The sequence below is a fragment of the Oncorhynchus tshawytscha genome, linkage group LG09, assembly GCF_018296145.1.
Source record: "Oncorhynchus tshawytscha isolate Ot180627B linkage group LG09, Otsh_v2.0, whole genome shotgun sequence".
Taxonomy (NCBI): Eukaryota; Metazoa; Chordata; class Actinopteri; order Salmoniformes; family Salmonidae; genus Oncorhynchus; species Oncorhynchus tshawytscha.
In genome coordinates this window covers 73,720,887-73,792,975 of record NC_056437.1, presented here as the reverse complement: position 1 = coordinate 73,792,975, position 72,089 = coordinate 73,720,887, and the positions used below count along the sequence as shown (strand labels likewise).

At 44.1% G+C, this 72,089-nt stretch overlaps 2 protein-coding genes across 8 annotated transcripts; one reads left to right on the top strand and one right to left on the bottom strand.

The window, feature by feature from the left end:
• Nucleotides 1-23,801: 23,801 nt before the first annotated feature.
• LOC112258663 (serine/threonine-protein kinase 17A) lies at nucleotides 23,802-39,882 on the top strand. Its single transcript, XM_024433189.2, has 7 exons — nucleotides 23,802-24,264; nucleotides 29,992-30,204; nucleotides 35,167-35,311; nucleotides 36,540-36,666; nucleotides 36,791-36,839; nucleotides 37,014-37,193; nucleotides 37,922-39,882. Exons 1-7 carry the CDS (start codon nucleotides 24,167-24,169, stop codon nucleotides 38,205-38,207), a joined length of 1,098 nt encoding a protein of 365 aa, XP_024288957.1. The 5' UTR covers nucleotides 23,802-24,166; the 3' UTR covers nucleotides 38,208-39,882.
• Nucleotides 39,883-48,933: 9,051 nt separating this feature from the next.
• LOC112258662 (V-type proton ATPase 116 kDa subunit a1) lies at nucleotides 48,934-70,928 on the bottom strand. 7 transcript variants are annotated; one of them, XM_024433182.2, is made up of 22 exons: nucleotides 70,794-70,928; nucleotides 69,137-69,310; nucleotides 67,067-67,145; nucleotides 66,852-66,949; nucleotides 66,608-66,748; nucleotides 65,829-65,911; nucleotides 64,730-64,856; nucleotides 64,389-64,471; nucleotides 64,165-64,258; nucleotides 61,465-61,677; nucleotides 60,210-60,360; nucleotides 59,693-59,832; nucleotides 58,973-59,142; nucleotides 58,764-58,854; nucleotides 58,493-58,611; nucleotides 58,032-58,248; nucleotides 57,784-57,891; nucleotides 57,576-57,686; nucleotides 55,778-55,795; nucleotides 55,094-55,211; nucleotides 54,804-54,975; nucleotides 48,934-50,082 (listed from the first exon to the last, which is right to left on the bottom strand). In XM_024433182.2, exons 2-22 carry the CDS (start codon nucleotides 69,251-69,253, stop codon nucleotides 49,989-49,991), a joined length of 2,544 nt encoding a protein of 847 aa, XP_024288950.1. In that variant the 5' UTR covers nucleotides 69,254-69,310; nucleotides 70,794-70,928; the 3' UTR covers nucleotides 48,934-49,988. The 7 variants fall into 7 exon arrangements, with proteins under 7 accessions (XP_024288950.1, XP_024288954.1, XP_024288951.1 ...); XM_024433186.2 differs by having other exon boundaries at nucleotides 66,620-66,748; XM_024433183.2 differs by having other exon boundaries at nucleotides 69,137-69,317; nucleotides 70,794-70,922.
• Between the last annotated feature and the right edge of the window lie 1,161 nt (nucleotides 70,929-72,089).

The window sequence follows — 72,089 nt, the reverse complement described above, 5'->3', positions numbered from 1 at the left end:
GAGAGCCAGTTTCATCACAGATGGTTTTTGTGACTGCACTTGAAGAAACTTTAAGAATTCTTGAAATTTTCCGCAATGACTGACCTTCATGTCTTAAAGTAATGATGGACTGTTGTTTCTCTTTGCTTATTTGAGCTGTTCTTGCCATAATATGGACTTGGTCTTTTACCAAATAGAGCTATCTTCTGTATAGCACCTCTAACTTGTCACAACACAACTGATTGGCTCAAATGCATTAAGAAGGAAAGAAATTGCACAAATTAACTTTTAACAAGGCACACCTGTTAATTGAAATGCCAAGAGTGTGCAAAGTTGTCATCAAGTCAAAGGGTGACTACTTTAAAGAATCTCAAATATAAAATATATGTTGATATGTTTAACACTTTTTTTGTTACTACATGATTCAATATGTGTTAATTCATAGTTTTGATGTCTTCACTAATATTCTACAATGTAGAAAATAGTAAAAATAAAGAAAAACCCTGGAATGAGCAGGTATCCAAACCTTTGACTGGTAATGTATGTAGATATCTTTGTTAAAAAGAATACATTGTTGTGGTGATGCTGAATGTACCCCTCTTTCCCCTACTCAATAAACTGTAAACACAAGTCAGCAAAGCAGGAGAATAAAGCACAGGATATTGATTATTTTTTAGAGGTAAGAACGCCTACTACTTACAATAACAATACCATAACACGTAAGAGTTGAGAGAATTGGGAAATGTGCGAGTGTATGGAAGAATGTTTCTAGTGTATGGAAGAATGTATCTAGTGTATGGAAGAATGTATCTAGTGTATGGAAGAATGTATCTAGTGTATGGAAGAATGTATCTAGTGTATGGAAGAATGTATCTAGTGTATGGAAGAATGTATCTAGTGTATGGAAGAATGTATCTAGTGTATGGAAGAATGTATCTAGTGTATGGAAGAATGTATCTAGTGTATGGAAGAATGTATCTAGTGTATGGAAGAATGTATCTAGTGTATGGAAGAATGTATCTAGTGTATGGAAGAAAAGGAAGAGGAGGGTGACCGTTGCAGAGAGAAAGAGGAAGATTATCCACCTCCTCTGACCTGTGACCCCTACCTCATGTCATGTACACTGCAAATTGACCACAACTAAGCCCAAAAAGAGATTGTATTTGAAAGGAACTATAATTTAATATAATTTTACATGATCACATATGTATGTATTATTTATTTGTGGGAATACTGGGTGAACAGATTTCCTAAATGAAACCCATTGTTAGCTGAATTCCTGGTGATTTTATTATTATTTTGACCAAAGAAAATCACTGTTTTCGACCCCTGATGAAGAACATAATGCTGAGTAAAAGGTACATAGAGTATGACATTCAGAACTTGGGTATTAATCCCGCCTGTGCTCTGAGTTACCCGTGAGACCCCCACGGTATGTGGACTACGCCTCACAAATTTTAACTGTTGTATATTTTAATGAGGTATATTAGGATTTTTGACTCTACTTTCAATGCATTTGACGTTGAGACATTCCCCCTGACCCAAACCACAAAACTCTCCTTGTTAGTCTGGTCTCTGTGGTGCGATGGATGTAAGGTTCATGGCAACCTCTTAAAGATCTTGTTGGCTGGCGTTTAAAGCAACTTCGTCCTCCACACTCATTTCTTCTCTGGGAAAAAAACTCTGCTGGAACTTTTTCAATTCCTCATTAGACCCTGTAACCAAGAAGGTGTTGTTGAGCATTTCGATTTGTGTATCCTCTGATATACAGTGCCTTGCGAAAGTATTCAGCCCCCTTGAACTTTGCAACCTTTTGCCACATTTCAGGCTTCAAAAATAAAGATATAAAACTGTATTTTTTTGTGAAGAATCAACAACAAGTGGGACACAATCATGAAGTGGAACGACATTTATTGGATATTTCAAACTTTTTTAACAACCAAAAACTGAAAAATTGGGCGTGCAAAATTATTCAGCCCCTTTACTTTCAGTGCAGCAAACTCTCTCCAGAAGTTCAGTGAGGATCTCTGAATGATCCAATGTTGACCTAAATGACTAATGATGATAAATACAATCCACCTGTGTGTAATCAAGTCTCCGTATAAATGCACCTGCACTGTGATAGTCTCAGAGGTCCGTTAAAAGCGCAGAGAGCATCATGAAGAACAAGGAACACACCAGGCAGGTCCGAGATACTGTTGTGAAGAAGTTTAAAGCCGGATTTGGATAAAAAAAGATTTCCCAAGCTTTAAACATCCCAAGGAGCACTGTGCAAGCGATAATATTGAAATGGAAGGAGTATCAGACCACTGCAAATCTACCAAGACCTGGCCGTCCCTCTAAACTTTCAGCTCATACAAGGAGAAGACTGATCAGAGATGCAGCCAAGAGGCCCATGATCACTCTGGATGAACTGCAGAGATCTACAGCTGAGGTGGGAGACTCTGTCCATAGGACAACAATCAGTCGTATATTGCACAAATCTGGCCTTTATGGAAGAGTGGCAAGAAGAAAGCCATTTCTTAAAGATATCCATAAAAAGCGTTGTTTAAAGTTTGCCACAAGCCACCTGGGAGACACACCAAACATGTGGAAGAAGGTGCTCTGGTCAGATGAAACCAAAATTGAACTTTTTGGCAACAATGCAAAACGTTATGTTTGGCGTAAAAGCAACACAGCTCCTCACCCTGAACACAACATCCCCACTGTCAAACATGGTGGTGGCAGCATCATGGTTTGGGCCTGCTTTTCTTCAGCAGGGACAGGGAAGATGGTTAAAATTGATGGGAAGATGGATGGAGCCAAATACAGGACCATTCTGGAAGAAAACCTGATGGAGTCTGCAAAAGACCTGAGACTGGGACGGAGATTTGTCTTCCAACAAGACAATGATCCAAAACATAAAGCAAAATCTACAATGGAATGGTTCAAAAATAAACATATCCAGGTGTTAGAATGGCCAAGTCAAAGTCCAGACCTGAATCCAATTGAGAATCTGTGGAAAGAACTGAAAACTGCTGTTCACAAATGCTCTCCATCCAACCTCACTGAGCTCGAGCTGTTTTGCAAGGAGGAATGGGAAAAAATTTCAGTCTCTCAATGTGCAAAACTGATAGAGACATACCCCAAGCGACTTACAGCTGTAATCGCAGCAAAAGGTGGCGCTACAAAGTATTAACTTAAAGGGGCTGAATAATTTTGCACGCCCAATTTTTCAGTTTTTGATTTGTTAAAAAAGTTTGAAATATCCAATAAATGTCGTTCCACTTCATGATTGTGTCCCACTTGTTGTTGATTCTTCACAAAAAAATACAGTTTTATATCTTTATGTTTGAAACCTGAAATGTGGCAAAAGGTCGCAAAGTTCAAGGGGGCCTAATACTTTCGCAAGGCACTGTATTTGTTGTTTGTACTTTTGTAGTAGTGCACATTGTCTGAACATGTTTCATGGTAAGTGTTGTTTACCAGTTTCCTGTGTAGAGTGTTAGGGCTGATTATAACCCATGTTTCATGGTAAGTGTTGTTTACCAGTTTCCTGTGTAGAGTGTTAGGGCTGATTATAACCCATGTTTCATGGTAAGTGTTGTTTACCAGTTTCCTGTGTAGAGTGTTAGAGCTGATTATAACCCATGTTTCATGGTAAGTGTTGTTTACCAGTTTCCTGTGTAGAGTGTTAGGGCTGATTATAACCCATGTTTCATCCAACAAATTGTGGACAGTGAGTATACAGAGGCCTTAATCCTTACGAGTCTATTAATGCACCCGTGCTACAATCTAAGTAACATAATGAAAAATACCCATCAAAATCTGTCAGTTTATTGCATGGGCTGCGGACCACCTATGTAGGTCTTCCACATCTGTGGTGGAAGGTGGCTGAGGTACAGTGGTGTTTGTCAGACCAGAAGACATCCCGGAAATCGGTCTTCTCACAAAAACGTCTATAGCGTCCGAACGGTTGTCCTAAAAATGATTATGACCCCTTTATGGAAAGATGAGACTCACATGTGTCAGGGGACTCGTCTGAAGGTAATCTATGCAAATTAATGGAAGTATGGAGGTAGTTTTGTGCAAACAAAAATAAGGGGTTAAATATGTCTCCAAAAAACACCAACATATTTCACAAGCTTTCTTATATCTCCTAGATATAGGACAGACACTTTACAACCTTATTCCTTATGATTTATTTATTAACTGTCTTTTTGCCATTTATGAATGTGCTATTCCAGGCTTATCTATGAGATATAGTAGTAAAGGCCAAACTCAATATTTTGTCCAAATAATTTGTAAATATTATTTTTGATACCTAAAGGGTTCCTAAAATGTCAAAATCAAATAGCTAAATGATCCATGGTACTTAGTACTTTTAGAGGCATCTGCATGCTTCTCAGATGAAACAGTTCGGAAGAGTTTGTGCATATATTATAACAACATTTTGTGAAATTTTTGTTTGTTTTGGTCTTCATTTAAGGTTTGTTTTGGCTGTTCGAGCACACCAAACAAAATTCTCAAGGCAAGCTCAAGTCAGTAGCCGAAGTCTACGCCCCTTCGTCGGTGATTGGTCAACAGTAAGGATTCTTCAATAAAATCTTTGTTGTCATTCAATGAGAGATAACTCGTTTTCATGCACATTTTTTCATTGCGAAATACTGCAGTAAATATCTTAGATGTAAAACTGTGTGACTAAGATCTCTCCTGCAAAAACTACAGATTTCTTGAGTTATCTTAGGTAAATTCGGACTATTTTGAGAAAGTGTGTACTGCATGAAAACGAGTTGGACTACAGGAAAAGGAGGGCCGAACAGGACTCCATTAACATAAGCAGGGTTGTAGTGGAGCGTGTTGAGAGTTTCAAGTTCCTTGGTGTCACATCACCAACAAACTATCATGGTCCAAACACACCAAGACAGTCGTGAAGAGGGCACAACAACACCCTTTCCACCTCAGAATGCTGAAAAGATTTGGCATGGGTCCCCAGATCCTCAAAAGGTTTGACAGCTGCATCATCAAGAGCATACTGACCTGTTGCATCGCCGCCTGGTATGGCAACTGCTCAGCATCCGACCATAAGGCGCTATAGAGGGTAGTGCGCACAGCCCAATACATCCCTGGGGCCAAGCTTCCTGCTATCCAGGACCTATATACTAGGTGGTGTCAGAGGAAGGCCCAAAACCTTTTCAAAGTCTCCAGTCACCCAGGTCATAGACTGTTCTCTCTGCTACCTCACAGCAAGCGTGCCGCAGCACTAAGTCTAGGTCCAAAAGGCTCCTTAACAGCTTCTATCCCCAAGCTATAAGACTGGTGAACAATTAATCAACTGGCCATCCGAACTATTTACATTGAACCCCCACCCCCTTTGTTTTTACACTGCTGCTACTCACAGTTATTATCTATGCATAGTCACTTTACCCCTACCTACAAATACAAACTACCTCGACTAACCTGCACATTGACTCGGTACCGGTAACCCCTGTATATAGCCTTGTTATTGATATGTCATTTTATTGTGTTACTTTTTATTTTTTGACTTTAGTTTATTTAGTAAATATTTTCTTAAACACCATTGAACAGGATTGTTGGTTAAGGACTTGTAAGAAAGCATTTCGCTGTAAGGTCTACTATACCAGTTGTATTTGGCTCATGTGACAAATACAATTTGATTTGATTTGGCTACGGCATCTCAAAATGGACAAACAGTACTATTGCCGCTTTCAATTAAGGTATTTTAAGGGAGTATGCGAAAACACTTGTTTGCTTCGTCTAGCCGTTGCTAGGTGCCAGCCGAACTGAAGCCTGCTGGCGCCTTTAGTGGGTGCTGCAGTTGGAATGGGGGGGGCATATTGTTTGAGGTTAGGTGGTGTTCCTAGTAGAGCCCTCTGCAGCACCCTCTCTCTGTTTTTCATTTTGAATTAGAGACGTTACCATATTATTCTAGGACCTTTTGTTTTTGTTTCCTGGAAGTGTGTTTGTTACGCCTGACTGCACAAGGCGATAGCAGTGAAGTTACTTTTTTTCTCCCTCGTTAAATATTAGAATTTTTAGAAGTTACAACCAAAAGCCTCTAAAAATTAATGCAAATTCATTTATCATAATATCTGTTATTCTCAGACGATGGTCTGGGACTGTGTGTGCAGTTTTACGGTATAAGTTTACAATGTTCTGTTCTGGAGTCTTGTGTTTTACACAGGTTTTTTTTTCAGTGGTGGGAGTGATTGTTGTGTAGTGTCTCCAGCTGCTCCTTGTCTGACTCAGTCAGACCATGGTATTTCCGCCTGCCAGACTAGTGTTCTCTATCTCTCTCTCATTCTCTGCACACCACTAATCACAGAAGCCAAATCAAATATATTTGACAATCTGTGGACCTTGAGTCAGGTGTTCTAACTTGACTCCTATCTCTTCACCTCCTCCTTTCCTCTCTCCATCTTCTTCCCTTCTTCCACCACCTCTTCCACATCCTCCGTCCTTGTGTTTTTAATATTCGACCTCATGCAGCTTCTTTCCTCATTCTTCACTTCCATTCTTCCTCTATAGTCTTTCCCTCTGTGTTTGATTTGGTCTTGACTGACTAGGTCAAGCCTTGTGCTATAGCCGTCTCCTATTACTTTCCCCCCATTTATCCACCAGTCATACACAAGCCCATACATAGGAAGCGTAGGCATACGTGAGGCTCTGCAGCGGAACCCTTCCCATTGAGAAAGGCTCCTCTCCCACGGTTTAGCAGGATGTTATGCTGGCCATCTAGAGATGGTGGAGACAAATACCAGTGCTTGTATGTTTGTTTTGGGAGATCATCTGTTTCTCTTGCTTTCTCTCTGCAATTATTTGTTCCATTTTTTCCACATCATCAGACAGCCAGGAAGAGACAATAGTAGCTTGTTTTGGTTACAACTAAACCCTGACACAGGCATGCTGTTGATGGATGGCCACGGGTGCAACATTGCGGTTGCCCAACACAATCCTCTCGTCTGGGCCTGCAAAAGGCCCACAGTTTCAGCAATCTTATTTCATCTTGTTTGATCACATCTGACATCTAAACTTCATGATGAGGTATAGCCAACTGTATGTACAGTAAATCTGGCCCATGTCATTTCTGGGTCTCGTGTTGCCTTGTATTGGATTAGGGAGACAATGTGCCGGCTATGAGGGGGATGGAGTATGGAGACACTTGGCTGCCTACAGGAACAGCTGAAAAATCTCTGTCTGTCTGTCTTTTTGTCTGTCCGTCTGTGCCTGCCTGCCTGCCTGCCTGCCTGCCTGTCTGTCTTCCTGTCTATCTGGGGCAGGGCAAGGCTGCATCTGCTAGAGCCATGCAGACCTTAAATGTCTTTATGATGGTGTAATAGCTGCATGTAGTATGTGACCACTGAAACTCATCTGGGCAAACTGTAACATGCATTTGAAAGCCTCTGGTCATGTGACCATTTGTGGCGTTAACTTGACAAAGCTGAAACTATTGTATGTTTGTCTGATTTAGCTAGCAGTGCTTACTGTTTATGGTTTTCAGTAACTCACAGGTTTGGCTTCTCCTTTTTGCAGAGACATTCCCTGAATCTCAGTGTAGCCCAACCAACATATTTCAATAGCATGGAATCAAGGTTGCTCATACTGTATCTCTACCCTAATCCAATTTCTTGTCACATTTTACAAGTATTTCAGTCCATACATGTATATATTGCCTATTTCGACCTATCTGCATGCTATAGACACACCTCAACACATTAAGACACGTGCAGTGTGTGTCTGAAAACCATGTGCAGTGTGTGTCTGATAACCACGTGCAGTGTGTGTCTGATAACCACGTGCAGTGTGTGTCTGATAACCACGTGCAGTGTGTGTCTGATAACCACGTGCAGTGTGTGTCTGATAACCACGTGCAGTGTGTGTCTGATAACCACGTGCAGTGTGTGTCTGATAACCACGTGCAGTGTGTGTCTGATAACCACGTGCAGTGTGTGTCTGATAACCACGTGCAGTGTGTGTCTGATAACCACGTGCAGTGTGTGTCTGATAACCATGTGCAGTGCAGTAGCTATCGTTTTGTCATCCTCCAGTCAGAGAGTTCACACAGAGCGATGGAGCGCGGCAGGATGTGGCTGAACATCTCTGCTGCCTTTACCTGAGAATGGCTTTCATCTTCTCTTTTTTACTCTCTTTCTCTCTCACTCTTTCTTTCTCTCTCTTCCTGTGTCTGCTTTGCAACAACCCACGCAGCTTGAGCTCAGAGAGAGAAAACATCCTGTCCTCAAGAAAAATGTAAGTGTGTTGAAAAGATGATTGAAACATCAGCAATGGGCATCCTGCCTTGCATCTACAGAGCTACTGTAGCCTACTGTGTGTTCATTCTGGGGAGCGATAGCTATATCTCTGTTTTCGCAACCGATGCAGACCTGTTTCAGTGATAAACACATGCTGCTGCCAGAACACTGTAATGTACTGTTAATGAAGCAGTGTGTGTGGGAGAGACAGGCCGCTGAGCTTCATGCTCCTAGCGTGCCTGAATCTGTCTCTCATCATTGACTCACCCTCAAGCTCTCTCTCTCGCTCTCTGAGTCCGTCCCATCATTCCTTCCCTATTAGACAGTGTTCAGGACAAGAGAGCTGAACTGAGACCAGCCATTATAGTTTGATTAACAGTCATGATTCATCTAGTCGGCCTGTCTCTCCTGTTGATATACTATTGTAGGTGTGAAGAAATTACTAACATTATTCACGCTTATGAATGGCGCTCCCAGGCTGGCAAACAGGGGGTGTTAGCTTTGGCTGGGGTTCAACTCGGAGAAACGCAAGCAATTAGGAGTGTATATACTCCCTGGGGGAAAGGCTTGATAGATGAGGGCTATTTGGGTCTGCCGGAGGAAAATAAATAATTTCACTCCATTTAGACAGGGGTGTGTGGTTTTTGCACTAATTCAGCCCAAACAGTAGTCTACCTTGATAGCTGAAGGAGTTCCCCCATTTTGGTCTCCAAGGATAAGTTAATTAGATTGGAACAAAGAGAGTACTTTTAGCAGTTAATGAAAAAAGTAATTCATTAAGCATATTTTACCTTAAAGCAAAACAGAGAAACTCTCCAAGCCTAAGGTTAGATGCAAATCAAAAACAAGTTGGTATCTATGTGTAAGCTCAGTGCATAAATGATATAAAGTACCCACAGTTGAAGTCAAAAGTTTACATACACTTAGGTTGGAGTCATTAAAACTTGTTTTTCAACCAATCCACAAATTTCTTGTTAACAAACTATAGTTTTGGCAAGTCAGTTAAGACATCTACTTTGTGCATGACACAAGTCATTTTTCCAACAATTGTTTACAGACAGAGTATTTCACTCATAATTTATTGTATCACAATTCCAGTGGGTCAGAAGTTTACATAAACTAAGTTGACTGTGCCTTTAAACAGCTTGGAAAATTCCAGAAAATGATGTCATGGCTTTAGAAGCTTCTGATAGGCTAATTGACAACATTTGAGTAAATTGGAGGTGTACCTGTGTGTCAAGACCTACCTTCAACCTCAGTGCCTCTTTGCTTGACATCATGAGAAAATCAAAAGAAATCAACCAATACCTCCACAATTGTAGACCTCCAGAAGTCTGGTTCATCCTTGGGAGCAATTTCCAAATGCCTGAAGGTACCACGTTCATCTGTACAAACAATAGTACGCAAGTATAAACACTATGGGACCACGCAGCCATCATACCGCTCAGGAAGGAGATGCGTTCTGTCTCCTAGAGATGAACGTACTTTGGTGTGAAAAGTGCAAATCAATCCCAGAACAACAGCAAAGGACCTTGTGAAGATGCTATATCCACAGAAGTATCTATATCCACAGTAAAATGGCATAACCTGAAAGACCTCTCAGCAAGGAAGAAGCCACTGCTCCAAAACTGCCATAAAAAGCCAGACTATGGTTTGCAACTGCACTTGGGGACAAAGATTGTACTTTTTGGAGAAATGTCCTTTGGTCTGATGAAACAAAATTAGAATTGTTTGGACATAGTGACCATCGTTATGTTTGGAGGAAAAAGGGGGATGGTTTCCTCCATCAGATTGCATTGTGAATGTGTCAGCTCTCACCTAGTATTGGAATCTAAATGGGAACACACAGAAATGCTCACAAGACCCACCCTCGCCCTCCATTTGGCAAATCAGAACATAACTCCACCCTCCTGCTTCTTACTTACAAACAAAAACTCAAACAGGAAGTACCTATGACACGCTCAATACAGATGTCGTCCAATAAAGTGGATGCTAAGCTGCAGGACTGTTTTGTTAGTACAGACTGGAATATGTTCCAGGGTTCATCCGATAACATTGAGGAGTTTACCACATCAGTCACCCACTTCAGTAATAAGTGCTGTGGCAGAACAGGGGTTTTATCAAAATGTTTATACTGATCAGACATGGACACGTGTGATCGTTCAGTTTCAAGGGTGTTTATTAAAATAATAAAGAAAAATAGGGAAATGGCCTCGGGATATCAGGTGGCATAATCTACTATTACCAGGATGTACCGGAGTCCTTGTGTCATTTTTACCAGGGGTCCCACTATATCCATGGTGAAGCGTTCAAATGGCACGGGTTTCGGAAGTGTGCTTTTGGGGCAGTGATTTGACAATCTGGGCAGCTGTGACAATAGCCTTCCACAGCCCACCTCATCCCGGGCCAGTGGAACCAGGCGGCGATTCGTTCCCAGGTGTGCCCCCAACAGATGGGTTTAGCCAAAAACAAAAATTCTGCCCCCTACACTCAAGAAGTTAATTAACTGCTGAATAGCTCATCAAATGGCTACCCGGATTACCTGCATTAACCCATTTTTGCACTAACTCTCTTGCAGTGACTCTATGCACATACACCGGACACTACCCACACACTAACACATACTTACACTAACACCCCAACACACACATATACACACACACACACATACTACATATGCCCATACACACATAACACGTGCACGCATACTGCACACACGAATACGCCACACACACACACGCGCGCGCGCACGCACACACACACACGCACACGCACACGCACACGCACACACACACCACATAAGCTGTTATTGTCTGTTATCTATCCTGCTGCCTAATCACTTTACCCATACTATATTTACATAGCTACTTTAATTACCTCGTATCCCTGCACATCAACTCAGTATTGGTACTCTGTTATTTGTTATTCACTGTGTATTTATTCCTTGTGTCATTATTTCTATTTTTATTTTCTATCTTCTCTTTAACTTTGCCTTGTTGGGAAAAGACCCATAAATAAGCCTTTCACTGTTTGTCTACACCTGTTGTTTACGAAGCATGTGAACAATTGTATGGGAAGCCTATTTTTCACACTGATTAAAAACGCCATGTGTCTGATAACTACTTAGGAGCAGGCAGCTGGGTGACCCCCTCTTCCTGTATGATTGACCAAAGTCACACAGTTCATCAGGAAACGTTTCTTCACGTTTCATCCTTAGAGTTGGAAAGGCTGCAGCAGTAAACGAAGGAGAAGGAGATTGCACTATAGGTGACCCCATTCTTATTCAGCCTCACTGATCAAAATGCAACAACAATGGTTTGACTGTTATCATCCAAAACAAGATGATTGGGCATGAAAGCAGTTTTAGGATAAAGTTGATGGTCTGCATGTCAAAGGTCATTTGTTGTTAAACAGGCTAGTCAATATTTCTCAGTATCAGTCACCCCCTCAGATAGTGGTAAATAATCCTATCAGGGATCTCACTTTGACAGCTTTATCTAAATCTCAATTTAGCAACCCTACCCTTTGTCATCACCAATTCTAAGTTCCTATACCTTATACTGCATGTTTGTCCCCATGAAGAAGTGACTTCAACGCCAATCTAACATGAGTAAATACCAGTGGGGGCTGGTGGGAGCTATAGGAGGACAGGCTCATTGTAATGGCTGGAATGGTATAATGGAACAGTATCAAACAGATCAAACATATGGAAACCACATGTTTGACTCCGTTCCATTTAATCAATCCCAGCCACTACACTGAGCCCATCCTCCTATAGCTCCTCCTACCAGCCTCTTCTGGTAAATACACATTGATTTAACCCCATTACTTTTGAACCTGACTGCTCTTTGTTCCTCCGATTACCAATGAGTGAATGATATCACTTTGACGTTCTCCTCTTTAATTCGCTCTTTCCCTTTGTTGTTTTATTCTCTACCCTCAGCTTCTAACTGTATTTGGAATCAGTCTTTTTGTGCCTTTTCTATCACTTGAACGTCACCACGGTACGTCAGCAAGCTCTGTCATGGCGAGTGACGCACAGCACCATTGTGTGGCCGGCGAGTGATCAGGACAGTACAACGGCTCGCCGCCAGCCCGATGGAGGGGACATTTGTTCCTTTTGTTAGCCACAATAGATGTGCCACAAATGCCACTAGTTGGAGAAAGAGGGCTGGGGGCAAGACATGAGAGGTGTGTGTGGTAAGGATCTAAATCAACAAAAGGCTATTAGGCATAGGCTATTAGCCCTATGTGGGACGGCAGGTAGCCTAGTGGTTAGAGCATTGGACGAGTAACTGAAATGTTGCAAGATTGAATCCCCGAGCTGACAAGGTGAAAATCTGTCCCTCTGCCCCTGAACAAGGGGTTCCTAGGCCATCACTGAGAATAAGAATGTGTTCTTAACTGACTTGCCCAATTAAATAAAAAATGTGGTTTTATGTGGTGTGAGACCTTCCTGCTCCTTCAAGGCATCTTTCCACTGAGGTCAGAACCAACACAGAGGCGAGAGCAACAGTGTGTGACCTGGGCCCACCCTCATCACTCCAGTGTCACCATAGTGACTCTGCAATGATATCGTCCAATCATTCTGCACTTTTACAGGACTTTAGGTACCAAACCTACAAACCTTACAAGGCTAACAACGTTTAGACAACCTAAGCACATGCAAAATCCTAGAGAAAAACTTGAATCAGTCTGATTGTAACAGACACTGGGAGATAAATTCACCTTTCAGGAGGACAATTATCTAAAACACAAGGCCAAATATTCATTGGAGTTGCTTACCAAGATGACATTGAATTTTCCATAGTGGCCTAGTTACAATTTTGACTTAAATCATCTTGAAAATCTGTGGAAAGACTTGAAAATGGCTGTCTAGCAATGATCAACACCCAACCTGACAGAGCTTAATGGGCAAATATTGTATAATCCAGGTGTGCAAAGCTCTTCGTGACTAACCCAGAAAGACTCACAGCTGTAATCGCCTGTCACGACTTCCGCCGAAGTCGGTCCCTCTCCTTGTTCGGGCGACGTTCGGCATTCGATGTCACCGGCCATCTAGCCAGCGCCGATCCACTTTTCATTTTCCATTTGTTCTGTCTTTGTCTTACACACCTGGCTTCACTCAACCAATTACTTGTTTATTATTTAACCCTCTGTTCCCCATGTTTTGTTTGTGAGTGATTGTTCATTGTACATCGGTCCGTTTTTTTGTGGGCTCGCCATGTTGCCTTGTATTATTGTATTTTTGAGAAAAGTACGTTGATTACTCATATCTGCTGTCCTGCGCCTGACTCTCTACACCAGCAACACACAGGACCATTACAGAATCTCTCACCCACAATGGAGTCAGCAGACACAGACGCCCTCCCTGTGGCAGTGGAGGAGCGCGTTCAGCAGCACGCGACCATGTTGCAACGTCTGGGCACCTCCATGGATCGCGGGCTGCAGACGATGGATCGTTGGGAGAGAGGAGAAGATTTTCCAGAGCCTCCACCAGCCCCAATACAGCAGGTCCCACTGTCCACCCCTCCTTCACCTGGTCCTAGCGGGATTCGACTCGCGCTCTCGAGGGAGTATGATGGGACAGCGGCCGGATGCCAGGGGTTCCTACTCCAGATGGAGCTCTACCTGGCGACCGTCCACCCGGCTCCTTCGGGGCGTGAGAGCGAGTCTGCCCTCGTCTCCTGCCTCTCAGGCAAATCCCTGGAGTGTGCCAACGCCGTATGGAGTGAAGGAGACGCGGCGTTGGACCGTTATGCAGGGTACACCCGCCGCTTTCGGGCAGTGTTCAACCACCCGCCTGAGGGTCGAGCGGCGGGTGAACGTCTGTTCCACCTGAGGCAGGGGGCGAGGAGTGCGCAGGATTCCGCCTTGGGCTTTCGGACCCTGGCTGCCAGCGCGGGATGGAATGACAGGGCCCTGATCGATCACTACTGGTGCAGTCTGCGCGAGGACGTCCGTCGGGAGTTGGCCTGCCGAGACACCACCCTCACGTTGGATCAGCTAATGGACCTGTCCATCCGGCTGGACACCCTCCTGGCTACCCACAGACACCCAGATCGGGGCCTGTCAGTTCCATCCCCCAGCACCTCCGCTTCGACGCCCATGGAGGTGCTGCGCTTAGGGCGACCGGAGGAGGGGCCATTCCCTGCACCATCTGTGGCCGCAAAGGGCACACTGCTGGTCGGTGCTGGGGGGGTTCCTCAGGGAGTCGAGGCAGCAGGCAGGGCACTATTGTGTCACCCCAGGTGTGTCGGCACCAGGCTCACCCAGAGCCCCGTGCTGCTCACATGTATGTGTTTATTAATTTTCCTGAGTTTTCCTCGCATTCCCAGCATAAGGCGCTCGTAGATTCAGGCGCAGCTGGGAATTTTATTGATCGTTCATTTGCCCATAGTTTAGGGATCCCCATTGTTCCTGTGGATATGCCTTTCCCTGTGCACGCACTAGATAGTCGACCATTAGGGTCAGGGCTGATTAGGGAGGCCACCGCTCCACTAGACATGGTTACGCAGGAGGGTCACAAGGAAAGAATCAGTCTCTTCCTTGTTGATTCTCCTGTGTTTACCGTGGTGCTGGGCCTACCCTGGTTGGCCTGTCATAACCCTATTATTTCGTGGCAACAGAGAGCTCTCAAGGGGTGGTCACGAGAGTGCTCAGGGAGGTGTGTAGGTGTTTCCGTCGGTGCAACTACGGTGGAAAATCCAGACCAGGTCTCCACCGTGCGCATCCCCTCAGAATATGCCGATTTGGCTCTTGCCTTCTGTACGAAGAAGGCGACTCAATTACCACCTCATCGATGGGGGGATTGTGCGATAAATCTCCTGGTAGACGCAGCACTTCCCAGGAGTCACATGTATCCTCTGTCACAGGAGGAGACAGCAGCTATGGAAACATATGTCTCCGAATCCCTGGGGCAGGGATACATTCGACCCTCCACTTCACTTGCCTCCTCGAGCTTCTTTTTTGTAAAGAAGAAGGATGGAGGTCTGCGCCTGTGTATTGACTAACGATTTATCAATCAGATCACCGTGAGGTACATCTACCCGCTGCCTCTCATCGCCAGTGCGATCGAGTCAATGCACGGGGTGCGCTTCTTCACAAAATTGGATCTCAGGAGCGCTTACAACCTGGTGCGTATATGGGAGGGGAACGAGTGGAAGACGGCATTTAGTACCACCTCAGGGCACTATGAGTACCTCGTCATGCCGTACGGGTTGATGAATGCTCCATCAGTCCTCCAGGCCTTTGTTGACGAGATTTTCCGGGACCTGTACGGGCAGGGTGTAGTGGTGTATATCGACGACATTCTGATATACTCCGCTACACTCGCCGAGCATGTGTCCCTGGTGCGCAGAGTGCTTGGTCGACTATTGGAGCATGACCTGTACGTCAAGGCTGAGAAATGTCTGTTCTTCCAACAGTCCGTCTCCTTCCTAGGGTACCGCATTTCCACATCAGGGGCGGAGATGGAGAGTGACTGCATTTCAGCCATGCGTAATTGGCAGACACCCACCACGGTAAAGGAAGTGCAGTGGTTTCTAGGGTTTGCCAACTACTACCGGAGGTTTATCCGGGGTTTTGGTCAGGTAGCAGCTCCCATTACTTCACTGCTGAAGGGGGGACTGGTGTGGCTGTAGTGGTCGGCTGAGGCGGACAGGGCTTTTGGTCACCTGAAGGCTCTGTTAACCTCGGCTCCCGTGCTGGCTCATCCGGATCCCTCTTTGGCGTTCATAGTTGAGGTGGACGCGTTCGAGGCTGGGATAGGAGCCGTGCTTTCTCAGCTCTCGGGCACGCCACCAAAGCTCTGCCCCTGTGCTTTCTTTTCTAAGATGTGATGTGGGGGACCGGGAGCTGTTGGCTGTTGTCAAGGCTCTGAAGGAGTGGAGACATTGGCTTGAGTGGGCTAAACACCCTTTTCTCATCTGGACTGACCACCGTTCTCTGGAGTACATCCGGGCGGCGAGGAGACTGAACCCTCGCCGGGCAAGGTGGGCTATGTTCTTTACTCATTTTGTTTTCATTCTGTCCTAGAGACCAGGTTCCCAGAATGCTAAGGCAGACGCACTGTCCCGGATGTATGAAACAGAGGAGCGGTCCATGGATCCTACTCCCATAATTCCGGCCTCTTGCCTGGTGGCACTGGTGGTGTGGGAGCTGGACGCGGACATCGAGCGGGCGTTACGCACAGAGCCCACTCCCCCCCAGTGTCCAGCTGGGCGCCTGTACGTTCCGTCTGCTGTCCGTGACCATTTGATCTATTGGGTCAATATGTCACCCTCCTCTGGTCATCCTGACATCGGTCGGACGGTGCGTTGCCTTAGTGGATATTACTGGTGGCTCACCTTGGCCAAGGACGTGAGGGTTTATGTTTCCTCCTGCTCGGTGTGGGCCCAGTGCAAGGCTTCCAGGCACCTGCCCAGAGGGAAATTACAACCCCTACCCATTCCACAATGGCCGTGGTCGCACCAGTCGGTGGACTTTCTGACGGATCTTCCTCCCTCACGGGGCAACACCACGATCCTGGTCGTTGTGGATCGGTTTTCTGAGTCCTGCCGTCTCCTCCCTTTGCCCGGTCTCGCTACGGCCCTACCGACTGCGGATGCCCTGTTCACACACACACGTCTTCCGGCACTACGGGGTGCCTGAGGACATAGTTTCTGATAGGGTTACCCAGTTCACATCCACGGTCTGGAGAGCGTTCACTTTCCATTCTGTCTTTGAAAAAAATCCAGAAAATCACATTGTAGGATTTTTAATGAATTTATTTGCAAATTATGGTGGAAAATAAGTATTTGGTCAATAACAAAAGTTAATCTCACTACTTTGTTATATACCCTTTGTTGGTTTTCACACAATGTTGCTGGTATTTTGGCCCATTCCTCCATGCAGATCTCCTCTAGAGGAGTGATGTTTTGGGGCTGTTGCTGGGCAACATGGACTTTCAACTCCCTCCAAAGATTTTCTATGGGGTTGAGATCTGGAGACTGGCTAGGCCACTCCAGGACCTTGAAATACTTCTTACGAAGCCACTCCTTCGTTGCCCGGGCGGTGTGTTTGGGATCATTGAAGGAGTGGAGACATTGGGCTCGCTATGTTGCCTTGTATTATTGTATTTTTGAGTAAAGTACGTTGATTACTCATATCTGCTGTCCTGCGCCTGACTCTCTACACCATCTACACACAGGACCATTACATAGCCACCAATCAAGATATTAGTGTTTAAAATGTCTATCAAGTACAAAAAATATATAGAATTCTTCTTCCACTTTAACTTCCCAGAGTATTTTGTGTAGATGACAACTAAATCAATTTTAATCACACTTTTGTAACACAATAAAATGGGGAAAAAGTCACGGGATGTCAATACTTCCTGAATGCACTGTATGTACAGGTATTATACTGTAAACATGCAATGACAGGCAATGCATCTCATTCATCCAAGATGGATTTAGGCAGAGATTAACTAAAGTAACCTTTCGGGGCATCACCCGTTCATTACTGAAGATCACATTGTGCGTAAGTAACAGTTTATATCTAAGAACCGTAAACACAGCAGGTCGACAACCAGCAATCATCCTCCATGGGGATTGAACATGGTTTAAGTCTGCAACTGAAGTCTTTCACCCCTTTTAACATGGCAAATTTCCTCATAGGGGTATATCAAGGACTCTGTCTTAGTGAACATTATATTCTCTCTATAACTAGTCAAGAAAGCCCCCCATGTTCATTTCAACCAACAGCCCTATGGTTGGTTGCTTCAAGTCATCAATAGCTCAATGTCTTCTGTCTGTAACCACTGAAAAAAATACTTAAAAACTAAAGACATACAGTGCCTTGCGAAAGTATTCGGCCCCCTTGAACTTTGCGACCTTTTGCCACATTTCAGGCTTCAAACATAAAGATATAAAACTGTATTTTTTTGTGAAGAATCAACAACAAGTGGGACACAATCATGAAGTGGAACGCCATTTATTGAATATTTCAAACTTTTTTAACAAATCAAAAACTGAAAAATTGGGTGTGCAAAATTATTCAGCCCCTTTACTTTCAGTGCAGCAAACTCTCTCCAGAAGTTCAGTGAGGATCTCTGAATGATCCAATGTTGACCTAAATGACTAATGATGATAAATACAGTCCACCTGTGTGTAATCAAGTCTCCGTATGAATGCACCTGCACTGTGATAGTCTCAGAGGTCCGTTAAAAGCGCAGAGAGCATCATGAAGAACAAGGAACACACCAGGCAGGTCCGAGATATTGTTGTGAAGAAGTTTAAAGCCGGATTTGGATACAAAAAGATTTCCCAAGCTTTAAACATCCCAAGGAGCACTGTGCAAGCGATAATATTGAAATGGAAGGAGTATCAGACCACTGCAAATCTACCAAGACCTGGCCGTCCCTCTAAACTTTCAGCTCATACAAGGAGAAGACTGATCAGAGATGCAGCCAAGAGGACCATGATCACTCTGGATGAACTGCAGAGATCTACAGCTGAGGTGGGAGACTCTGTTCTTAGGACAACAATCAGTCGTGTATTGCACAAATCTGGCCTTTATGGAAGAGTGGCAAGAAGAAAGCCATTTCTTAAAGATATCCATAAAAGGTGTCGTTTAAAGTTTGCCACAAGCCACCTGGGAGACACACCAAACATGTGGAAGAAGGTGCTCTGGTCAGATGAAACCAAAATTGAACTTTTTGGCAACAATGCAAAACGTTATGTTTGGCGTAAAAGCAACCCAGCTCATCACCCTGAACACATCATCCCCACTGTCAAACATGGTGGTGGCAGCATCATGGTTTGGGCCTGCTTTTCTTCAGCAGGGACAGGGAAGATGGTTAAAATTGATGGGAAGATGGATGGAGCCAAATACAGGACCATTCTGGAAGAAAACCTGATGGAGTCTGCAAAAGACCTGAGACTGGGACGGAGATTTGTCTTCCAACAAGACAATGATCCAAAACATAAAGCAAAATCTACAATGGAATGGTTCAAAAATAAACATATCCAGGTGTTAGAATGGCCAAGTCAAAGTCCAGACCTGAATCCAATCGAGAATCTGTGGAAAGAACTGAAAACTGCTGTTCACAAATGCTCTCCATCCAACCTCACTGAGCTCGAGCTGTTTTGCAAGGAGGAATGGGAAAAAATTTCAGTCTCTCGATGTGCAAAACTGATAGAGACATACCCCAAGCGACTTACAGCTGTAATCGCAGCAAAAGGTGGCGCTACAAAGTATTAACTTAAGGGGTCTGAATAATTTTGCACGCCCAATTTTTCAGTTTTTGATTTGTTAAAAAAGTTTGAAACATCCAATAAATGTCGTTCCACTTCATGATTGTGTCCCACTTGTTGTTGATTCTTCACAAAAAAAAGTTTTTGTTTTATATCTTCATGTTTGAAGCCTGAAATGTGGCAAAAGGTCGCAAAGTTCAAGGGGGCCGAATACTTTCGCAAGGCACTGTATGTCTAAAGACGTGTGCCAGAAACTTCATCGTCACCCTGTCAGTTCTACACTTTTAGAAAAAAAGGTGCTATCAGGAACCTACAAGGGTTTTTCAGCTGTCCCCATAGGATAACCCTTTGAATAACCCTTTTTTGTTCCAGGAAGAACCCTTTTGGTTCCAGGTAAGAACCCTTTTAGGAACCATGTAGAACCCTTTCCACAGACGGTTCTACCTGGAACCCAAAAGGGTTCTACCTGGAAGCAAAAGGAGCTCTAATTGGAACCAAAAAGGGCTCTATCCTGTGGGGACAGCCAAAGAACTATTTTGGAACCCTTTTTTTCTAAGAGTGTAGAGACGTGTTCAGTGTGTGTCAGATAGGGCTTTGAAATGCGATGCCTCTCATCGTTGATACCACACTTGGCGTGTGTGGAGACGGCACACCCTCCTCAGACCGCCTGCCTGCCTGCCTGCTGGTGCCTGTCCATGACATGCTGCCTCAGCCACGCTAACTCCCTCGCTGTAGAAAAACAACCAAAACAGAGAGAAAAGGTCATGGTGTTCCTTCCCTCAGACAGAAAAGGAAAGTCACAGTGGTTTATCAAAGCAGAAGATCTCCACTTAACTACTCTAGGATGGTTTCTGAGGAGCCTCATAATGGAACAGCAGCAGATGTCTATCTACCAGCATGTGACAGGGTCTAGGCCTAGGGAGAAAAACACTTATATAACAAATATCCCCATTAACAGACCCTAGTGGCACTAAGAAAGAGAAAAGAAGAGAAATGACCATATTGATTAATTGGACAAAAGATCTGTTTCACTAACTTAATGGCTGTTGTAACTAAGGGTGCTTGGCAGCGTACATTCCTCCTGATCTGTCTTCAAGTCCTTAAGTTCCCAATTCCTCCGCGACGTTACACTCATCTCTTTCTCCCTCCACACGGATGATGGCAGACACCTCATGTTAGGAAGGATTGTGTGTCACATGATCAGTCTTGTGAGGAAAGATTCACTTAGAGGGCCCTTTGCCTTGACATGTTTGTCTGTGTCTCTAGCTGGTCTCTCAGTGCTATTGGATGCCATTGGATTTGCAATGTTGTGACTGAGACAACGTGCCCAGCCACACCTCTGTGCTTGTTTGTTTCTTTTTCACGTGTGCTTACCGTATGGTCATGTAAGACTTGCACACAATTTTAAGCTATTCTTTTTCTGAATGGAACCATTTAGCTTACGTACATAGCTAGGAGTTCAGATGTTCCCTGATATACAGAACCATTCAAATGCCAATTGAAGAACATCGGGCACATAACTTTGACACTTTATCTATCGGTACCGATCCAAAACTTACACACAAAGCTTCTTTTTTTTAAAACCGACAGCAGTCCAGACCGATTGGTTCCAGTCCCTCTGAATGTGCTCACGGTCCCCAGCTCACGGCTGAACATCTCGTATGTATGTGAGTTGAACTGCAGGCTGGCAGGCTAATTCACTGGTATGTTTTCATTAGGTCTCAGGGGCCGAGTAGAGCCCCCTCCTTAGCGTGGCTTGTATGGACTCTGACCCCGGTTTAATGCAGGGTGATAGCGATGGGGGTCAAGGTTTTGGAACGCACCCAGCCCAGACTTAAGGTAACAATTTGAGGAGGCAGGCAGCAACATTACAGGGTTATGTAACCCATAGTCACTGGTCCTTAATGACTTCACAGGCCCCCTGGAATGTCCAATTCTCAATAAGTCTACTTTTTCACCGCTCTGTTTGTGGCAAGACAAATAAGGTTTGGTATGGTAACCTTAAACAAATCCCTTGTCTGTGCTGTCCTGTGCTGTGCTGTGTCGTACCGTGCTGTGCTGTGCAGTGGTGGGGAAAGTACTAAATTGTCATACTTGAGTAAAAGTAAAGATAAACTTAATTGAAAATTACTAAAGTAAAAGTGAAAGTCACCCAGTAAAATACTACTTGAGTAAAAGTCTAAAAGTATCTGGTTTAAAATGTACTGAAATACAGTGGTGGAAAAAGTACCGAATTGTCATAATTGAGTCAAAGTAAAAAGTAAAAGTATATTTCTACTTAAATACTGTGCCCCAGACCGGTGGCGATTTTCTAAGACGCATTAGTAGTTTTCAATGGCCACCTGACAACCAGAAATAGCCGTCTGAATTTTAGATTGGGTTCTTTCCATTTTTCTTTTGTTCTGCATTATTTATGCATTCCTGTTCTTTCCCGCTTATCTGCTCACATATCTCTCCTTCAGTATAAACACAGGGAATGAAGATTGGGCTATCATGTACAAAAACAAAGACTCACCCAATTTCAAGATAATTATGTTTCCTACCATTATGACACCATTGATTGATATTCAACGTCAACAGCAGCAGTACATTTGCATTCTGCTACAGCAGGACGCTGTAAGCTGACTGGTCCTGTGAATGAATGGCTTGATAAAGATCAATATGGCACCTTGCCACATGTGGTCTTTCCACTCTACACCATTTGTAAAGTGAGGTCATAACCTCAACCTCCCCCCCACCACTCCTTTATTGTCTGGGATGTGTCTCAGCTGTGTAGGAAAACTATCCCCCATACAGAATGACCAGCTCTGTTTGTCCAGGGGGCAATCCACCCCAACACAGGGGCCTTCAGCCCTATAACATTGAACATCCTCAGCCCAGGCCAGCCGTGATGTCAGCAAGCCTCTGGTGCTTAGGTGACACATTTCCCAGGGGACGGAGCCCAGCCCAGGCCTGGTGCTGCTGCATCATGGGCCAACTCACTCTGCTCTGCTCTACTGACAGTTGTAAACAGCAATTACTTAATGAGGATGCCTGAAGTCCTGCCATGCATGTTGCCCAATTTACTGGGACCCATTGTGGCTGCCCAATATACTGGGTCTCTTCCGTGGCTGCCCAATCTTCTGGGTCTCCTCTGTGGCTGCCCAATATACTGGGTCTCCACTGTGTCTGCCCAATGTACTGGGTCTCTTCCGTGGCTGCCCAATCTTCTGGGTCTCCTCTGTGGCTGCCAAATATACTGGGTCTCCACTGTGGCTGCCCAATATACTGGGTCTCCACTGTGGCTGCCCAATTTACTGGGTCTCTTCTGTAGCTGCCCAATCTTCTGGGTCTCCACTGTGGCTGCCCAATATACTGGGTCTCCACTGTGGCTGCCCAATTTACTGGGTCTCTTCCGTGGATGCCCAATTGTCTGGGTCTCCACTGTGGCTGCCCAATTTACTGGGTCTCCAATGTGGCTGCCCAATTTACTGGGTCTCCACTGTGGCTGCCCAATTTACTGGGTCTCCACTGTGGCTGCCCAATTTACTGGGTCTCCACTGTGGCTGCCCAATTTACTGGGTCTCCACTGTGGCTGCCCAATTTACTGGGTCTCAACTGTGGCTGCCCAGGGAGGGATGCTTTCTTATTATTTTGGGTCCTGATGAAATTATGTCATTGTAAAATAAAGGGAAAACTGCGTTCCTTGACGACTGGCCTACTTTTCAAGTTATTTTGGACTTTAACATTGTTACGGGCCATGATATTTCAGGCCATGGTAGTTCTACTTTGTGTGTTCTTTGTCTGAATCTGTCTGCCAATGGATGGGGACATGTTGTATGTTCTTGCTCGATGACAGGCAGCAGGGCAGGGACACTGACATAAAATGTGCCACTCCCAGTGGTGGGGTGAAGGACACATGTTCAGGAGGAGAGAAGAGCAGTTCCTAGCATCATGCCCCATGGGCAGTCTGACTGACTGCCATAATTGCAGTATATGTGGGAGAGATGCATGTCTCAATTGGTAAAATCTTGCCCAAAGTAATGATTGACACATTTGATTGCTCATTTGCCTACAGCATGTTTCTGTTACATCAAACCCTTATTGTTTTTAGGTGTGTGTGTGTGTGTGTTGCACAATCTAAGTAGTAGGCGGTAATGTTTGGTTACTTACTACCTGCATAAGAGGTGTAGTTGTGTCCAATTTTTTAAAGACATCTACTGAGGCAGTAGGAGTAGGCAACCTGTTGAATGCCACCCCAAGTAAGGCTAGTGCCTGTCTATCAGCCGTGTCGTAGTATGCGCACTGACTTTAACCCTCCCCCTTAACAAAGTCAAATTACCATTGGCTTTCATGTCACAGCGTCACTGAGAAAGCCTGGCCCTGAGATAGAGCTCAATTTTGGGACTGTCTATCCACACGCAAACCAACATGCCGCGCTTGTCTTGATTACAGCTGCGGTGTATTACCAGTTCCTTCATATTTGAATGATTAATCTTTCTATTTCTTGTCAGTCAGCGTCTATTTCTGAGGGTCACAGAATTCACCTGGGCATTTTTTTGTGCTGAGAAGTTTGCTGTTCTATTACAACATTTTTCTCTTAATTTATCTTCCTCTGTATTTTTTGTGATGAAATTAACTTGAACGTGTAGAACAGCAAATATAACTTCTGACAAGGAAATATATTTTATCACCTCTCTCCAAACGGACTGCGAAGCAATGATGAACAAGAACGGGATGGTGACAAAAATTCACACGAGAATTAGGACCGATCCTTTCACGAGCAATTATGAGTTGCTTGGCAGAGAATTGGGCAGGTAAATCACTTGAAATGTTTAATAGTGTACCCTGTCCAGATCATGAAATGTTTAATATGTTACCCTGTCCAGATCATGAAATGATGCGCTACAATGGGTATCAAAGCGTGCTGCAGTGCGAAGTAAACACGGGGAGGCAGGGGTAAACACACTGTTCAGTCTTTAAAGTGAGAGATTACAAATTGGAAACGTTTGTAATTTTCTCTGCACGTGCAAACGGGAATAAGTAAACATTTCACGGTGTCGGCCCAATCCGGATGAGTTGCGCTGACACTGCTATGAAGACTCTCGATCTGCGCCCATGAAATTGTTTTGTGTAGTTGGCATTTTGTTTTTTTGTAAGGGAAATCTGTGGGATTTATTCTTTGTGTGAGGCCTAATATTTCTGGAATTTGATTTAAGTATAACCAGCCTTGTCTCATAGACTATACGTAATATAGTAAACGTACATCCGGAATACATCAATTTAGTGTGTTACTTTTGCTATGGTTACTTATGGCAAAAAAAATGGTTTGTTGGCCAGGTGTTTAACACGAACATCTAGCATGCGTGTTGGATTCTCATAATGGACAATTTTAGCAACTTTGAAACGACTTACTACATGTTAAGCATGTTAAGTAGTGGCGTAAAGTACTGAAGTACTATATCTGTTTTTTGGTTGTATCTGTACTTTACTATTTATAGTTTTTTACTACTTTTACATTCCTATAGAAAATGATGTACTTTTTACTCCATACATTTTCCCTGACACACAGAATTACTCAATTACATTTGAATGCTTAGCAGAACAGAAACATTGTAAAATTCACTCTTATCATGAGGTCATACCTACTGCCTCTGATCTGGTGGACTCACTAAACACATGCTTCATTTGTAAATTATGCCCTGGCTATCCCCTAATAAAAACATGTAATTGTGCCATCTGGTTTGCTTAATATTAGGAATTTGAAATTAAGTATATTTAAAATGAAATATTGTCAGACTTACTCAAGTAGTATTTTACTGGGTGACTTTTACTTGAGTCATTTTCTATTAAGGTATCTTTACTTTTACTCAAGTATGACAAGTGAGTACCTTTTTCACCATTGATGCTTAACCCTAACTCCTAGCCTAGCGAACGTTAGCAGCTGTTAGCAGCTAGCGAACGTTAGCAGCTGTTAGCAGCTAGCGAACGTTAGCAGCTGTTAGCAGCTAGCGAACGTTAGCAGCTGTTAGCAGCTAGCGAACGTTAGCAGCTGTTAGCAGCTAGCGCACGTTAGCAGCTGTTAGCAGCTAGCGAACGTTAGCAGCTGTTAGCAGCTAGCGAACGTTAGCAGCTGTTAGCAGCTAGCGAACGTTAGCAGCTGTTAGCAGCTAGCGAACGTTAGCAGCTGTTAGCAGCTAGCGAACGTTAGCGAACGTTAGCAACTGTTAGCAGCTAGCGAACGTTAGCAGCTAGCGAACGTTAGCAGCTGCTAGCGAACGTTAGCAGCAGCTAGCGAACGTTAGCAGCAGCTAGCGAACGTTAGCAGCTGCTAGCGAACGTTAGCAGCTGCTAGCGACAGCAAATTGGAATTCGTAACATAAATAACATGAATGAATTGCAATTTGTAATATATCATACTAAATGAATGATGGACAGCCACAAATGAATACATACCATATGAAACGTGTCATACTAAATGGAGTGTTCGGATGACACCAACGCAGGCGCATATTTTCAGTCGCAATAAAGAGCATCATAATTATGTCTCTCTTGTAGTCTGAGAGCTGGTTTTGGTATGTAGGCTACATGTTTTTCGTGAGTAAGGACTTGAGATGATAAATTGATGCTAAATCAACCTCGTTTTTCCTGTGTGCTGTTTTATTTTGGGGTGGATGGTATGTTGAATGTTACTTAATTCTACAACAGGACCATTTTTATGCTCATGATACACATAGAGTATCAACACTAGCACAAAAAATGTCCTCCATAATGAATTTATCCCTAGCCTCAATCAATGGCTTGTGAGACTTCTTTGATTCTCCTTCAATTGTGCCACATTCTGTCCCCTGTAAACTGAATTGAGATAATAATTTTACCCTATATCCCCATCTCTCCCCTCTTTAACTGTTACTGCTGTGGGGGCCCTCGGTAGAAAGGTGAATATGCAATGCATTTTACCAGCCCCAGTATTATTAGCATGAAATATGCTCTGACCTACATGTACCATCACTGGCCTCAGTAGCTCCCTATCTCTATATCTCCACCATCCAAGGAATCCCTGGCACACACACAAGCTATTAACACAGGAAGAGATGTTTGCTATTATTCTGTTTGTTCCAGAATCCAGACCATGCCTACAGCCTCACCCATGGCTGTTTGTTTGGGATTGTTACAGTGGGCTAATTCCCTGCCAATCAGCCCTGTTTTGTCCTGGAGGTCAGGGTGGGGGATAACGTGCAATTACCATCAGTCTCCCTCCGCCCTGTTCCGGCCCCCTGTTGTTCTCCACAGATCAGCGAGTGTGACCTACAATGCATTTGAACACAGACACTAAAATGTGTGCATTCCAAGGCAGTTGAATGGGGGGGGTGTGTCTCAGAGATTTTAAACTCCTGTTAAAAAGCCAGTAGCCAGGCTACTACTTCCCTAGGGCCAAAATGTTTTAGTTCTAACCTGTTGACTAGGATTATTAACTCATCTGGACTTGGGTCATTGCATCGTTTCTGTCTCAGGTGATATTGTACCAATACCCCATGCAACTGTCCTTTTATAACTTCATAGGGAGTGGGAGACAGGGAGGTGTTACATGTTTCTCTCTTTTCTGGATAGTATGCAGTCGGCTGCTAAATAAAGACTCATTCACTTTGGCAGTTGGTAGCAGCCAGATTTCCCTGTCTGACACCATGGGACATCCTGGGCCAGCAGCCAGGACCTGGGGGGAGCTGTTTGAGCTCTGAGCGAGCCCAGCGTCCTCTCAGCACTTCTTCCGCCCCCATCTCTCTCTCTCTCATCCTCATCCTCCTCTCATTACCTCCTCGCCCCCACAACATCCTGATCTGGCCTCATAAATCCCATTAAGTGCAGGAATGTGAGCTGTGTTGGATGCCAGAAGAGCAGCTTGTCAAGATTTAGATGGCCAGTAGAAGAGGAGGGATGGATCTCTTTCCCCCCCTTCTTCACTATGTTTGAGACATTGTGGCCCCTGGTAAACCTGCAGTAACACCTTTTGAAGGCTTCTGAAATCTGCCCCTGATTGCTTCCCTTCAATGACCCCCCCCCCCTCCCTCTCTGTAAATATACTCACACAAAAATCAGGCATTTAGATAACGTAGAAGAGTTTTGACTTTGAGAACAAGTTACAAGAGTTGACATGAAAGATATTGACTTTGAATTAGTTGGAACCGATCCCTGTTTCTAGGTCAAATGGGTGTCCTCTGATATTTACTTAGCCTAGATTTTCACTATCTTCACTATGATTTAGAAGGACAGCAAAGGGGTTGTCAATAGGTTTTTGTGTCGTCTGAGAGGAGTTTATGAAGAGGAACCCAGCCTGTACTGTGTGAGGCAGCTGAAGGCGATCAGCTGTCTATGTTTCTCAAAAGGGGAGTAACTCATGTCTGGGTCACTCCCCTTTCGAGAAACACAGACCCCACAGGAAAAAACATTTCTCAGTTAAATTAGTGCCATCACTATGCATACTGAATGAAAACTTCCTTTTATGATCCCCTGTTGATTTGGGGAGTGACACACCACATACATGCAGACATGATGATGTGAAGCTGCATAATGATAGATCTGCAAATCAGGTGTTGGTGTGTCTACATAATTGCCTTTTCTGTGGGATTTGGGATTTGCACAAAATGTTAAAGACAAACTTCAAGTGGCAGATGTGATTTCTGTCTGAGTGTCTCTAAGGAGCAGCTTCCTGCTCAAGGAGAAGGCTGAAAGTCATGTATTCTCTCATGGATCAGACATTAGAAGCATGTTGAATTTTATGTCTGTATCCACCTATAACCCCTGTGCTCTTGTCTCTGGTGTGTTACTACAGACAGTGTGTGAAAACAGCAGGGTAATGATGGCCTAGTTTAGCAACCTTTGACCTGTTGTCACCATCTTAAAAGGCCTCCTGTTGCTCCTCAGCATCGCCTGTGGTGTCTTTTAATATCATCGGCAGTTCCCAGCACAGAGGTAGCTGCTCTGAACTTGTGGAATTGGCTAATTAAAGGAGAAAGGCTTTGACTTTGACTGGTTTGGGTCTTTTTGATTTGGAACAATGTGCCCTAGCAATCCTCACTAGGGCTGGGAACCAGTGAGTGAAGAAAGGGGAAGGAGGAACAGCCCACAGGGAATGGACTTGTGCCAGCTAACATCCAGGAGGAATAGCAGGCTTAGGTTTACAGTACAGCCGTCCTGGAGGTAAGATGTGAGAAAATGACCAGCACCAAGTTTACACTCCCTCTCCATACAGACACTGCTTTTAATAGCAGAACTGTAGGGATGCCATTGTCTACCTGTGCAGTTTTTATGAATGGTTGCCTTTCACTGCCAGGCTTAGTCTGGCTAAAGACATTGACTCTAAAACAGTGTCTGTTGTATGTCAAGTAACATGGCAGAAACAGTTGTCAGTTGAACCAGGGAAGCGAGGGAAGGCCAAAATTCACTAACAGGGATGCCAAATGATTTGGTAAGTGAAGTTGCGGACTCTGTTTTTTTTTCAGGGGTTAGGAGGACTCTGCTGTGGCCTCCTGGACCCACTTCTCCCTGAGTCCAGCCCCCGGGAAGTGGGTGGTCCTAGTGCAGGGGCTGCCATGTTTGCTGGGCTGCCATGTTTGCTGGTAAGCCTGCACAGGCCTTTGTGTGGCTGTCCGAGGAGATGTAGGGTCCTGCTTAAGGTCTGGGTGTAGGCGTTTGGGAATTCCATTTGTCCCCCGCTGTTGTCAGCTGTAAGAATGGGAAGTGTACAAGGCTCCGTTATCACCCTGGGATAGTGTTTGTAGAAGGCTGGACACAGTGGGGTGATTCTACACATTGGATTTCCTGCCCACACCCGCAGCCTGACCCACAACACCTCTGCTGAATCCATCAATGTATGCAGCAGCAAATGGAATGCTCAGATGGTATTCTAGAATTGTGGTTGTACGTTCCTCTTTTCTTTTCTCTGGGGGTGGGGCTTGTGGACAGACAAGCCAAGCTGTTGCACTCCTCTCTTTATGTTGACTTTTAAAGAGTGCTATTAGTCTTATTCCCCCCCCCCCCGCCTGTCCATACAGCCACTCAGGAGTGACAGTTGGGGCCCACCTCCTGCCCGTCAGGCCCTCCACCGAGGAGGAAGAGGAGAGAAGGAAATCTTACTACATTGATGAGGGAGCCTATCACTTGGTGCTCATCATCAGTCCTATAATGCATAACAATGGTTGATAACTCCATGTGTATCCCTCTGTTTTGTAATACCACTCAGTCCACCTCATTTTCCTTGGTGGTCTTTCAGTGGCCTGTGCATCCTACCTATTTTAATCCGTTTCACTGCACTGCATTTATTTTATTTTTTGCTTTATTGGTTGTGTTATAATTGTTTGGAGCTCTCAGTGCTGTAATTGCTGTTTCTCTCCCATGATTACTCCCTGCAGGTTCATGGCAAATCAGATTTACCGATAAGACATTGAAGACAACCAAATCAAACGTGTAAGCCTACTGTAAATGAAACTAATTGTGTTTCTGATTATTCAACATATCCCTTTCCCCCACTATTTTTCTTTTCCCAGGGGAAAGTTTGCTGTGGTGAAGAAGTGCATTGAAAAGGCGACAGGGACGGAGCACGCTGCCAAGTTCTTGAGGAAGCGTCGGAAGGGCGAGGACTGCCGCATGGACATCCTCAACGAGATCGCTGTTCTGGAGTCAGCCAAGGCTAACCCTTATGTGGTGGCGCTGCATGAGGTCTATGAGACCAACTCTGAGATCATCCTCATCCTCGAGTGGTGAGTTAACTCGTATGCATCAAAACGCAAAGACCATGGAAAAACGTGGTGTGCACAGTATGTGAGTGTGTGTTTGGATCTCTGCACCACCCTTAGGTCATGTCGCCAGTGATGGGAGAAAATGCTGGTGATTGTAATCTAGAAGTCCCTTTAAACTCTCCGTACATGTTGATGCTCCACCACAATGCAGCACTGGCAGGAAAAATGGGATGAAATGATAAGGTTCCTAATGAGGAGGGAAATAAACTCATTATGCGCCATTTACCGAAAACTTTGCGTCTCTGCAGGTTCTTCTCTTTCTGTGTAGTTTCGAGAGGTTTTGATCCGGTCGCCTGAGTAAAAATGTATTCTGCTCATATAAAACATGGGATTTTTTTAATGTCCTCTTTGTTTCAAACCGCATGAGATCTTGCGTGGACAGGATGTTGAGTGACGCGAATGTCAGCGTTGAATTTCTTGAAAAATGGTAGATTACATCTCTCCAGTCTAACCCTCACACGTCAACTTCCTGTGTTTGCACTCTTTCTTCTGAGGATGCAGCTGCGTGTCAATCAAGAGTTTCTCACCTTTAGAAACAGCTGCATGAACACGCACGCCAAACACACGCAGGCCTGCTTGAACCTTGTAACCTTATAAGGAAATGATAACTCCCCTGTGGTTGGTCGCTGTGCTCATAGCCACATCTCCGATTCTTGTTACCTTGCCTGACTATGATTGTGTCAGTGCTTCTATAAACAAACGGACGAAGATGGACCAAATGACTCAATTTTGAAGATTCTTGAGAATAAGTATTTGTCACGTGAAACTAGCATCAGTCAAATTATTCCATCATGCTTCAAAGCATCCATTCTATCCAAACACAGGTGAACCAGTCAGCATCTGAGCTGCATCCATCTGATCAACAAAGCAATGAGGTCAGGGTGGAAGGAAAGGCTCTGTCTGGTCTGGTGTCATATCCTATGACTACTATCTAGCGTATGTGTCATGGCTGTCCTCCGTGACCACTCTGGTCTCATTCTAATTAGGAGCCAGAGATGGTAACAAGCATTGTAATGATCCCCAAGCCCCATTACAAATAGACCACACCCCACCAACCAGTTCATCTAGAAGACCAAAAGACTGTGTCCCCTCCTGACCCTGGTGGGTGGTTTATGACCAGACATCTCCACCCATTCCCGTCCTAGACATAGAATTCTCCCGCAGAACAAAAGGTTCCCTATAGGGAGGGGGGGTGGTGGTGGTATGTGCTTGGCCTTGGACCCCAGTTTGAAAGAGGAAGCAGAGCCACTATTTCCTGCCTGCAGGGGCAGGCACTGGTCCATAGCCCCGCACTAGCTGCCAGATAACTTTGCGCTTCCTTGTGCATTTGTGCAGTTGTCCTTTGTCTGTCTGAAAGTTCTGGAGATTCTTTGGAGATTCTTCTAGGCCTATGTTCATCCAGATCCCAGTATAGGTTATGGTTCCTAGTGAAATCCCCTACTAACCTGGTAATCTGCAGCCATTGAGATGCTGTTGCAGCCTGTACGACTGTGAACTCTTTGCCTGTTAAAGGGCTCTCTGACCTCAGCGTGGGCTAGCTTTGCTGCAAACCAGAGAATAATGTTCCATTTCCTGTGGGTTTACATAGAAGCAGTTAGTAATGCTCCCAAAAGTAGAAAACACACACACAAAGTAGCATGCGCATACACTCACACTCATACTCACACATTGGTCTGCACATAGCCACAACCACATCCCCACGCAACGTATGAGAAATGGGAGCGAGAAACAAACTTTTCCTCATCAGTAAGTCTAAACCCAGTCTGTGCGAACACCTCACATAATGACTAGTCTAACCGAAAATGCCACTTTAATGAGAAATTAACCTGCATCATCTCTGCTTAGAACGCATTCTGATGGTTTTCTGTACTAGGGGCACAGTCCATGGCCTGCTTCTGATGGTGGTGAATAGTTGCACGAAATAAATGTCTTCAATGGTTCTCCAACAAACATTAGATTGTCATCTGTGTGTTCCCAACTCTACATGTCTTGTCAAGGAAACCCATGACGTTACCAGAGATCAAACAACCCGCTAGGATGAGACCAAACATCTTACGTTTTTGTCATATTGACAAATACAGTATTGTGCAGGTGCATTTCTAGAGGTCTACATTATATGTGGGAAAATGAGATGAACCAAGTCACCCAACGTTTGTTTTTCAAGGTCAGTGTACGCACGGCGAAGGTTTGGTCCAACCCTCAGTCACTACATATTTGTTTATCTGGCAAACAATATGAGTTACACATTTTGTGAATACTGTACGTTTCACCTCAGTCTTTGAACTCATGACACTGCTGTAAACTCTGAGGTAACTTCAGATAAGAGGAACTCAAAATCTTAACCAATTACAGGCAATCGGATAGTCTTGGGAATGGCAGTCGGGTCCACAGATTGCCCGGCCAATCATAACTTGAGAGCAGCTTTAAAGCTTTACAGGATATGTTGATGAAAATGTAGCACTTTGACTCACTCAAGCTTGATCTTTCAGTGCTGATGGAATCATTCCTGAGGTTATTTTTTCTAGAACAGTTTTTCAGCCCCTCTGTAATTGGGAAAGAGGATGATGTTGTTGTTTTTTTTCTCCCCCTCTGTCCTCTTAATTCTGCTTTCATCCTTAAGTGTAACTGTATCTGATGTTTTTGTATGGGTTTTGAAACATCTTACGTAATGCAAATTGAAACCCTCACCTCCAGTCCATGTCAGCCATTTATCTTTGTCACTTCAAAATGTATGCAGTCCTCGGATAAGTAAATGGATTATATACGAGTCTTTGACACACATCTCCACTGTCTGACATGGGCTGGCCTTCAACTCTGAAACTCTGAAACCAGAGTCTATGTACTGTGCTGAGTACACTATGCAGTCAACACACAGGCCCTGTGAGAAGTGATCAGTAGTAGGCTTTGAGGTTTGGTAGCTGGCCAGCAAGAGTAAAATGCCTATTCCTGGAGATCTTAAGCCCAGACTAACCAAGTTGGCTTGTGAGAATGCAGCCAATATTGTGAAGCACATACGTAAATACACACTCTGTCCCACATTCTCTCATTGGGAAGTCATGGCTCGTCGGTCTTCAGCTCATTCTCAAGTAGCTCTTTGCCCGCCCTCCGCCCAACCCTAATGTTCTGCGGGTGACGGCTACTGTGAATCTCTTTGATGGGACTCTGCACAGTTATTCTGTCTTAAGTGGATGGGGAAACCATTCCATGTCATCTATCTGCTGACTGACAGTGGGGAGACTGATCCACTGAGGCATAGATGGAGAAATGAGACCATACAAACATGATGGCAGGAGATGTATCAGATCTTTCCATAGTGCTTTCAGAGTCCTCAGTCCATTTAATTTCTACAGGATGGCTCTTGTTAGTACTAAAAGCCTTGTCTCCTCCTCCTAGATGAGAGTTTATTGAAGTATTTTGGAGGGTATTTTTGTTTTTCGCCTTTTGGTAAATTAGTTAAAACTGGGAAAGGAAGGGGTGGGATAATTAGACCTATTTGAGTCAATTGTATTAAATTGAGACCCAGCACATGGAACAGACGAATGATGAGTGGCACAATCTATTTTTTTGAATGTATTTTTTTTTAATCATGCAGTTGTCAGCAAGCATAAATCAAAGCCATGCTTCCAACGACACACTGATGTCTCTCATTTCCTCTATCCTAAAACTGGTCAACTAGGACTGCTATGCATATTTGGTATACATGTGTACTGTAGGGACTTTGGTCGCCTTTCTTCTTTTAGTAGTCTTCCACCAACACTTTTTTATTTTTTTTTGGGGGGGGGGGTCAAAAGAGACAGCCAGCATTAAATGTGTGGAGCCCCAAGCGAAAGGGGATTTATATGGCGCAATGATGGATATCCAGAAAAACACAATCTCATATTTTCACAGCTGAGGACAGTAAAGGTAGGGATGCAACAGTGCGGGGCTACCCAGGGATTAGAAGGTGTGGTTATGTAACAGTTATGCCCGGGCCATGGTCATAGATAAAAAGCATGTGTGCTGACTAAATCCCCCACACATGGCTGTGCTATTTGGCAAGCGTCCTCTCTCCAGGCTTTTCATCTGCTTTGGAGAAACATCCAACATAAATCTGCCATGTCCCGGACGGCATTGCTTACCATTGTTACACAAGCATGACAAGAATTGACAAACCAGGCATTTGCCTTAACAAATTAAAATGCTCACATCTCATTTTTGTTAATTGGCCTTTCTATTTTCTAAGTGGATCCAAAAAATAGGACAACCCCCCTCCCCACTAATCCTGAGCAGTTGGGAGTGGGTGCCCAGATTGGATAAACTTCCAATTTTGGGGGAGCGACACAGCAGTGTGGTGGTAATCCACTACTGTAAACTATGGGATTGTTTCAGTGTGCTGTCACTGTCTCAAGTCTTAGGTAACTCTTTATTATACAACAGGGATCTCTAGTTCGATAGATTTGAAATTCTTTCCCCTTCGTTTTTTGTTTTTGACTTAACTGATCTGGAATGTGTAACTCTGGAAAGCCTTATCCGGGGCTGGCACTGACTGATATGGGTCCTCGTATCTCGAGTCAAAGCTGAGGTCAGGGAGGCACCATTTTTCTTCTGATTTCCGTGTGGGAACGTCGGAGTGCCACAGACAGGAGTCACATGCTTTGTGTGTGGATGTGGAGCACGGACCCTGTTCCCAAGCCCAAAGTACAATAACCACAGGGCCAGTTGCGTAACACTTCACTGTGTATGTGATAACGGGATAGGGGTGGGATTGGCATTGTCGCCATGTTTGAGTTGATAGTTGTACAAATGCAGTGATTTACAGTGTAAGGGTGTAGACTTCATGAGTGTAAATGCTCAGTAAAAACTACAGATATGATAAACATGTACTGTTGTTCATCTCATCACTATGGTTCTATTTTGATCCTCCTTTGCCTCTGTGTTTTCCAGTGCTGCCGGTGGAGAGATCTTCAACCAGTGTGTTGCGGAGAACGACGAGGCCTTCACAGAGAAGGATGTGATCAGGTTGGCCAGACAGATCCTCACCGGCGTGGCCTGTCTGCACAGCAACAATGTGGTCCACTTGGACCTGAAGGTCAGTAGAAAGCTCTTCTTGGAACCCAAAACCAAACCCGCTACAAGTTACGGCTGTCAAAGCGAGACTAGTGAAAAAAACAGGACACTCCTGGAATGGACGACTGTTTCTCAACTGCCATATTTCTCCCCTTAAGCAATGAGAACCCCTTAATATGGCAGAGCAGTAACACTTCCTGTATTCTAGCAAATAAAGACGCCCATCCAAGTTACTCTGTTAGCTTTTAACGAGTGACAACTGTTTGTATGTGAATGCTACGTAGTTTTTGTCCTGTAGTTCCTGCTCTTACATATGAACCCTGTCAGGGTCTGGTTTCTCTCTAGAACTTATTTTGTAAATACTGCAGGGTTGTGTAACAGAAGACACAGAACAAAAGCTGTAAGTCTTATAGGTCTGTTTTGTGATGTCAAAAACATTTGTATTGTTGATAATGAGCAGGGTTTTTGGGTGAGGGGGACTGAACCGACTGTCCTCAGACTAGATTTGATTGGCTCCCCATTTTCCTTTTCTACTCCCCCAGTGATAGACAGTATTAAATCTATTCCTGGTGAAATGTCACAGGCTTGCTGTCTCTGGCTCTGGTCTGTCTCTCTTGGTCCTTCATTTATCCTAGATTTTTCTATTTTATTTGACCTTTTATTTAACTAGGCAAGTCATTTAAAAACAAGTTCTTATTTACAATGATGGCCTACCCCACCAAACCCTCCCCTTACCCGGACGACGCTGGGCCAATTGTGCGCCACCCTATGAGATTCCCGATCACGGCTGGTTGTGATACAGCCCGGGATCAAACCTGGGTGTGTAATACAGCTCTAGCGATGCAGTGCCTTAGACCGCTGTGCCACTTGGTCCCCCAAGATGTCCTGGCCAAAGGCCCCAGGCCAGGAATCTAGCCAGTATGACCCAGAGGTTAAGCATCGTATATGATATAGGAGCCATCTAATGTGATAGGCCCTCCAAGACATCCCACCTTTCCTAGGAATCCTCTAATAGGCTAAGGGGATGAACCTGGTTTAGGGATATTGAATCTCTCTGAGGCTGTACACTCTGGGTTTGGCTTATTCATGTAGAGGTAGATTAGACTCTTTAGTGGAAGGCCTTGAGGCTCAATGACTACTCAACTGATTAACTATCTATCAAGCATGGTATGTGACCTCTGACTGTAAATTCACTTACCACGCACTCTTTGGATTTGGTCTAATCTGTCTATCTCGGTCTCGCCTCTCAGCCCCAGAACATCCTGCTGACCAGTGCCATCCCACTGGGTGATATCCGCATCGTGGACTTTGGCCTGTCCAGAAGCATGGACAGTGTGACAGAAGTCCGAGAGATCCTGGGCACCCCGGAGTATGTGGGTGAGTCCTGCCTCCTGGCTTCTGCAGTCAGATTATATCAATAAGGAAGATAGATAAGCAATTCTTAATGTCAGTACTGTAAAATGTTTATTAGGACTAATTGGCGTTGTCTATGCTATTCCAGCTCCAGAGATCCTGAACTATGAACCCATCAGCATAGCGACAGACATGTGGTGAGTATGAGCTAAAGAGACAGTGTCAAGCAGATATCAGCTAGTGTCTTCAATACATCTTGGTTTTTCCAGAAGCCATAAAATATTGATCACCAGCCAGCTCCACAGTGGAAATCTGAGAAAAATACTTCCCCATGTCTTGTAGTCTGACACCTTTCCCTCCTCATCTCTCAGGTCCATAGGGGTCCTGACCTACGTCATGCTGACGGGCGAGTCTCCGTTCCTGGGGGACAACAAGCAGGAGACCTTCCTGAACATCTCCCAGGTCAATGTGGACTACTCCCAGGATGCCTTCGAGGGCGTCTCCTCCCTCGCCATTGACTTCATCAAGACCCTGCTGCTCAAAAACCCCAGGTGAGGAACAGGATAGGTTCAAGACTCAACACTCAATCAGTTCAGTGCCACAGCCCGACAGATGTTCTCCCACATGTCCCATAGTGAGTTCAACACTGATTAACAGGTGAATGATGTCATTCATACTGCTGTTTGCAGCACATCCTCATTAAGTCTCCCGATGCGTGGTAACGTATATATTAATAATTTAATATAAGGATAATGGTCCTTGTTACGTTTTGACTATTAACACATTCTGTGTCACCACTGTCACTATTTGATCAAGTGTTCCAGCACAGAAGGGCTAGATACTGTATGTCACCATCATGTCTCAATGACAAACAGCAGTGGTCTATCGCTGTGATCCAGGCCCATAATCTTCACTCAATATAATTTAATTGCTGCAGATTATCGGCAGTATAATTAATAAATTTTTTTAAGTGGAAAAATTCCTGTGTGTCTGAGTAATCCCAAAAAGGGGAAAAGACTGCAATGAAACAGTGGGCTTTGGTGGTTTTTCAAAAAGACTGTGTCAAGGAAAGAAGAGTGTCTGAGGGAATGGGAGGGACAGGAAGTTATATAACTGCATATTTGTCACCTTTTTACCATTGGCTTTCCTTTACATATATTCACATTAGCTATTTCAGTTTTACTTTCAAAACTGATGAACAGAAGCTTTAAAGTCCTTGCTGCCTAGACATTGATGATTGATTTGAGATCTGACACGCATTCTCTCTGTGTGTCCACAGAAAGAGAGCCACTGCAGCGGAGTGCCTTAACCACCCCTGGCTGACTGGAGCAGCTGACCTCTACACCCAGGTCCACGCCAGCTCCCTACCCTCATTGGACGAGCCTGAGACCAGCCAATCAGAGTCTGAGCCTGAGAGCCCGGCACCCTCCCCAGAGCTGGAGAGCATGGGTTCGTACCTGATATGCCCCGGTCAGGTAGACCTGAAGACAGGCCGCAATGCCTTTTCCTTCACTTCTGAGCCCTTCCCCGCACTGCCAGAGATCCAACAGGAGCTCATCTGCTGAGGAAGGGCTCTACTAGACACTGTATGTAGTGACTGACTGGACTGCTGTCACAGAATGGACACTGTCTGGAAGCCAGTGAGACCTGGTCTGGTCCGATGCAGGGCCTCCAGCTCTGTTTGACTCTGTATGTGTGCTGCTGCTACTGCTGCGATGGATGTGATATCTGTCTGAGCTCAGCTGACGATGTGCAGTACGTCATGCGTGTTTGATGCATGTTACCCTGTGCTGATAGTGTGCTGATGCGTGGCATCTGGTAATGAGCCACACTGACACACTTTAATGCATGTGTAGCGAGGGTACTGTAACTGTATGAGTGCTGTGAATGGAAGGAGTGGGCCAGTTCTTTGTGCTCGGCTAAGAAGACTAGAACAGTGGGACTGACTTCATCCATCACTTGGTCTGGTCTGCACTCTCAGTGAAGGAAGTCCTGCTTTGTCCCAGGCTGGGTTGATCCCTTGTTGGCTCTCACCTTGGCTGCCCTTCATGTTCCACTCCCTCACCGACCTTTGAACCAGAACTTCGCCTCTCCTTTGTGAGGATGTAACTGCTGAGAGGAAATGACGTTGGCCAACAGGAAGTTGGAACCGCTTTGCTTTTTGTTGAGGTCTGAACCTTAAATGCCTTTCATGATGATGTTGATTATGAAGGATGCCAATGTGGTTAGACAGATGTCCCTAGATGAGATGCTGCCTACGCATCAAAGGAAAACTGACTGACTGTGTTAGGGGAGTGCCCTCACAGAAACCAGTCAGAAGGGTTAAATAGTCTTCTCTGATTTTGTTTGTTCATATGACCACTTCAGGCCTCCAAACAGAAAGCCATCTCAATCACCACATCTAATTAAATCACATCCTTTGTTTAGTGTAAGGACAATCTTGATGTCAATTTAAAGCACTTTTTATTTTAAGAATGAACTACACAAAGGATCAAAGTATTAACCAAAGTCTTGATGAAATGGCTCAAAAGGCACAGTTTAGTTGAATGATTAATTAAGACACAAATGTACATGGCCACTTCCCACCATCTGTTAATATATTTACATCACCTGTTTCCACCAAGTGCCATATAGTTCACCTGCTGTGTTGATGTTTCTGTTTATTCTTGTGAGATTGTTGTTGTTGCTATTGTTGCACAATTTCCATGTACTCATGTTTGAAATATCAGTTTGCCATATTGGATATGTCACAATATATTTCCCTTCAGGCTTTGTGAACAAATGTCTTTTTGAAAGGAAGTGACTAGGATTCAATGATGTCATAATTTTGAATTGTGGCGTTTAATGACAGTTCAATGAATTGCAACCAATTGAAAGGCTTTGAAGAAGGCTCCTTTTGGATATGTGGTGTTTGAGAGTGAAGAGAAATTACTCTTGAGGACTTCTCAGAAATTACTGAAGTGTGTATTGTTTGATAGTGTAAGAATAATCTGTAAAATATTTTAAGATCCATAATGTATGAACATTTTAATAATTATTGTATGCCTCTTTTCTTTTTTTAAAAATCTCGACTCTGTACTTGTGACTTTCATTCCTGGTTACTGCTCATGAATTTCAGGCAGGTTTGCACTTGTGTCCAGGTGGACGTTACATTGAAATGAATAAATGTTGATGGCATTCCTCGCAAAGATTTATCGAAGAACAATAAATGTACATTTTGTATTAAACTATTCATCTTGACTTTGACTTCATTGTGTGCTCTGTTTAGGCATGGAACAACCACTGCGTGTCTTGTTCCCTCAACCACAAAGCATAAGTCTGGTTAGAATGCATTTCCTTGTACAAAGGACCGGGGAACCATTGAGACCCATTTTTAACCTTGTTCTCCTCTTGTGTGCTGCATATCAAGTCTCTCCACTTGAAAAACATTCCTCAAACTACAGTATCTTTAGTTTACACTGAAGACCATTTCCCAAGTGTCTGTCTTTCCTGTTTTTGGTCTTTTTGGGGAAACAAGTTAAATGTAGCAAGAAGAACTGATGGGTTTTCAGAAATATCTCGCTACTCTTCACAGGAAATACCAGTGTCACTTAAAGGGACATGCTGCAACGCTTTCTTCACGTGTGTGTGTGTGTGTGTGTGTGTGTGTACACACACTGTTTAACCTTCTGCAAGTAAACAAGGGAGACAATGTCCCTGCATGCCAACATTCTGGATTCTTGCTTTAATGTGCTCTTCCGCTGAAGGTCGTCACTAAGTCCAGCTAGCTCCACTCAGGCCGTGTTGAGCTCTATACAGACGGAGAGACGGGCCCTGCCTGGAGTGACTGTTTCCCTTATATCCTGCTCCTCAGACCTTTGGAATGCAAATGTTAGTAACTTTCCCCCTCACTTTATTCACCCGTGTTAATATAGCCTTTGTTTTCTCAGCAGGAGTGGCTCTGTTTTACACCATTGCTATTTTTTTTCACACCTACCAACCCCATACACACATTCACACCCTCGCACGCACACATTATGCAAACCATGACAGAGGTAATAGTCATAGCCTATGTTGCTGGGTTTCACAGTTGCGGGAACATTGTGTCCTGATATCTGGAAGACAGCCATTGTGAGGATTTTTAAAAATTAATTCTGGTGTAGTTATATCAAGACCAGCGCCTTCACGGAAGAACTACAGCTCAAAACCACTGGACCAATATAGATGAAAAGAATAAAGTCAAGCTTCCATAGACACTAAGATAACCTGCTCTGGATGAGAAGCAGATGCAAAGGCTTTGGCGTCGAGGGTTTCCTTTAGTTTATCAGTCCTGGCCATCTTATTCCACCATAGCAGGACATAAATTGATTCAATGATCTGTTACAGCATCTAACTCATCTCCATTGCCCTTCCCCTTCACATCTCCAGCCATGATGTTAGTCGTACTCTGTGTGAACTGTTTTGCTGATGTACAAAACAAAATGTGGCCGTTCGGAAAGTGTCAGACGTCTGAATTCTAAATCGTTCCTGCTAAAAGCAGCCAGCAAGCTTTTTGTTCCCTGGTAACCAAGCATCCTAAAAGAGCAGAAGTTGTCACAACCTTGATCCCTGAGTTGAACATGTAACAGGAAATCAGAAAAGCAGAATGTGGGGAAGAGGAGGAATCTTTTGTCTTCCCATATAGACACCATTGACTGAACTCAACATCACCAGTTACAAAACCAAGATTGACCATGTTTGACAACAGGTTGGAATTAGGGATATGGACCACTGGACCGGTGTTCATTTGAATTGTTTGAGCAAAGAGCAAATACTATGCAAATAGAATGTTGGACTTTGTTCCATAAGATCATATCGATATGACGTCTCGAGAGATCTTCCTTGTGAGATTAGTGTGAAGGCTGTTCGTATGAAAGACCAAGCCAACACATGTCCTTACCATGCTCTATTTCAATACTTAAGGACATTTAAAAGCTGACACCATGGGAATAAAATGGCCCAGACTCTTTTCTTTTATACCCCTGCCTACTTGCTGCCTTAGGATACTCCCTCTCTCCACCCCACCCCCTTTACGCTCTTCTCTCTCAGGACCTGCTCACCTTTTAAATATCAGAACTTGTATCAGTTTGACAAGCTTTGTATGTGAACAATTATTAAGGCATTGTTAATGGTACAGCAATTAGATTCCAGTGAACAAGCCTGTCAATCTATCAACCCCTCGTCACATCACAGGGCATTCCATTCCCCAGGCCGACAAATGATCCAACTGTGTTCCAGCAAATGACTCTAGTTGCCCTCTAGTAGCTCAAGTGTAGCCTACAACATTGGCAGTTCATTGACATACCAATTCATCTGGTATGTGCCTGTTTGTCTGGCCCTCTCCAATTAGTTTACTTGTTGTGTTACATTCCAGCATTGACCTCAAGTATCTCATGTCATCAAGTGCAGTTCACAGGAGACTGAGAGAAGACTCAATGAGAAAAGACCCAGAGGTTCATATCTTTGTGTTTCATGGCCAGTAGTGTTTCCTATTGATAACAAGACCAACCATGGCACATGCAAATACTGTTCCTCTACTGTGTAGTGACGTTCTGCTTGTGTCCTCTGTAGATATCAACTAAGACAAAATAAAGAGAAAATTGCTTTCACAAGTTAAGTCACGCTTTGAAGAGAGAAAAAGAAAATGTTCAGAGAGCACAAAGACTATCCTAACCACGGGTAATATGTTTCTCATGGCGAGGCATTCTCAGCCAAGACATTGAATGCCTTTGGTTAAGCACAGCTATTTATTCTTTCCCTGGAAAAAAAATCTTAAGAACACAAAAGCATTTTAAACAAAAAGTTGCTAGGTCAGATGGCTGATGTCTGTTTTTTCTCGGTCTGTGGCAACTGCATCCTGCCACAACATGGAAGAGGCAGGCAGCATTGGCAGAAATGATATTATTGAACTTGGTGATACTCAACTCAGGGGGATCTTCTCAACTTCAACTCAATACCTTTGAAAAGGCCACAATCAAAACAAGAGGCACAGCTAAGCCAGTCCTTATAGGGTTCATTTTCTGTGTGGTGGGTAAGCTTACTGACAGCAATAAAAATACTGCCAAATACAGTTGTTTGGGCGCACGCACGCACGCAGGCACCTACAATGAACTCTGTGGGCTCACTGTGACTCTACTAGCGAGTAAGGGAGTCCAGTGTTTCAGAGTGAGGGGGAACAGAACTGAATCTAGCGGTCTGGATCATTCAGAGCTCTTAGTCATTTCCATCCCAATCACATGTACACTGTTCACTTCAGCTCTGGGGTTCTGGGGTCGGGGAACAATCAAGTACACAACACGCTCTCTAGCTGCTATAGGCTGATACTGTTGGCCTTTCCCTCCTCTCCCGGCCTATCTCATGCTCCAACTGTCTTTCTCAATACCTCTCTACCCTGTGACTTCAACTACTCTGCCACGCTTGTAGTTGTCAAAGAGGAAGGGAACAATAAAACTGGCTTCCTGGATTTAATTGCAAGCTATGACTTGCGATTCGTCAGTGACGTGACATAACTGCCACTTGGTGTGCCCATGTGAGATGAGGATCAGACTATTTACCATGATGGTTTCAGCTGGTGGCTGGCATTAGCTGTTTTTGGTTCTGGTTTGGTGACATAACTGTCATTTTGTGTGTGCGTAAAGGAGAATGGTGACAATCTTGTGCTGCGTGATGATATGATGGCCATGGCAGCTGGTATTACTGGTTCTGTTCCGCCGGGTGTGTTGATGAGGAGGCAGGGAAACCAATAAACCTGTGTTCTTACAGTTTAGGACCAGCTGATTTATCAGGATACCACGGAAGAACTTGTTGGAACCCTCTAAGAATACTTTCAAGGTTGCTCGGGGATCCACCGGACACTTTAACGAGAAGAAAGGCTGTCATCGTTTCATTTGTGTGTCTGCAGCTTCTTCCTCCTCCACTCCACCTCCTTCCCTTTCTGTTGTGATGTAACCCACTCCCACTCCCACTCCCACAGAGGTGTGTTTGTGTGTGTGTGTGTATAATGCCGTCATTAGAGTCAGATGTTCATATTGTGAGAAACTTCCTGATGTAATCGGCCAAATCGTTGTGCACAACAACAAAAAAACCCGCTGATAACAATGGCGAGGCCAGACAGGTCGTGGAAAAGTGTTTCTGTAACAATGTTATCAGAGCTCTTAGCAGTAATAACACTATGGCGAGGAAAAGCCCCTAGCCCTCAGAATAGTGGGTTTCTCTGTCCCAGCCTCACCTGGGCGTTTAACATACCTAATGTACCAGTCACTCACGTGTCTAACACTCTCCTTTTATCGTCTGTCTCTCTGACTCTACCTTCTTACACCATCCGTCAGATGTGCCAATTTAAGTTTAAGGAGTTTTTTCTTTAACCTGTCTCAGGATAAACTGACAGATGATAAACTTAAATAATGTAAGAGGTGGCTACTGCTGTGGGGAAAGAGAGGGGCCTTCAGAGGAATGTCAAGAGGTAACAAGTCCTACAACTCCCAGGACAAATTGCCTCATCTTTCCTCCTCTGTTATTCAATGGCAAACAAACAGGAGAGACTTGATTTCTTCAATCAAAGTTTATTTCTGTTTTTAAGTCAGATATTTTACTTGAAAGATACATCTTCTAAGACTGGGTCAGTCATCCTGGTGAAAATGGGTAATATGCTATGGTTAGGCCATGTTCCACAGTCATCCTGGTCAAAATGGGTAATATGCTATGGTTAGGCCATGTTCCACAGTCATCCTGGTCAAAATGGGTAATATGCTATGGTTAGGCCATGGTTCAAAATGGGTAATATGCCATGTTCCACAGTCGGGGTCATCCTGGTCAAAATGGGTAAAATGGTTGGCCATGTTCCACAGTCATCCTGGTCAAAATGGGTAATATGCTATGGTTAGGCCATGTTCCACAGTCGGGGTCATCCTGGTCAAAATGGGTAATATGCTATGGTTAGGCCATGTTCCACAGTCATCCTGGTCAAAATGGGTAATCTATGGTTAGGCCAAATGTCATCCTGGTCAAAATGGGTAATATGCTATGGTTAGGCCATGTTCCACAGTCGGGGTCATCCTGGTCAAAATGGGTAATATGCTATGGTTAGGCCATGTTCCACAGTCATCCTGGTCAAAATGGGTAATATGCTATGGTTAGGCCATGTTCCACAGTCATCCTGGTCAAAATAGGTAATATACTATGGTTAGGCCATGTTCCACAGTCATCCTGGTCAAAATGGGTAATATACTATGGTTAGGCCATGTTCCACAGTCATCCTGGTCAAAATGGGTAATATGCTATGGTTAGGCCATGTTCCACAGTCATCCTGGTCAAAATGGGTAATATACTATGGTTAGGCCATGTTCCACAGTCGGGGTCATTAATGATCCTGTAATTCACAGATCATTTTACTCCCGTTACTGAGTAATGCCTGTGGTTTATAGTGGTGCCTTGGATTAAAGCTAGAATAGGATTTCTCCATCATTTCAATGTGCCTGCAACTCAGACAGTAGAAGCAGATGCACATTGGAATAACTAAACAATAACTGGGGCTAGAAATGATTGGATGTGTGTCCCGCCAGGTTTTCACCTCTAAGAACCTTGTGGTTGGCTGAGCACTGGGGTTGTCACCTCCAAGGTTCATTGGCCCCAATTGTGGGAGGGAAGAAAAAGTGCCAACCTAAAGAAAAGCATATGATCGATCGAATTCCGAGTCACAGATTGTGGTAAACAAAAACAAAAAGCTTCCGTAAGCCTGTCAAGAGGATGTTAAAGGGGTGTTAGAATCAGAATAATGAGTTTAGCAAGGTACACAATGTTCCAATTCCATGCTGGAGTACACTGCCGTCCCTATAGACCTGTGTACTGTACACACAAGCCACACACACAGAGACAGGCAGTGTACAGTACACACAAGTGTCTAAAAATAGACTGCGCAAATACTGTTATTCAACAGAATACTGGGCTTTGAAATGGGGGGGGTGATACCTACCACAGAGCTGTGACTGTGCACATATTTGTATCTAATTGAGTATCACATCTTGAGCCTGTAAGTCCCTATATCTTACTGTACCTGGATCATTGGATGTGAAGAGATTTGAGAATCAGAGGCAGTACAATTACAACAGCTGTAAAAGCATATTTTGACCCAGTAGAAATCTCTTGTAACTATACTAGAAAAAGAACATTCCAAAGGAGATTGTGGTCAGTTAAAGAACACTGTATATTTTAATTTGGTAAAGGAGAAAAATAAACTCATCCTTAGAAACATGACCAACGGGGTCGGGGGGGGGGCTGGTGATGTAAACACAGTGGGGATTCTAGGCCTCTTACGCAAGCCAGCTCTTACTGCTGCTTATCAATGACACGCTGGGAAATAAAAGTTGTAAAAAAAAAAGTACACTAAATAAACAACTATTATTACTTTGTGCTGTTATGACAGATGGGGGGCCTAGTGTCGAGGGCCCTAGAAAACAAATATTGTCAGGAGAAGAACACAGTGTTCCCTCTTGTCTGAGGACTACTGTTTAAAAGGGCCCTTTACAGTAACAAATGGATCAGAACCACACTAGCCTCAGGGCCACACCATGTAGACAGAGACCCCATAGATATACAGTGCCTTGCGAAAGTATTCGGCCCCCTTGAACTTTGCGACCTTTTGCCACATTTCAGGCTTCAAACATAAAGATATAAAACTGTATTTTTTTGTGAAGAATCAACAATAAGTGGGACACAATCATGAAGTGGAACGACATTTATTGGATATTTCAAACTTTTTTAACAAATCAAAAACTGAAAAATTGGGCGTGCAAAATTATTCAGCCCCCTTAAGTTAATACTTTGTAGCGCCACCTTTTGCTGCGATTACAGCTGTAAGTTGCTTGGGGTATGTCTCTATCAGTTTTGCACATCGAGAGACTGAAATTTTTTCCCATTCCTCTTTGCAAAACAGCTCGAGCTCAGTGAGGTTGGATGGAGAGCATTTGTGAACAGCAGTTTTCAGTTCTTTCCACAGATTCTCGATTGGATTCAGGTCTGGACTTTGACTTGGCCATTCTAACACCTGGATATGTTTATTTTTGAACCATTCCATTGTAGATTTTGCTTTATGTTTTGGATCATTGTCTTGTTGGAAGACAAATCTCCGTCCCAGTCTCAGGTCTTTTGCAGACTCCATCAGGTTTTCTTCCAGAATGGTCCTGTATTTGGCTCCATCCATCTTCCCATCAATTTTAACCATCTTCCCTGTCCCTGCTGAAGAAAAGCAGGCCCAAACCATGATGCTGCCACCACCATGTTTGACAGTGGGGATGGTGTGTTCAGGGTGATGAGCTGTGTTGCTTTTACGCCAAACATAACATTTTGCATTGTTGCCAAAAAGTTCAATTTTGGTTTCATCTGACCAGAGCACCTTCTTCCACATGTTTGATGTGTCTCCCAGGTGGCTTGTGGCAAACTTTAAACAACACTTTTTATGGATATCTTTAAGAAATGGCTTTCTTCTTGCCACTCTTCCATAAAGGCCAGATTTGTGCAATATATGACTGATTGTTGTCCTATGGACAGTCTCCCACCTCAGCTGTAGATCTCTGCAGTTCATCCAGAGTGATCATGGGCCTCTTGGCTGCATCTCTGATCAGTCTTCTCCTTGTATGAGCTGAAAGTTTAGAGGGACGGCCAGGTCTTGGTAGATTTGCAGTGGTCTGATACTCCTTCCATTTCAATATTATCACTTGCACAGTGCTCCTTGGGATGTTTCAAGCTTGGGAAATCTTTTTGTATCCAAATCTAGCTTTAAACTTCTTCACAACAGTATCTCGGACCTGCCTGGTGTGTTCCTTGTTCTTCATGATGCTCTCTGTGCTTTTAACGGACCTCTGAGACTATCACAGTGTAGGTGCATTCATACGGAGACTTGATTACACACAGGTGGACTGTATTTATCATCATTAGTCATTTAGGTCAACATTGGATCATTCAGAGATCCTCACTGAACTTCTGGAGAGAGTTTGCTGCACTGAAAGTAAAGGGGCTGAATAATTTTGCACGCGCAATTTTTCAGTTTTTGATTTAAAAAAGTTTGAAATATCCAATAAATGTCGTTCCACTTCATGATTGTGTCCCACTTGTTGATTCTTCACAAAAAAATAAAGATATAAAACTGTATGTTTGAAGCCTGAAATGTGGCAAAAGGTCGCAAAGTTCAAGGGGGCCGAATACTTTCGCAAGGCACTGTAGTTCAATTGAGGAGCCCCTCGATATGTCTTCCCTTGTCCTTGTTATTCCTTGAGATAAACCAGGTCAGGATTAATTATGGGATTGGGGTGGGGGGCTTCTATTTTCAAGCTGTCTTCCACAGAATAAAGAGGGTCAATGTGACTCTGAGCTGGCTGTGCAACAGGAGAAATATCTAGTGTGCACTTAAGATGTTTGGAGAAATAATATCATAACACAATCCCCTGCCATTATAAATCAGGTCAATCCATTATGCAATGAAAAGTGGTTTACTATAAGAAAATACCTATTATTTGAGAGCGGATGAGTACCTTGATGTGCTACAGTAAGTGCCCAGCCGTTTCTGGACTCATTTCCTTTGGTTAGCACGGAGCTTTAAGATATCACATTCCAGAACACATGTAGAGCAGGTCATTCAAATAATTGATGTGTCACGGAGACGTTTTAGCTGATGTTAAGACCTTTTTACACATATCAGATTCTGGTAGGACAGCCAAGGGAAAGTTCCCTTATGGTGCAAATGAAGTTTCCTTCTGTTGACAGCTAGTTTTGAAGAACAGAGCACTGTCTACTAAATAACATTTACCTTACTTGAATGATTCAAGGGAATAAGCTTTTACAGTGAGAATGTGTTTGGCTGCTTGATCAGTGATAACTCCAGTCCAATAGCTCCCTCATGGGGACTGCTGAGAAACTAGACACGGATGTTGAAAGCCATACCTGCACTACACTCAGTAACCACCAGAAAGTGCCCTTGGCTTGGTTGTTGTCATCCCTGTATTCATATAGCCTGTGCTAAAACTGAAACTTTGGCTAAGACCTTGACGTTTGTGACTGTATATTGAAAGCATGCATAATGCATTAACCATTTGCCATACTACCCCTAAAAAAAAGTGTTGGAATTGAATGTAAGTGTGGTGCATTCAATATATTATTATCCACTTAGCATCTTACACCCTTAAACACTCAAAACCCAACACTAATTTACTTGATCTGTTAACTGCTCACTTGAAACGCATGACCCTCCACCAATCCCAGCCAGAAGAATTGTAAAACGTGTTTGTTTAACCAGCTTTTTCCTGTTTAATGACAAACACATACAGACAGATTCTCAATGCAACCACCATCATATACAGATTTAGTTGATGTCAATACACGGATCCCCTTTACAAATTCCTGTTGTGTGGTTTGTCCTTCCCTCTCCCCTCACACGGGCCTACACTCACGGTGTAAACATTTAATTAGACAGGTGTGGAACAAAAACAAATCAACACACAATGACCAATAATCTCATAGTCACAGATTATCACAGAAAATCCAGCTACTTTCTACACTTTGAAATACTCCACACTAATGTGAAAGACAGGTTACCCATAGTTCACTGCACATCACAGATATGTAGTCCAAAACAGTGCAGTCAGTACAGAACACCAGGTCAAAACGGCAGAAAATGATAGGACGTGTCAAGATCTACCTCTGATACTTGAAATTCAATTCACTGCGTCGCATAAAGAAGAGTCATTGTATGGTAGAAAGCAATCCCTTTAGACTTTTTTTTTCAGTAGAGGTCTGTCTGATTTTATGTGCTGCAGAGAATGTGTGGGTGAACATTGTGTATTAATATGAGCAGCGACGTGAGAGGGAGATGTTGGTAAGGGCAAGGGACAAACAAACAAACACACTTAAAGACCTCCAGCCTTTACTGGATTAGAGCCTGGTGTCATTTTGTGGACATCTACTGTATCAATGACAATCTGTAGAATAACTACATTTTAGACTACCGGAAAGCTAGTCCTCGTTTACAATGATCAGAAGTGCAATTTTCATAGGGAGGTTCAAACACATCATTGGACAGGTTTCACAACAACAAAACACATTAAATAATTTATCGAACAAACAAAACAATCACGGCACCAGGATATGAAATACAGATGTGATTAACTTCAGATGTTCAGAAAGAGCTATTTTACCCAAGATCCTGACCAGCCAGCTCAGAGTTAATCACACTGGTTCCTGTGGCAACGCCCAGGGTGGGTGGAGTCTACCTTACACCAACATCACATTGGCTGTCAAGAGGAACAGGGAGGTTTTTGGAGCAGTGGTCAGGACAGTGTTCAGTCCTCAAACCTTCCCTCCAGAATGCTTTCAAAGGTGAACGGGAGGAACTTGAAGCCTTGGCCTACGTAGAACTTATTCTGGAATTCCACCCTAGAGAGAACAAGAGGCGACAGTTAACATCAGGCCTATTACAATAAGAACCATCAATCAATGCAAAGATCAATGCTGCACAGACATAGAAGTCTAGCACCATCAACAGTTATACAAAGATCTTTTGAAAGTAAGTCTGAAGAGTCCCTTTAAACTAGAGTTTCTTTGAGGTGCAATATAGGTAGCCCTTAATGATTGTATAAAACCAAAGCCAGATGGAGATGATGGCGAGATGACCCCTGCTCTCCATTCCACAACCTCCCTGTGTATCACACCCACGTTAAGGCCTAGACCTGGTCCTCAGAAGCGAAACACAACCCTCTTTCCCCATCTCCCTATTTATAAAATCTCCCTGCAAACTAACGGCTGGATAACCTTTCAATGGAGGAAGCAGACATGCTCGTCATTCCTCCCTATGTCTGGAGGTAGATGTTCATCTGGGTAGGCTGGGGCTCTAGAATATTCCACTAGAATATGCTTACAAGAGAAAGTAAAACTTTCACAGCATTATGTTTGATGTAGTCAACTAGCACTACTTTCCTTCAGAACATTTAAGGCAAACAAAAAAAAGTGATAGGCTTTTTGTTTCTATGAATCTGAGATCGTAATTTCTCCCTAGACTGAAAACCGATTTACAGTGAGCTCCAATAGTATTGGGATAGTGACAAATGTTGATGTTTTGGCTCTGACCTAGAGGTCGACCGATTATGATTTTTCAACGCCGATACACATTATTGGAGGACCAAAAAAGCCGATACCGAACACTTATTTTAACTTAATATAATACATCAATAAAATCAATTTAGCCTCAAATAAATAATGAAACATGTTCAATTTGTTTTAAATAATGCAAAAACAAAGTGTTGGGGAAGAAAGTAAAAGTGCAATATGTGCCATGTAAAAAAAGCTAACGTTTCAGTTCCTTGCTCAGAACATGAGAACATATGAAAGCTGGTGGTTCCTTTTAACATGGGTCTTCAATATTCCCAGGTAAGAAGTTTTAGGTTGTAGTTATTATAGGACTATTTCTCTATAGCATTTGTATTTCATTAACTTTGACTATCGGATGTTCTTATTTGCACTTTAGTATTGCCAGTGTAACAGTATAGCTTCCGTCCCTCTCCTCGCTCCTCCCTGGGCTCGAACCAGGAACACAACGACAACAGCCACCCTCGAAGCAGCGTTACCCACACAGAGCAAGTGGAACAACAGAGCGTGTGACGTTTGAAACGCTATTAGCGAGCACCCCGCTAACTAGCTAGCCATTTCACTTTGGTTACCAGCCTCATCTCGGGAGTTGATAGGCTTGAAGTCATAAACAGCACAATGCTTGACGCACAAAGAAGAGCTGCTGGCAAAACGCATGAAAGTGCTGTTTGAATGAATGTTTACGAGCCTGCTGCTGTCTACCACCGCTCAGTCAGATACTTGTATGCTCAGTCAGATTATTTGCAACGCAGGACACACTAGATAAACTAGTAATATCATCAACCATGTGTAGTTAACTAGTGATTATGATTGATTGATTTTTTTTATTTTATAAGTTCAATGCTAGCTAGCAACTTACCTTGGCTTACTGCATTCGTGTAACAGGTAGTCTCCTCGTGGAGTGCAACAAGAGGCAGGTGGTTATAGCGTTGGACTAGTTAAGTGTAAGGTTGCAAGATTGGATCCCCCGAGCTGACAAGGTGAAAATCTGTCATTCTGCCCCTGAACAAGGCAGTTAACCCTCCGTTCCTAGGCCGTCATTGAAAATAAGAATGTGTTCTTAACCGACTTGCCTAGTTAAAGATTAAATAAAGGTGATTTCCGATTGTTATGAAATCGGCCCTAATTAAATCGGCCATTCTGATTAATCGATCAACCTCTACTCTGCATCTGCACTCCAGCATTTGAGTGGAAATGATACACACAAATGTCATACCCTCCACAAAACGCTATGGATGAAAATACCCTAAAATTAAGGCTGACAGTTTGCACTTTAACTACAGTCATTGTATCCTTTCAAATCCAAAGAGCTGGAGTACAGAATCAGTATTTGATTGAAGCTAAAATATACCAAGAAGTGTTTAAGGGATGACTCCTCTCTCAGCTACTGGAGGAATCGCTCTGGCTGGATCAAATGGTTTTAAAATAGGAGCAAGTGCATATGCATGTTGGCCACAGCTAGATAAACATTTGCTACTGCTATACATTCGACAGATGCCTGACATTACCTTGGCAGTTCGAAATCAAATTTACAACTGTGTTAGTGGCCACTAAGAAAAATAAGTTTAAAAAATAAATTTAAAAGTTATTTAGAAGGCCTCATGTCCTATTTGCCCTTCAGTGAGAGTGGAGCATTAGATTCCAATGTGCTGGGTAAATACAGTGATGAGGGTCTGTGTCAGTGCTGTGAGAGGGTGAGAGGGCTGTTCTGAGACACCAGAAGTTTCTCCATGATGGAAAGCATCTCACACACACAATCCACTGCTTTATGGGATGCAGAGAGATGGCCAGGAATGAGCTGGAGGTGAGAGCTGGATAACCACAGCTCCCAGTAGCACCGGTCTGCTTAATACCAGTGGGACGGAGAGACAGGCCCTGTTTCCATTGAGACGCACACGGTTGAGGGCTCAGACGATTCCCCGAGAAACTAGAGCTAAAACGTCTGTTACCATAGTTTCACCAGCAGGGGGAGCTACAGGGCTGAGCCACACCTCCATGCCCTCTGACAGAGGAGGAAACAACTGAAGACATGCTCCTTCCTTCACAGGGTCTACAGACAATCATGGATTACAAAAAGAAAACCAGCCCCGTCGTGGACGTCTTGCCTCCAAAAAAATTTAACTTCTTTGCGTGCTTTGAGGACAATACAGTGCCACCGACGTGGCCCGCAACCAAGGACTGTGGGCTCTCCTCCGTGGCCAACATGAGTAAAACATTTTTTTTTAAAGTGTTAACCCTCACAAGGCTGCCGGCCTAAACGACATCCCTAGTTACGTTCTCAGAGCATGCTGGCTGGCTGGAGTGTTTACAGACAAATTCAATCTCTCCCTATCCCAGTCTGCTGTCCCCCAGTTCAAGATGGCCACCATTGTTCCTGTTCCCAAGAAAGCAAAGGTGACTTAACTAAATGACTATCACACCATAGCAATTCACTTCTGTCATCATGAAGTGCTTTGAGATACAAGTCAAGGATCATATCTCTTCTACCCTACCTGTCACCCTAGAACCACTTCAATTTGCTTACCGCCCCATTAGGTCCACAGACGATGCAATCGCCATCCAACTGCCCTATCCCATCTTGACAAGAGGAATACCTATGTAAGAATGCTGCTCATTGACTACAGCATTTAACACCATAGTACCCTCCAAACTCGTCAACCCTGTGCAACTGGGTCCTGGACTTCCTGACGGGCCACCCCTAGGTGGTGAAGGTAGAAAACAACATCTCCACTTCGTGATCCTCAACACTGGGGCCCCACAAGGGTGTGTTCTCAGCCCTCTCATGTACTCCCTGTTCACCCACGACTGCATGGCCAGGCACACCTCCAAGTCAATCATCAAGTTTGCAGATGACACAACAGTGGTAGGTTTGATAACCAAAAACGACGAGACAGCCTACAGGGAGGAGGTGAAAGCCCTCGGAGTGTGGTGTCAGGAAAATAACCTCTCACTCAATGTCAGCAAAACAAAAGAGATGATCGTGGACTTCAGGAAACAGCAGAGGGAGCACCCCCATATCCACATCAACGCGACAGCAGTGGAGAAGGAAGGTTAAGCTCCTCGGTGTACACATCACAGACAAACTGAAATGGTCCTCTTATGCAGGTGAAGAAGGAGCAACAGCACCTCTTCAACCTCAGGAGGCTGGGGGGAAAAAAGTAGTTTGTCACCGAAAACCCTCACCAACTTTTTTTTCGAGAGCATCCTGTCGGGCTATATCACTGCCTGGTACGGCAACTGCACCGCCCACAACCGCAGGGCTCTCCAGAGGGTGGTGCGGTCTGCACAATGCGTCACCGGGGGCAACCTACCTGCCCACCAACAGCACCCGATGTCACAGGAAGGCAATAAAGATCATCAAGGACAACAACTGTTCACACCACTACCATCCAGAAGGAGAGGTCAGTACAGGTGCATCAAAACTGGGACCGAGAGACTGAAAAACAGCTTCTATCTCAAGGGCATCAGATTGTTAAACAGCCATCACTAGCACAGAGAGGCAGCTGCCTACCTACAGACTTGATATCATTGGCCACTTTAATAACTGGAGCACTAGTCACTTTAATAATGCCACTAAGAACATTTACATATCTTGCATTACATCTCATATGTATATACTGTATACTACACTATTCTATCTACTGCATCTTAGCCGCTCTGTCACCGATCATCCATATATTTTATATATTCTCATCCCATTCCTTTACTAGATTGTGTGTATTAGGTGTTGTTGTGGAATCGTTAGATATTACCTGTTAGATACTGCTAGACTGTCAGATCTAGAAGCAGAAGCATTTCACTACACTCACAATAACATCTGCTAACCATGTATATGGGATCAATAAAATGTGATTTGACCCAAGTCAATGAGGACTCCAGACTAGCAGAAGATGGAGCCCTCCACAGCTTACAGTAGCTGTTAAGTGCAGGGAAGGTTCTAGAGACCTTAGTTTGAGACTCCTCAGACTGAACAAACATGTTGTCTATGTGCAAGAGATCAGTGTGTCTCTCACCAATGCAGACGCAGTGCGTGCAGGAAGGCAGACAGGCCCTCCATGATGAGCAGGATGCAGACAGTGAGCACGGCGAAGGCCCCGAAGATGATGGACAGGGCAACGAAACCCCCAAAGCTCCTGGAGGACAGGCCAAGGTGCATCACCATGGTCCACAGAACCTCTGACAGCTCTGTTGGATCACAGAGGAAGAGAAGGAAATCAACTGTTTTTCTGTACCCTTTCAAAGAGAAACCAAAAAGTGAGACGCAGCGAGAGAACATGAGAGAGAGAGAGATTTATGTTCTCACGTGCGTGGGCCAGGCTGAGGGCCCATAGGCGTAGGTAGGAAGCTGTGTTGGAGATGCAGCCCAGACAGTATTCTATGGTGTGGATGGCCTGGTGCACAGCCACGTCCCCAAAGTTAAACTGGAGGAGGGAGAGAGAGAACACACACCCAGTATGAACCGCTAGGTGACAAGGACACAACAGTACAGGGCCCGGGAGACCGGTCCAAATGAGGTCCGGGGCAATCTCTAACGACAGTAAAGTTCATGGCTAAATGGTACCACATTGAGGAAGACATTCACCAGATTAAAACAGCTCCAGAAACAGCAGCCTGACCCACTAGTCAGACCTCTGTAGCAGAGGTCTCCCAAGAAGCTCCTTCCTTACAACCCATGAACCAGACAAATGAGGAGCTCTGCAGGATATGCCATGCTAGTAATGGTAGTACCACCTCATGATCGGGGCAGACAGGAAGCACTACTAGTCTAAGGGTGTGGTTGCGCGTTAGAAGAATCCCTTGAAGAATCCCTTGAACACCCAGAGACAGCAAAATCTCAGACCACACACACACACAGTCAACAGCCTCAGGGGACAGAACACACACATGTAAGACAGAGATACACACGATCACACACAAGCAGAGGCATAGAGAGACTAGCAAGACATGCGCTTTGGGTAAGGGGATGGGGGGGGAGTGCTTGGCTTACCACTTCCTCCTCGGTGGCCTTGAAAGCAATTGACAACGAGTTAGGTTTGTTAGTGACAGGTGACAGGACAACAGAACACAGTGATGAGAGAAACAAGAGAAAACAATGACATTAAACATAGGAAGATGTATAATATACAGAAGGTAATTAGGTGTTGCAGTCATCACAGGCACTGGATCAAAACTACTGACAAAGTTTCTTAAGTGGCTGCATAAAAACATTATGGCACTGGTATCTAGCTGATGCATAACAATTCCTCCAAAAGCATGCATTTGTGCATGCCTAGTACTGTGACATTTCCAGATATATCTATAGGCCTTTGGTCTTTGGCATATTGTTGTTGTGTGTGTTTCTGTGGTTGCTAGGGGAGACATTGATGGGGAATGTAATGACCAATGGGGTTGGTGACCCACTTCTGACAGTGACAGCAGGTGGGACTGGGCTGTTTGGGTTACACCCTGCTCAACCATTCAGGAAGGCTGGTTAGAAAAAAGGCTAACTAAAGCTTTAGCCTAGTTAACGGTAGTATAGCCATTTACCATATCGCAGACAAAAGACGGTATTTCCCAATTTAGCACAAATTAATGAATTAAGCTCTGTCGTTTAGGATTAACACAGTTAGCGTAATTTGGATACTTGACCAGATGACCCGAGCAGTTTATAGGCAGGAATTCATTAAAGGTGGCCTGTTAAACTGAGTTCCTCCATGTTAAAACAGAAATGCTATAGTTACTGTGTTAGTTACTTAGCACCCTGCCTGCCTGAACACCTGCTGGCCAGAGGGAGGAGCTGCACAACTCTAAACACAAACGCTGTCTGGTCAGTGAACTGGAAATACACAATGCAATTAATAAATGGCTTGAAACGGATTGTATGGAGATACATGCAACCACTGCAATTCATTCAGCCTTTTGTTAATGAGCCAGAGCTCACATTATCAACATGCGATGTAACATGGCTCTAAAACGTCTTGGAAATGAATACAACATATTAGAATTAAAAGATTTGTTCCAGCACAGCCCCGTCCACTGAATCACGTAGAGATCGCTTCTAGTCCACGGCCATAGAGTTTATAGTGGCATGTACTGTAGACTAACATTGCTAAAAAAAGTAACCTCCAATCAAATGAAATTCCTCTCCACTTCAAAGTCAACAATGATAGGAGAGGAATCTGTGTGAGGCGCTTTGAAAGCTGCTCTATAAATCCTGGGTCCTGGAACCATAAAAGAGCAAACAGTTTGTAAACAGCCATAACTGCTTCCTGAGAGCTACAGAAACAAACTGACAGCTTGTCTGGTTTGAAGTTCACAGGAGCCTGTTGTATCGTTTCATATGTTTATCAGAAACTCCTGAAAAGGTGAGGGAGAGAACACAGAACAATCCCACAGACTTGATTCAGTGTGACTGAATACTGTCTAAAAATTAAACTACATTTTTGTAGGTATTACAATATTGCACGTTGAGTAATAAGAGGTGCTGGAGTAGCTTTGTGGTCCGTTTCATTTGCTCCTGCCAGATGCCACTTCTATAATGAATACATATTCTATGCTGCTGTTGGTGAAGCAGGGAATATGAGAGCTCTGGTAATGTAAAGTAAATGGGTTGGGTTTCTATATGTGGCTGATGACTTCATTACTCAAGGTTATTCCATCTGGGCTCGGTCTGGATCATATTGCCTACAGCAGTATCTAATGGAGTCCGCTATTGGGCCAGCATTATAATAGACTACTATGGTCACATACTTCATATATGTGCTAGGCCAACAGAGTGGAGGCTAGGGGGCATCCTGGTTTCTCACCTCATGCTCGTCGTCCTCCGAGTGCTGGGAGAGCTGGTCATGCTGGATGATCTCAGCCTGGTCCTCCGTGGGGCCGTTTCCCACCCGGATCCCTCCAAAGTTCTGTGTGCCCTGGAGGAACAGACAAGAGGACGACAGGGTCACAAACTCTACACTCCAGATCCCAATGGAACAAGTGTGTGTGGGAGGGCAGATGTTACTACAGTACCAAGTTCTTCTTCCAGAGGTACTGTCGCCGCAGAACCAGGGTTTTCACTATCAACATACAGGGAACACACGCCAGGGCTATCAACACCAGCAGCGTCTGAATAACCATCTGTGGAGGGGAAGGACGAGAGACCGAAGGATGTTAGATGCGTATGGGGCGTCACACATTATCCCACCATAAAAAAATAAATTGAGCGAGCCATTTTAAAAGGACAGATTGACAGATGAAAGGATGGATGGAATGATCACCTGTCCTCTGTAGAGGGGTTGGTTGGTGGGGTCGTTATAGTTGAACAGGAACATGTTGATGAAGGCGATGAGAAGACTGGGAGCATTTCTGGAGGTGTGAGCGTCATAGGCCAACCACTTATAGAAGACCAGGATGACCAGGTAGCCAAACAGACTGGCCATGAACACAATCTCTGGGATGAAGCCCAGGTAGATGTTCAGGGGTTTCTTGAAATACCTTCAGAAAACAACAAGACAGATAAAATAGTCATGTAGACAGGAAATAGTCATGTAGACAGGAAACAAACTGTCATGGTTCCTTAAAAAGTTAGTTTGGGATAAAAAAAATAAGTCAAAAATAAAAAAGCGCCCCACCACTTGTTTTGGTAGACAGCAGAGGGATAAGGATGGGGAAATATAAACCCTTTCAAATTCAGACAGTGCTCTATATACAAGGACTGTAGCTTCTAAGCGTGACTCACATGTGGTTGAAGAGACTGAGAGACACTCCAAACAGCATGTGGATGACCCCCAGGATCACTGACATCTTCATCTTGAAGGAGTTGAGGAAGGTCAGCTTGTTGGTGGCGATGTTCCAGATCTGAAGAACACAGTCAAACAGTTATAAGACAATGAAATCAGGATGATAGAAATGTAACATATTACATTTATCAAAATAACACCTATTTAGCTCACATTCCATCTTTATTGTAAGGGGATTTCAGCTTGTTGTCACAGAGACGGAGTACTCACTGGGTCAATGCCAATGGGGTAAGGTCCATTGAAGACTCCTCTTACTGCAGGGTCCAACTGTAAAACCTTGTTTTCATCAAGTGTCTGAAACCTGAGAACATCAAACATGGCATGAATCATCACTTCACAGAGGGCACTGCCAACAAGGTACAGGAGATAAACTAATCTAATCCACAGACAGTACGAGACCGATAGAGAGGGATACTTACGACCAGGTGAGGTTGTTAGCGCGGAGGTCGAACATGGGCCTGACGCTCCAGCCAGAGCCAAACAGGTTGAGGGACTTGGAGAAGCAGTCGTTGTAGATGATGCCGGTGTAGATCGAGAAGATGCCCATCAGTAGGATGATGTAGCGCCCAGCAAACACCATGCTGAACATCTACACAGACAGGAAGTGATACTGTTTGAATCTAACACCATGTTGAACATCTATACCCGCAGACAGGAAGTGACACGTTACACTGTTAGAATCAAACTATGGCCACGTTCTGTTGCAAAACACTGTAGAACGTTGCAGACTGAAAAAACATAAATAGAGCCGAAGTGATTCCTTATTCTACATGTCAGAGGCATGTTTGTTCTACATAGAATATTTTTATCAGAATGTTCCAAAATATTGCATCCTGCTGAATGCGCACCACGCCGAACATCCGCAGAGACCAAAAGTGATACTTTACACTGTTAGAATCTGGTCTCAGTTACATTTTGTTTTAGCCATAGAGGATTTGGTTATTTATTCACACTCAAAAAGCATCAACTTGAAAGTTAAACTGGCCATCATGATGCCACTACAGTGTTAGGGCCATAGAATCTGTCTAAAGCAGAGAGGTAACCAAGCCCTGTTTAGTTCCCAGTAATGGAGCTAGAGGCTGGATAAGGGGTGAGGGATGGAGCTGATGGGCTGATGGCAGGGGTAGTGATCTCCCTACCTCGTTGTCGTTCTTCTGGGCGACCAGGCGGCTCTCTCTCAGGACCAGGTAGAGGGCAGCGCAGGTCATGAGCACCCCGTGGCCCAGGTCCCCAAACATGACAGCGAATAGGAAGGGGAAGGTGATGATGGTGTATGGGGCTGGGGACAGGGAGGGAGGGAATCATGAGCGTACACATTGTGGAATGGGAGAGTGAACCAACCCAAGCTCACACCGACACACGTACCAGTGATACACAACACAGCATGATCGACAGTGATGGGGTGATAATGGGGGAAATAGACTTGGCACCGGGGGTGAACATTTATCACCTGCTTTGGCACAGTGATCTAGCCAGCTGGATACATAGAAATTATGAGATTTATGAGATCCCTATAAAATAAAATAAAGTCTGCTGCCTAGTGAGGTACATGAAACAACAATGCCTATCATTTGAACAATAGGTAGTTGAATGATAAAAGGGGAATAAAGGATAGCGAGAGAGAGAGAGGAGGTTGATCGTGTCAGATGTGGTTACCTGGGTTCATCTCGCGGTAGTTGCCGATACCGTAGGCGTCTACGATGTTCTGGAAGCCCGAGGTGAACTTGTTGGTCTTGTTGAAGGTGGGCGGGGTCTGCTTAGTCTGCATCCTGTTGAGGATGGAGGGGACGGTGGAACCACTCTTCTCCTGGAGACCAAGACAGAAAGACGGTCAGAGAAACACACTCAGAGAATGGTCAGGAGGACACAACAATAGAGCTCTGTTAACCTCTACAGGGAGTTGAGGTATTCAGCCCTACAAAGCATTGAGAACATCAGGAGTTGCCCTACTAGCTCAATCTCCCATGAATGTGTCTAACAAAGGGATGTTGCATTGTTCCAGCCAGAGTTTGACTGTCAGCTGGCCTGGGATCTCCTCAGCACTCAGGAATGAGAGGAATACTCCTGCTTTCCCCATTAGTCTGTAGACTGGGCACTGGGACCTTCCATACCGCCATCACTAAAAGCTCTGCAACAACGTCTTCAATAAATCAGATTAATATGACAGGTTCATTTCCACAGCTGGTTTGGAGATGAATCTATCATACTACATGTATCATCTGATCTCCCACACCTGCTGTGTGTGAAAGACAACAGCTTGTCCAAGGGATGGTTCGATGGCTGAGGTAGAAGCAGAATCATTGTGTGTATATTGAGGGCAGTATGTCCCTGTGTTTCTCAACGAGGCACATGGAGTAAAAAAAAAAGCCTGGTGGGATAAATGCTGCATGGAGACAATGCTGTGCATGACAGGGTTAAACCCTTACTGGCATGAACAGGGCAACAGAACAGGACTACAGAAGAGGACAGGACTACAGAAGAGGACAGACAGCATGACATCCTGATACCGCTGGAATCTAGCCTCATGATGGGTGTAAAATCCTCAAATACCCAGCACTCACGCAGTGCCTCTCCATGTCCTGTTAGCACTGTCTCTCAGTCTGGATCTGTTACGACTTAATGGCCTAGCAGAGTCCAGGCATAATGGCCTCAAAGCTGGGTTAACTGGTGACTATGAGGCTCGCTGGTTCGTAATTTCTTAAAGCTACGGTGTTCTCCATCAAATGAACTTGACCTAAACAGTATAATAGAAATGTCCCATTAAATAGATATGGAATTAACCCATTCCCACTATTTTCAACCAGAGCCCTATGGACTCTAAAAAGGTAATAGGGTGCTATTTGGGACGCAACTTAAAACTTCCTGTACCTCCCCCATGCCTCTAGTCGAGACGGGTGTCCTCTCAACTCACCGTGCCTCTCCGCAGGGCGAACTGGATTGAGTCCATGTCTGACACGGGGCACCACACCTCGGCGATCAGACACTTCTGGGTGACATCGATGTTGCACAGGTTCAGGGTGTGGTAGACTGCCTTCATCTTCCTCACCTTGATGAACCACACCCTGACGGTCTTGGCTGCAGCTTGCAGGACCCGCTGTCTGTGGTCCTCCGTCTGGTTCAGCACCTGTAGCGGGGAGGGAGATCAGGGTTTGAGATATGAAGACAAGATGCGACTAGGATGCTACTGTAGTTGAAACCTTGTGTGGCTGTGGTCAGAACATATCCAGCTGTGTAACTAGCTCAGGTGCTCTGTCCTAGATAGTCTACCGACTGTTCAAGTTTGCATTCAGTTCTCAATTAACACATTCGCACTCAGCATTTAAACAAAAAAAGGTATGCGCCTAACTAAACTGACCTCAACTGGAAAACAGATGCAGGCCTAGATGTAGGCCAGGGTCGGAGACTGTGGAATCATGACAATCCTCTAGTAGTTTCCACTCAAAGCTAGAATTGTGTGGGGAGTGGCATTGGTCTACATAGTGTGCCTTCCCTACATGCCCAGAACAGCAAGTGCTGTTGCAATGAATCATGTTCCGCTTCTTATTTGTGGAGGTGGTTCACATTAATAGAAGGCTTTGCTGGACAGTGTGCACTATGTGATCAAGTTTGATAAGGGGTTATATCAGACCCAGTGTAGCAGGGTTTCCCGTAAGAGCCGGCGGAGGCGTTCTCAGGTATGCAGCACTGACTCATATCAAGTTAATGTCTTATGATCAGCGGATTGCTAACATGCCGCTACCCTACACCCACTCTCGCCCACGTTGTCGAAACCCTCTCACGCCCACAAACACACACTGTTCACTCCCAAACTAGCGGGCCTGGCATTTCCCCTCCACCCTCGCCCTTCTCTCTTGTCGACGACCAACCCGCCCCCGTAGCGACGGGCATAACAGTGGACCCTCAAACAGCGAGGCAAGCATTCCCAGGCACTTACTGGCAATGAGAGGATGTTAACATTTCTGGCAGACAGGGGGCCTGCCAAACGTAATGCAGAGTCTCTCACGCTCTGTCCACACTGGGGTCTGTAACTAATCCTGAACCACAGAGATTCTCAACACACACCACTGAAAAACACACACCACTGGGCGTCTGTCTATCAGAGAGAAGTGCATTGTGAGTGATTTAAAAAAAAAAAATTTTTTACTTCAAGCTTAGCCCATTCCTGAGAATGTGAGTAGTAAATGTGGTCACTATGTGAGTGTGGGTGGTGTGGGTGGCTAATTGGCTGAACTCGGTGTAAACCACCCTGATGATCAGCTGGTTTCCCATATGCAAGGCGAGTGAGGGTTCTTCCTAGCCAAACAAGGAAAGGATGCCTCCTGTCCATCCAAGTGCAAACCGTCTGCGCCACCAGACTACGTAGGGCTTTGGAGCAGAACTGGGTATTCCCAGAGGGAGTATTGAGTTTCTCTTCGTATAGGGATTGTGTTGCACCATACACTGCTGCTGTTCCATGGAGGGCTAAACTGAAGTTCTGTCTGTGTGGGCTGGACTTCTAAAGACCACAAGCTCACATGTTGCTCAACAGCTGCAAAAAAACAGAAAACACTGAGACAGGCATTGTTCCTGGGTCACCAGACACAGTTGGCACAAGGAGACAGGGTGTTAGACACTGGATTATAATACCAAAGAGGTGGTGTTTGTGTTGGGATTGGCCTTCACTCCCAGTCCCGTGCCTGTTTTTGCCCCGTTTTAGAGCGGTGAGTCACTGTGCCAGGTTTAGAGGTGCTCTTCCAAAGGCAGGCCAGAGGCAGATCCAGTTCAGCCACCTCATGGGCCTGGCACGGCACGAGTGACAACCGTTTCTGACCTCTCCCTGTAGCTTTTTCACACCCAGCTCCACCCAGCCCTTTGATGCCGACGCCCACTACCGCCAAAGAGGTTGAGTGAGTCAAACACTGAAGCCAGAACATTTGAGATATGAACACTGCAAACAGACAGAAGTTAACTCAATTTGAAGGCCTCCCTAATGTGATCAACAAACATATCCTCTGTGGTTTTGTGTGATAGATAAAATATCTATTACTGCAACACTGCTGGGGGAACTAATCTGGTATCAGTCTTTCCCTCCACTCATCATAATTTGGCTGAGGGCTTGATGGCTCAATACAGAGGAAATGGCAGAAAGAGGAACTGAAACTTCCGCAGACATTGAAGCAGCAAGACGCAGAGCAAGAATCCTGACTACGCAAAAGTCTAACGTTAGCAGAAAGTTAAATAAAGGTCTATCCAAAAAGCACATCAAAAGATGACTCATGTCATGTTGAAAAATAGAAAGAAGGTTTCTTTCCTCAAACTAATGACTAAAAACACCTTTGAGTTAGCCACATGCCTCATGTAGTTACCTACCACTCCCCTCCACCACAGCCTCTGGCAGCTGAGTATACAGTTACAGGCAAAACAGAACACTGATCAGAAGCCATGATTGAGCCCAGATCAAGTTCACAATGAAAACAGATGAAATATTGAGGGACTAATTCACTTGAAAATGTAAGGATCTGTTAGATTTAATTTATGTAACAAGACATGATGTAAATATGTGTTAGTTTTGGCTGGCTAGCTGACTGTGTGGACTCCCTGTCTGTGTTACAATAGGCCAGGCAGGTCGTACCATCTGCAGGTCATCGATACGGGTGGCCACCCCTGCAGCCATCTCCTTCCTCTCCTGGGGGGTCTCTGGACAGGGGTACAGTGACGCTCGGAACCTGAGAGGTGAAGGAGAGAGGGGTTGATCAACCCAGAGTGCCTGGAGCGAAACAGAAAACCAATTATAACATTCCTCTGTCTAGATTAGTTAGCGTTTCTTGAATTTCTCAACCAATCATAGACCCTTACCCTTCACATATCTTCTTAACCCGAGTCTTCAGCTGATCTCCTTGGAAGAATATGATGAAGACAGACTTATAGACCTGGTCACCCTGTAGGGGAAACATATCAACAGGAGTTAAGTGAAGAGGAGACTAAACATTGCCTTATAGAGCAGAAATATCACTATCATAAAGAGTATGGGTGAGAGCATGAATAAGGAGATCAATGGCACTCATATGACAATCACAATGTCACCAAGCGGTCATGGTACAACAGTATACCACTGAATAAGTCACAAAATCCTGCACAGTTTTTGTTCCCCTAAGCCCTCCAGATTATTATACTAGTATCAGTGAACAGTTACTGACCGTGGCAGGGTCCTCCAGTGAGTCTTCAATGTCTGCCTGCCTCAGGAACACGTTACCACGGCAAACCCTCCACAGCATCCTCTCAAACGTAGGGATGCGCTCCCTGCTGATCACCCCAGCAACAAACCTACGGGAGGACAATAAGGCATGGATCAGCATTTATAGTAGAATAGCTACAAAATGCATCTCATCTCAAAATAAGGTGTTTGATATTTGCAATGAGTCAAGTCCCTAAATGGCAGCTCAAGTTGGAGCTGATCCAAGATCAGTCCCTAATGCAATGGCATTACAGAATTAAACCTGGGCACATAAGGACACAGGTCATTGATTTTGTTTGTTCACACTGGTGATGGGAGCACTACTGATGAAAACATCCTCTCTGGATAGTGGTGGATATAGGAATGGAAGCTGAGGGCATGGGAGCCATGGAGGAGCATCAAACAGACATCAGATGGGAAGCCCTAGGGCCTTGGGGCACTGCATCCGTACCAAGCAATCCATTAAAAAATTAGCGCTAAACTTTGCCACAACCACAGTATTGAGCCATTTTAGTTACGGTTTTCTGAGAATTCTTTTTTCACCCCATTTTCTGTTGAAATTGTCCCCGATTTGCTTACACTTTATGACATTTAATCAAATTATTTTCTTTGCCTCTGTCTGCAAATAGATGACAAACTTTGCCGTCCCCCTCTTCTAGAATGCATGTGTCCACGTATCAGAACCCTGATAAACAGAGCTACATCTTACTGCCAGGCAACAGGCTAGAGTGGTAGCACCTGTAGTAGTAGAAGTACTGGCCTCTTATCAACCATTAAAAGTCATTAGGAAACAATTGTCCACCGATACGGACAGGGCATGTGGGCTGTCAGCTTAGGGACGGAGTACGCAGAGAGACACAGAGCACCGCCGTACACACTCCGTCAAGTGACCTTAGTGGCCCAACTAATCTGACAGCCTGAGCTTGTGTGGGCCAAACCATTTAGGTGTTACACTGACTGACTCAACCTCTAGGAAGTAATGTAATGACAGTCTTTTCATTGACCTTTAAGTCTTGAGGAGATGGCTAATGCATCCTTAATAGAGTGGACCAAGGACTCACCCCAGTCTGAGAGGAGGACGGGTCCCTGCTTCAGCCGGATCCATCAGGGTCGACGACTCCTCCAGCAGGTTGGGGTCCTCCATCTGCAGCGGGGTGGAGAGAATGACAACCATTACATTTAGACCAAGATATTTTCAGCCAATTAGACATATGATAAAAGAGCATTAGAAATGCATCCCTGTTTTCAGGAACAACTGGCTTGCTTTGTTGGGGAACTATTTGCACCCTGGGAAGGTTTGACAGTTCAGTGGGCAGGAGCATGATATTGAACACAGGCCAGGCTCTTCATAAAACATAGGAAACAGCTAGCTAGGGTTTATATGAACAGTAAATTATTGGCAAAAAAGGCTACACATTCAGCTGAATGATTTACCCCCATGCAACCTCATAAGAGCTTGTAAAATAGGTGATAACATTCTAAGTTCAAGTAGCTTTGCTTGCAAACTCAGTGGAGTAGAGTTGATGCAGGTCAAAAGTACAGACAGTGGGTAGTCTCGTCTCTGTCATATGTGAATGACTATCTGTGTATGGCGTATTACTCTGCTATGTAACCTAGGTGCATCTTTAAACTTGAATAACTGGTCTGGGGTTGGGGATGTAATTACCAAACCGTTATAAACACACAAGCCTTATGCTACCATATACTGTACAAAGGATGCAGACATCTGACCCATACTAAGTTAACATAATCCTATGATTCACTATGAAGTCCGCAAGGGGCCTATTCAGTAAGGCAGGCACAGAAACGCTGTGAATATATAGTGAATTGGTTTGTGTACAGTGGAGTTGACCTCGTCGAAGAATTGCTGGGTGCGGCGCAGGATATGCTTGAGCTCCGTCAATTCTAGGAAGTTCTTCTTCAGGGCCTCCTGGTTGGTGTTGATCTCCTTCAGCTCATTCTCCAGCTTCTCAAAAGTGGCCTATAGAGACAGAGGGTGATGGGGGAGTTAGTGAGCTGGGGACATGGTGAGTTGAGCACTTTGTAACCAGAGTGGATTCTTAGCGAGAACGGAGAGAAGTTACCTCCAGGTCAATCATGTCCCTAGGGAGGGGGACCTCTGGGTTCTCTCCTGTATCCACCATTGGAATGTTGGCTTTCTTGATCTCCTTCTCCACAAAACCTGTGAGAGAGCGAGGTGACTGGGTCTGAGTGGGGATAACTAATAGCAGTGATACTGTTGTAAATATGGGGGAGTATAATGAGTGAAGCAATGGGTTAAACACTTGAGCTCACTCACGAAGCTTGCGGTCCATCTCCTCACATCGACGCACTTCATTGACAAACTTGCGCTGAAACACGTTCACGTCTGGGTTCAACTGTAATGCAAACATACAAACTATTCAAAACCTTTTGCCATCGCAGGGATAAAAATGCCTTCAATCCATTTGCCATTATCTGTCATATACAACTAGAGACAAACATTGTGTTGTAACACTAAGATGCATTCAAAGAAACTGTAGCTTAGGCTACTTCTATAAAAATGCAATAACTTATCCAGGAAACCTCAGAGCGAAAACAGCATTGCTAATATCTTCTGAAAACAGCTAACAAGTAGCCGCACTATCATTTGATCTTATGAATGAGAGGTAATACAACCAAATAAAGGGTATAATAACAACATACTGGGTACAACAGCTGGTCCCTTTCAGTGTTTCCCCTAGGATTTCTTTCAGAACATGTGGCAACGTTGGTGTGGGGGATGGGGAGAATGTCCTTATGCTGGGGCAGTCTGGGGGCATGCACACCCGTGAGTTTTTTGGGGGAGAACGACTGAGAAATTCACTTCTGGTGACTTTTTTTTAAAAGGACATTTTACGGCAAAATGCATTAAAGTTCAATTATGTTGACACCATCTAAAATATAATTTCCCTTTAAAAGCACTATAGCCTAACTGACGCAGCATAGCAGCTTCAAATACATTGGCTGAAACATGGCATTGCCCATCTGTATTTACCTAATTGAAAAACACCTAGGACTCAATGAGTCAAATGCTACAAATATACACTGAGTGTACAAAACATTAGGATCACCTGCTCTTTCCATGACACTGACCAGGTGAATGCTATGATCCCTTATTGATGCCACCTGTTAAACACACATCAATCAGTGTAGAGATGAAGTGGAGGAGACAGGCTAAAGTAGGGACAATTGACTATGTATGTGTGCAATTCAAAGGTTGAATTGGCAAGACAAAAGATTTAAGTGCCTTTGAATGGGGTATGGTAGTAAGCGCCAGCTGCACCTGTTTTAGTGTCAAGAACTGCAACGCTGCAGAGTGTGTTTCACGCTCAACAATTTCCCGTGTGTATCAAGACTGGTCCACCACCCAAAGGACATCGAGCCAACGTCACACAACTGTGGGACGCATTGGATTCAACATTGCTCAGCATCCCTGTGGAACGCTTGACACCTTGTAGAGTCCATGCCCCAACGAATTGAGGCTGTTCAGAGGGGAAAATGGGCTACAACTCAATATTAGGAAGGTGTTCCTAATGTTTTGTACACTAACTCCAGGGTTTTTCCTGGAACAAAATGGGGCTTAGGTGGTGAGTGTGGACGTGGTCAGTAGCGCCATCTCCAACAGAACATTTGAGGCCCTCTTGGCTACAGAGACAAGTTTTCCTGCAATTCTACACATTTTGCAATGTTCTTATGCTATCTGAGTGATACAAAAATTAAAATTAATGGGGTACCATGGCTTTTTCCCCCTTTTTCTCTTAGAAATTCTCCAACTGTCACTTATTTTGGTGATTGTTAGTTCTCAAATATGATCTTATAAAAAAAATGTTTAGATCCATTATATTTCCTACATAATTCTTCATGTTTTAGTCATTTATGTTTAAATTAAAACATTGTCTCATCCCAAAAATCTATAATATTTTTGGGGGAGTGGCGGCAACGATTTAGCAGCGGCGGCCCGCTGCTGCTAAATGAATATGGGAAACACTGCCTTAGTTTTCCCCCACACCATATGATCCAGGAGGGATGTCATGTGTGAGCTTTCCCATGCTCAGCCTAAAGGGTCAGCTACGGGCACATGATAAAATGCTGCAGACGCCAAGGTATGTGCTTTCACAACCATCTGAATGATTCGATATTACTACAACAGACTACCATATTCATCTACATCCTTCCTGAGTTTGTCCTTTGTTAACAGCCATACATTACACTGCTCTAGACCTATATAGCCTGAAGATGGATTGACAGACAGAATAGCACTCAAAATAAGAAAGGAGAGATAATAAGCATAGTCTAGCTCTAGAGCATCACAATGAGGAATGGAAAAAGAGAAGCCTGGACGACTCACATCACGGAATTGCACCATTCCAATCTCTCCCAATTCGCTGACACAGCAGTAGGCAGACTCTGATTGGAGGTAGAGCTGGGCCAGAGTCATCTCCTCACTTCTGAAGAGTTCCCCCATGATGGCGTAGTGTGGTGCACCTGCTCAGTGATCAATTGGATCCTCCTGGATATCTAGCTAGGGTCAAAAAGATTGAAAACATCACCTGCACAGTAAACAGGAGAAGCTGAGTTCCACCAGAAGGAATGAGCCTCCAATGTTTTCAGAAAGACAGCTAACTCTGAGAATACATAGGCCTACATTGCCAAAGGAGTTCCCTTGTACAATACAATAGCCTTAACTTTTTGATTTGAAGTGTAATTTCAGAGAAAAAGATTTTGCATAGACCTGCACCCTCTTCTAAATGTGTGTTGTAAGGATGACCCTAATTGTACAGCAGTAATAAACATTCTGTATTAGTGATGGTTTATACTTAAGCGAGGAGCAGGCATGCGTCAGAAAAAAATCTAACATCTAGCACCCATAATCTTTACAGGAATTCAGTTTGGCTCATTAGTCATTATTTTATCATGAAACTGGGGAGCCACTTTTCAAGAACCATAATACATGTAAAAGTACCATCATATGTGACAGTACGATCCTCATTTAGTTTAATCTCACAATAGGCCCCCTATCTCATTTTGTACAATCAATGACAGATTTTCGAGCCAAGCCTTTGAGTTTCTCAGTCTAGGGTGCAAAATGACTCAGGACAGACAACAGGTGCACACTATACTCATTAAAAGTAAATTAAACTCACATTCATTCATATGTTCTTGAAGTGCAAATGCCTCGAGTGCCATAACAGGTTTAGCTAGCTAGCTGTGGATTAAACCGTATCATGTGATTTGCCAGTCAAACAGGATTACGTCGTCAATATCAACACTAACTACAACGGTTGAACAACTAGTGGGGATACATTTAGCAAACTATATAATTGAAGTCCATGAAAGAGGGTCTCTTTAGTAGGGTCACTGCTTGCTTAGCATATCTGCATGACCAGTTTTTGTCTGCATCCTTGACAGCTCGAGTCAGGCAGTGAGTCTGATCTAACGTTAGTGTTCGTGTGTTTTGACAGTTGCTACTCGTTAACTAACGTTAGTTAACGTTACATAAGAACAAAGCAGTTCGCTATAAAATTCGGTAGCCATCGGTACAGTTAATTGTCACCGTATATCGACGATATGAACTGACAATTAATTGTACCGCTGGCTAACTGGCTAATTTAGCTAACTAACAAACATTACTAGCAAGCTAGCTAGTTAGCCAGGACGCAGGCGAAGCACTTGTTGGACCTCAAACTTGCTGGCTAACGTTGTTCAGCAAAAACAACAATGTTATATTAAAAGTACAAAATTACTAGCTAACGTTCTTACTCGACTGACACTCAGGTTATTTGGCTATTTGACCTCTCTTGGCAGAAATCTAACTAATCTTAAATCATAGCTAGCATAGCAAGTTAAACCTAGCTACGGTAACCGGATAACGTTATAGCGAGCTACTGTGCGGTGAATGTTACTGAATCATCCGTAACGTTTGCTTTACTAGCTATAGGGGGAATATATATATTGGAAACAATGCTGGTATTGAACAAGTAATACTGTCACCAAACATTTCTTACTATTGTTGTAGCTAGCTACTAGTCTCCCGTTCCCGGCTCCCAGTTTTCAACGCTGTTCCACACACAGCGCTCAACGAAATATCAGCTGATCAGAGGCTTGGCTACTGTGCTTCACGTCACCCAGGCATAATATTGATGATCATGATGATGCACCCCTCAACTCATATAAAGATAACATCTAATTATTGGCATTCACGTTAAAATGTGTTATTTATCAGACGCTCTTATCCAGAGCGACATAAAGGAGCAATTAGGTTTAAATGTCTTTCTTAGGGGCACAATGACAGATTTGTCACCTAGTTGGCTCGAGGATTCAAACTAGCGACCTTCGGTTACTGGCCCAACTCTGTTAACCGCTATGCTACCTTCCAATTAAACTTGTCCAAGCAACAGATCTGGGTGCAGACCCGCCAACTCCAAATTCGAAGGATAAAACACAATGACTTCAGAAGGTATTCCTACCCCTTGAATTATTTTCTCACCCATCTACACACAAAACCCATAATGACAAAGTGAAAACATGTTTTAGATATTTTTTTTTTTTAATTCTTGAAAATGGAATACAGAAATATCTCATTTACATAAGTATTCACACCCCTGAGTCAATGCACATTTGGAAGCGATTACAGCATGTTTCTTTAAAAAATTATTCAAGCTCTGTCAAATTGGTTGTTGATCATTGCTAGACAACCATTTTTAGGTCTTGCCATAGATTTTCAAGTAGATTTAAGTCAAAACTGTAACTCAACCACTAACATTCACTGACTCTTGGTAAGCAACTCTTGGTAAGATTTGTTTTAGATTATTGTCCTGCTGAAAGGTGAATTCATCTCCTAGTGTTTGGTGGAAAGCAGACTGAAACAGGTTTTTCTCTAGGATTTTGCCTGTGCTTAATTCCATTACATTTATTTTTTTATCCTGAAAAACTCCCCAGTCCTTAATGATTACAAGCATACACATAACATGATGCAGCCACCACTATGCTTGAAAAATTGGAGAGTGGTACTCAGTAAGGTGTTGCATTGGATTTGCCCCAAATATAACACTTTGTATTCAGGACAAAAAGTGTATTGTTTTAGAGATTTGTTTTGCAGTTTTACTTTAGTGCCTTTTTGCAAACCGGATGCAAGTTTTGGAATATTAGGTTCGTATTGTGGAGTAACTACAATGTTGTTGATCCAGCCTCAATTTTCTCCTATCACAGCCATTCAACACTGTAACTGTTTGAAAGTCACTCTTGGCCTCATGGTGAAATCCCTGAGTTAGGAAGGACGCCTTTATTTTTGTAGTGACTGG

Excerpts from the sequence above, each read along its gene's own strand:
- LOC112258663 (XM_024433189.2), top strand. The coding sequence starts at position 24,167 with ATGATGAACAAGAACGGGATGGTGACAAAAATTCACACGAGAATTAGG. Across the intron at positions 24,265-29,991 it reads CTTGGCAGAGAATTGGGCAG|GGGAAAGTTTGCTGTGGTGA; the intron begins GTAAATCACTTG and ends TTCTTTTCCCAG. Across the intron at positions 36,840-37,013 it reads AGCATAGCGACAGACATGTG|GTCCATAGGGGTCCTGACCT; the intron begins GTGAGTATGAGC and ends CTCATCTCTCAG.
- LOC112258662 (XM_024433182.2), bottom strand. The coding sequence starts at position 69,253 with ATGGGGGAACTCTTCAGAAGTGAGGAGATGACTCTGGCCCAGCTCTAC. Across the intron at positions 60,361-61,464 it reads TCGCCCTGCGGAGAGGCACG|GAGAAGAGTGGTTCCACCGT; the intron begins GTGAGTTGAGAG and ends CTTGGTCTCCAG. Across the intron at positions 57,687-57,783 it reads ACCTCTGGAAGAAGAACTTG|GGCACACAGAACTTTGGAGG; the intron begins GTACTGTAGTAA and ends CTGTTCCTCCAG.